The sequence below is a fragment of the Trichomycterus rosablanca genome, chromosome 16, assembly GCF_030014385.1.
Source record: "Trichomycterus rosablanca isolate fTriRos1 chromosome 16, fTriRos1.hap1, whole genome shotgun sequence".
NCBI classification, from domain to species: domain Eukaryota; kingdom Metazoa; phylum Chordata; class Actinopteri; order Siluriformes; family Trichomycteridae; genus Trichomycterus; species Trichomycterus rosablanca.
Window position 1 is genome coordinate 18,545,838 of NC_086003.1, and position 72,089 is coordinate 18,617,926.

Sequence of the window (72,089 nt, forward strand, 5' to 3'; positions counted from 1 at the left end):
ATGAAGCGCCACCAAAACTGAGAGACTTTCATTCTTCTTTTTATAATATTTTTATCATTAAGTATATATTTCTATTTCTTGAAAATGATCAAATAAACACCGAAAAGCTGCCAATTTGATCTGACCACTATAAGCCTAGTTGAATTGCTTTAGAGGAGGACCAGAAATGTTTTGGAATGACACCTACAGCAAATAGGCTTATTATTTGTAGATGTGTAACTGTATATAAACTGTATGTATAAGGATGCTTTCTGTGTTATACAAAGAATATTTTTAAATTGAATGCATTGCATTTTGTCTATAGGCAGCACGGTAGCGCTGTCGCCTCACAACAAGAAGGGCCTGGGTTTGATGCCCTGGCCGGGCGACCGGGGTCATTTCTGTATGGAGTTTGCATGTTGTCTCTGTGACTATGTAGGTTTACTTCAGGTGCTTCGTTTTCCTTCCACAAAATTGCCCCAAGTGTGTGTGTGTGTGTGAGCGACCCTGACCAGGATAAACTAGTGGTAAAACTGACATTGAATGAATGAATGAATGAATTTTGTCTATAAGGTTTCAGTAATGTTTAATAATATTATTAGGGTTTATGAAAGTGATTCCGTTCCGAGTTTGTATGCTTTTCCACATACCTTGATTACGTTTGTGGATTTCCATAGTTGATAAAACACGCTAGGTTATTGTTAAACTGATGGTCATTTCTAGCGTATGCTATTTATTTTGGACTTTTTCCCCCGTGTTTAAGAATCTTAACTTGTTTGCTAAGGAGTTATGATACCGCATTGAGCAATGTTTGTTTTTCTCAGACATTTGTATCCATAGAAACAAAGCATTTTATGGGTGGCTTGAGTAACAAAAGTATAGCTCTGTTTGATCACTAGTTTGGCAGTTCTTATCATCATATGCTGTATAAAAGAAACTATGTGCAGGATTTAAGCCAGCTAGGAACACTTTTGTTCCTACAGTGAAAATCCTTCGCAGGACGCTAGCAGATGATTTAAACAATCACCAATTAAAACTGTTAAAAACAATGTGTCCATATAAAAAGAACAACTATAAACGATTGTCTTCCCCACGGCTAAAGCTAAAACGACAGTTTATTTGACACCATAGTGCACTTCCAAAAACCGCAGCAAATTATCTGTAATTGTACTTAGAATTAGCATTAGAATTACTGAGAAATCTTGCACATGGCTTCAGTTGTGATAAATAAAGTATACTGTACTTATTGTAATAATTGATATGACAGGCCTTGTGAGTTATAAATGTTTGCTAGTCATCAAGTATAAAAACATTAGTAATTTATATTAATATTGGTGCCAAATAATTGTTGAAATGAGTATGTACAAAATAGATGTATTAAGAAATTGATAGTTTAGTAAGAACATTTCCTTCCAGTATGATTTTAATGAATTGTTTTGTAAAAACCGAATAGGACCTTTACCATTAATGAAGAACAAACCTTTTCTTTAACAAAGACAAATCTCACTTGATTTTAGTAGGTGTACCTGAGACTGTTTCTGAGCGCTACTTGCTTTTTGTCTCGACAGTTCATAAGCACTTCCTGCTCAAGTTCTCTGTGCTGATGTACATTTCCTTGACTTATTATGCCTATACAAAGGGAACTCTGATGCATCACAAGTTATTGTAAATAATGTTAAATTTAAGCTTGTAAATATTTTTTTCTTTAAATTTGATTGTTTTTAACATGAACAAAGGGGAGTTGTTTTGAAAAGTTCTGTATTGTCTGTCAGTTGGGTTAGAATCACCCAATAAGAATCATTTTTTTATTTTCATGTTTAAATACTTGAAATCTTAAGAATAAAAACACAAATCAAAATGATATGAGTGCTATTAATTATCTTTAATATAAGTTAATCCTCATGATTTTAACATTTTATAACTGAAATTGCTTCTTAGCAACTTCTTAGGCTTCCTTTAAGTAAATAGAATCGTTTCTGTGCAGGAATGTTTTAGTCAACATATAACACTATAACCTTCTAAATAATTTCAGTAAGTTAATGCATCTCTTTGTTTTTCTTTTTTTTAACAGGGGTCTGTTTTACCCTGTCATACCCATCGTAAGTTATTTAAGCTGACTTTATGGTAGATGTATTAATTTATCATTTATTTATTATAATTTGTAATAATAATATTATGATATCTAAGAGCTTTCTTCTCGCCACAATATCAATTAAAAAACAACTTGTAAACAAATGTGCAAAAATACCCCAAAAGCTCGTCTCTGTATGATCGCCACTGTCCAGATTTGTTTTCCTAGAATCTTAACTTTAACTGCTGGAGCTGTTTTTTAATTAGGTTTCTTAAGCATGTATTGTATTTCCAAAGAATTTTTGAGATCCTCACCAACATAATGAGCTTTCGATAGACTGATAGACTGTCTTTAAGGTAAAACCAGCTGAAGGTGATTATTACCTTGATTTAGATTTGATTCCAGAATATGAATGAGAAATAAAATATGATTTTATTTCATAACACTATGAATAACATTTTATAAATACTTGGTTACCTGAGTAAGACAATCCTGACCTTTTTAACCTTGTGGATATGAGAACAGTAAAGCAGTAAACCGGTTTGTGGAGAAGAAACACCTTGCTTAAATGAGAAAATAGCAGCAGTTTGAAAATAATACAGCTAGGTGGAGCTTGGCTTTAGCAGACATTGAAAATAATAATTATGTTGTCTGCCAGAATCATTTACTGATGTGATCCCCCAAACAATAAAAGGTGATTACTCAAGGGGGAGCCTCCCTTGTTGTTACAGTCATATATAATACACTGATACACTCTAATGTGTACAATAGAGAAATATGCCAAACCACTACACCCTTGTTGTTTTGCATTATTTTATAATTTTTTTCGTTCTTTCTTTTTTGACACATACCAGCCTAGGTACGTTTTTTTTTAAAGCTGGATCAAAACCCTTTGTCCTATCATCTGAAAGACAGGTCATAAGCTGTTCACTGTTCATTCCTGTTGGCTCATACCTGATTAGTGCAGCAAGAGAATCCAGTTAAAACTTGCCCACTTATTTTTTGTTATAAGCTTCAATGAACAAAAATAGCGCAATTTCAAAAGATAAAGATCATACAGGCAATTTAGAAAAGCCAGTCCATGTTTATCATTTGTTTTTGTGAGTTGCAGGGAAAATTGTTTGGTTGGAGAAATCCCACACTGTCCCTGGGAGATTAGCAAACATCCTCCACAAACAGTGGAGATGAGGATCAAACCCAGGTCTCCCAGGACCCATGTTGCTGTGTGGCACCCACTTCACCAGCTGAGCCACCATGCCCCACTGTTAAAGAACATATCTATATAAACTACATTCTGAAGACCAATGAGCTACCAGAACAAATTGAGAAAAGCGTTAAAGATATAGCAATCTATGCTGTTTTTTTAAGACTCAAACTCTGAACATTACCAGAGCACCATTAAATTCACTATCAAATAATAATGCAAAACTGTTCAGCAAAACTCAGTGATCAGTTAAGGGTGGCTTTTAAAGAATAAGCAAGTGGCCAATGCAAACTCTGAAGCAACTGGAGAGATCCACAGCACAGATAAGAGAATACGGCTATAAAACTTTAATCTGGACATTCCACAAACCTGAGCTTTCCTACAAATAGTTGAAAAGAAACTGTTGAAAACCTCATACTAATCCCAACTAAAAAGTTGTTACAGGGCGCCCAGGTGGCGCAGCAAGATATTCCGCTTGCAAACCAGCACTGATTTTCTGAACTCCTTGGTTCAAAACTTGGTGTTGCCACCGGTCGGCTGGGCGCCATCTGGCGGGCATAATTGGCAGTGCCTGCAGCAGATACTAATTGGCCACCTTATCTGCAGGGTGGGGGCCGGACTATGTGTGGGTGGGTGGGCCTTCATACGCTGTATAAAGACCCTGATTGGCGGAAGAGATGCCTGTGCAGAATGCATGGGCGAGAAGAGGAGGGCTGTGCATGTGTCGGAAGAGGCGTACAGCGACGTGCTCTCCTCGGATGCAATCTGGTATCTCTCAGCAGCGGAAGACAAAACTGAGTGCACTAAACCGGGAGGAAAATGGGGAGAAAATGCATTAAAAAAAAGTTGTTACAGAATAAGAAGTGATGACATGTTGGATGAAGCCAAATACTCTAAATAATATAATATATAATATTCTAAAGGGTCGGGGGTTAAATACCCGAAATTTACTTTTACATTTGTCACAATACAAATAAACCTTATTTGTTAAGGCCCAGTCAAAGGCCTTTACCTTCAATAGCTTGAATTTTAGACACTTTCAATGTTTGCTAAATGCCATAAATGTAACTAATGTAACTTAGATTTAGCATAAAAAACTTAAACTTAAGCCAGTAAAGCAACTTTTAAGTCACTGAAAACTTACATGGAGAAATTTCCACAGACACCGTCGTTTACTTCATAAAATAATAAACAACTTGTAATGAATAGTGAACGTTCTCTAAACCTAAATGCACCATCCCAAACTGCACACTACTGTACTACAAAATACATACTAATTAGTGTACTTCTACTTGTGTTGGTACTACACTGACTCACTACTTAGTGAGTAGAATCTGGATTGGGACGCAGCTCGAAATGTCAGTAAATCTCTAACCGCAGAATGATGTGTAACAACTGAGATAAGAGCTTTTTAATCACTCAGAAAATAGATTATATCGGTCCAAAGTAAACGCAAATGTGAAAAGAACATTGGTACATTGACGTTTCGACAAGTTTTTGGATTTAAGCTGTGTAAATATAAATAGAAACATATGGACACGACAAACTCATCGGCTCTGTCTTACCGTAACGTCATGAATATAGGAGCGTTAAGAATGGCGGAATTGGCTGCATTTCTTAGGGAACCCTTTTAAATGATCGTACTTCAATATATAGCATACTGGTTATGAGGTTTTTTTTAGAAACTCGTTCATACATTCTAATGTGTGTAAATGGGTTTAATATGCAATTATGATACATTTGAAACAAACAACTTTAACCTTCTGAAAACAGTGGCTTGAATGTCGAGCACCAGCATGGCAATAGCGCTCCCTTGTGGAGAGACGTAAATAACCGTGTGAGTGAGTTACAGGTTAGGCGCTATTTCATAAACCTTGTAAACCCTCTCAGAAAGCTCCTGATTTAGCTTGAAAACTTCTAGCTATGTGTTTTGGCTTTAAAGCGTTTTTTTTTACCAAACGTAGAGCAACTCTGAGCAAGAAAAGAAAGAGAAACACATTTACCTCAGTGAGGCGGAGGGGCTTCTTCAGGTAAAGATTGTGACTGGCTGTCAGCTTTCACCCCTCCACACACACACACACTAACGCGAACAAATGCTATTATGCTTATAAACATATATTTTATTTTATCATAATCTCTCTCACACACATACTTATTAACTTATTTGTTAATTATTGTTACCAAAGCCAGATTTTAGCATTTAAAGTGAGAACTGTCTGCACCCTGTGTGGTAAGTAACAGTGTCTAAATAGTATTATGATTTATAATTTTTATGATATTCTAAGAGAAAGAAAGAAAGAAAGAAAGAAAGAAAGAAAGAAAGAAAAAGAAAAAGAAAAAAGAAAGAAAAGATCAGAAAGTAATTAAAAGAAAATTCAAAGGAAACGCCCACAATTCTAAGAATGTTTTTTATAATTTGGTTACTAGAAGCAACTTTTTGCACTAGAAACCTTGATGCATACTTAATGAATAAAGAATCTTAGATCTGTAAAATGTTACTTAATGAAATGTCTCTTACATTAAATACTATTATTTAGAACAATAGGGAATACATCAGGTAATAACATACTACAATTTTAAAAAGAATCTACTGAATAATAAACTAATATCATATTAAAATAAAACCTCTAATTAAATACAAAAGTATCTGTTCCTAATGTTTCATTTGTTACCTATCATTAGCTAAACCAGAAGATCTTTGTTAACACCTAATATTTTTTTTGCAGTTGATTTACTGCTTCAAAAAATATACATATAATAGGAGATGGGTCTTGGCTGCAGGCAGGCCAGTCTATCACCCTCACTATCTAATTATGCAGCCTTGCTGTTATAACACAGATTGCAGATTGTTGTATGGTGTTATCATGTTAATATAAATATGGGCATGCTTGAATAAAAGGCTGCTAACAGATCAGACTGGTAGCAAGATACCTGTGATAAGCACCAAAACATCCCCATACAAGTTAGATCCTGAGTTCAAACTTTACTCTGCTCACAATCTGAATGAGAACATGACGGTTATTGTTCCATAATATTTCCATCAACAGTCTAAAAGATTGACTCGTCAAACCACAATACAGTATTCTACATTGTGCATCAGTCTATTTTAAGCTAGCTTAGACCTAATCGAACTAAAACTTAAAACTAATCGAATTTTATAATTATTTAAAACCATATAAAAATGAAATGACAAAGAGTTTGAACCAAAAACACTTTATTCTATAAAAGGTGTGGGTAATCACAACTGTACAGGGAAAACTTACTTTTAACACCATTTCTCACAGTATCAAAAAGCTTGTGTTCGCCTCACTAATCTTTACACATTTGTTCTGTACAAATACAAAAGGAAATAACATTAATTACTTTTATTATTATAATGATAACTGCATTGCACTGAGTAATATAGTACTGGCCCATAAGTTACTGCATTCAATATAAAATACCTATGAATCTGACCTTTAAAAAAAAGATTTAGATTGATGATAAGCACACTTGCATACACTCACACAAACCCAATATGTGTTTTTATATATTTTTTAAATTAGATTTTTGTTCAACTTATCAGTCAAAGTTAAAACAAGTAAACATGCTTGAAAAGATAGAACATAGATGATGACAAATTCAGTCGCGGAACATTAAACTTTAATATATAGGTAAATAGAACTTTACGGCATAAATTTAACTTATTTTAGAAAGAATTTCTAGGTTCTCAAGGGTATTTCTGTTTCACACATGGACTCAATGCACAGCATTTTATTTGTTCAAAGGTTGTCCTTTGATCTAGATGTAGGTTAATGATTTATTCTGCCTGTGCATCCAGAAAAAAATATAGACTCTATAAAGTCAGGTAGTAGCTGTGTTCGTGCAAGAACTGGCACACAAAATGCCAAGTTGTACTGTAAATGTAATGGATTATCACTGCTTACAGGCCACGTTTGTCAGAGCACCAACACACACTGACATGCTCATCAACTTCACTAAATAAAATCCGACCCTCCATGCAACACAGGAGTACAACACATCAGGAACGAAGAATAAAAAGATTTCAACACATCGTAGAACCAAAGAGAGGAAATAAAGAAGAAATATTTCACATTGTCTAGTCAGTGTTAAAAATAGAAATCCACCCGTTACGTTTATTCAGAATTTTGATTATATACAGTATGTACATTTATTTAATTATCCATATTATCTATATTCTATGAACAGTTTATAAAAAGAAAGGATCGCAATCAACTGCATATACTTTTCTAAAAAGATGTGCTTAGTAACATTTTGAGTTGAAGCAAGAGAATGATAGAAATCATTTGCACTGCTTTCCAGATGACAGATCGTGCCGTTTTTTTTTCCTTTCCTTTTTTATTTGCAAACATGCAGTCAACTCTTAAAGGCTGGATTTAAATAAGTGAATTTCTAGCTTCTGAAAACTGTAATGCACTCTTCTTAACCAAGCAGTTGAAATTCAGACCATAGCTGAGTGCTAGCGTTAGAAAATAACGTCCTCTCTGTACTGTTCGCATGGACTGTGCTCAACATTTCCAACAAACCTCCATCCAGCTGCATGGACTGAGATTGAGAAAGAAAAAGTTTTGCATAATCTAGTGAACCCAGGGCAGGAGCTAAAACTGCTCATTTAAGTTGTATAAAGGCTAAAATATGTTTTTGAGGGTGTCGCACCTTGTTAAGAGTCCCAACCCAGAACCCTGAGGAACTTCACAAAAGAGATGTGCAATTTTAAATTGCACATTTCCTTCAATTAAGGCTCCGAAGGGCTAATATGTGCCTAGAACACACTCCTAATAATACATCTCTGATTATGTACATCTTAGAAATGCACAGACATACACACGCACACACAAGATTACTGAGTTACTCATGTTCTCTCATTATCTTGTTTGGGTGAGAAAATCTATCTATCTATATTAAATAATGTTAAATAATGTCACTAAATAAAAGGGTTTAAAAAGAAAACTTTGAATACTGCAATCTTAGTAAGTTGCAATGTTATAATAGCCCAGTTATGGCTGTATCCAGAGTTGGGGACCTAAAAGTTGACTTGCTGTAAGCAGTCACAACTAGGCAGTCAATATAGATTTCGAAATGACCTTTGTGTATATATATATATATATATATATATATATATATATATATATATATATATATATATATATATATATACACACACACATATATATATATATATATATATATATATATATATATATATACACACACACATATATATATATATATATATAGCTAAAGCACATCTGCTGTATTTTACATCAGCTTATCACTATTTTAGACCTTAATTTAAACTTATTTGGATAAGCTGGAAAAGTTTGCATGTTTGCATTAATTTTATAGTCCAAGACACAAGCATAAAACGTCAAAGATTCAAGGGAGACAAAAAAAACAGAAGTACAGAGCAAGTCCTTGACTTATTTTAATTGATAAAACAATGTAAAGTGCTTTAATAAAAGTTATGTTTTAAAATAAGACCCCTTTAGATATTTAATACTTCAGATGGCATATATTGCTCTGACTTCCTTGGTGAATAAACATGGTTTTAACAAACTGTAAGACTGTAAACTCTACGTCAAGGTGGATGACTGAGATTTGAATGTGCAGGTGTCCAAACAGCCCTTAATTCCAGAGATGAATCAGCTCTATCTATCAATGTGAACAGTTTTATTTTATTCGTTTTAATTTCTGAATACGTTGAAGTAACAACTCTGAATACGGCCCCTTATTTTTTCTGGTTCACTCAATCGTTTTCATTATTTGTATAGGATTAGTTTATCTGCACCGATCTGTGTGTAAATAATAATAATGTAGTTTACCTAATGACCAAATTAGCCAATTAGAAGAAACATTATACTAGATTTTTTTTTTTTTAATTCACAGTCTTAGCTCTCTGTCTCTACTTTTTAGGCATGGTAGGTGGACAGAACAGCAAACCCCCTACACATTTGTTCATAAAATAAAAGAGAGGGCATATATTGCGCGGTCTTAAAAGAAAATCAAATAAAAATGCATTCTACTTGAACATTCAGCCACACAAACATAAAAACACCTCAACACAGAGCTAGCTCATGCAAACCAATTGTGGTACAACTAAAACGTTCAGATAAAAGGTACAAATCACAGAGAACTTGTAAATTCATCCCTGTTTCCTTAATTTGATAAAAAAAAAAAAAACACTCATGTCTGATCATGTGCCGTCTCCATCGTCTGGTCCTGCTTTGCAAGGACAGTGGACTCTCTTTTCCTCTCCGTGTCCCTTCCATGTTAATCGGTGCATTTTTGTCTTTACCTCCCTGTGGTCCAGAGAGAAGGGTGTTGAAGCAAGCACTGAAGGAGCACAACAAGGCAGGAAAGGAGGGCACGTTGGGTAAGCTGTGGCTCCAGCCATGTACTAACGGGGTAGAGCGACCCCGCAGGCATGCGGCTCCATCTTCGACAGGCGTGTTCTCATGAGGAAGGGATGGTTAGCTTCACAGTTCTCACAACCCTCTCCGGGGTGGAGTCTCCTGAGGAGTAGGTGGAAAAGAGGCAGGGCTAAATTGAGTACTAGGCACAACCATGATCACATCATGACATGGCGGCGCCGGTGAAGGGCTAGGTGGTCGGAACGGGAGAAGCTACGGTCGCAGTCAGTGCAGCGGAATGGCTTGATCCCTGTGTGCTTTCGGTAGTGACGCGTGAGCTCGTCGGAGCGGGCAAAGCGCCACGTGCAGCCCTCCCACGTACACTGGTATGGTTTCTCTCCTACATGAGACAAATGAAAACAATCAATACATCATCAATCAATTTGATATAACTACACAGACTAGTCAAATTACACCCTGGAAATAAGCCATACAAGCTCGGTGAACGACAGATCTGAATGTTGAAGCATGTAGCCCAACAAGATCATCTTCTCTCAGTTTAAATGACAAATCACAGACATCCAAACCGCCTCTGGAAGAAACATCAGCTCAAGAAATGTTTACCTGAGATGAACATAGGATGTTGCCTCTGGAAGCAACATTCGTCACCTGGGGCTTCATGAACTAGGCTTCCATGGCTGAGCAGCCAAGTACAAGTGGTATAAAGCACACCCTCTGTGAACTTGGTAGCTATGGAAACTCTGTTTCTAAGTGATAAATATGGTTGCACACCAGGCTATCTGTTACATTAATCTGGTTAATCTAAGTTTGTCAGAAACTAGGAAGTACCACCTGCCTATATGCTTGAAAGTGTGGTTTGTTTGTCTTGTTTTGCCAGTTTAGTTGCAGTGAAACAGAAACTTTTGGGCAAATGCCCTTTTCCATCATAGTGTTACAACGTCCTAATGCAGAAGTGAGATCTACATTAAAAAGGGTTGCCAGGTTGGGTGTAAAATATCTTGAGTCCTGATCTCAACTTATTTGGGATAAACTGGATTGCTGACTGGGAGTCGGGCTTTATCGCTTGACGTTTATTTGATTTTATAAAACGGATAGTTCCGGTCCTAAAATCTGATTGGCTGAGCCGCGTTCTAAGCCGTTGTAAAATCCCCGATAAACGCACACCTAGGACCATCTCACATCATTCCATATTAATACGCCACTGAATAGAAAAAGTTAATGTTATGTTCGCCCTCATGTTGCCTAGCAACACTGTTAATCGAACTACCTTGCATCGCGGAAGAATGCTTTATTGTAAGTTTATACACAATAAATACATTTATGAATTAAACATTGTTGTATTTATTGTATTTTATGTTGACCGCCGTTTTATAAAACAATAAGCCACTTGAGACTCCGCTTCGCGTCGTGCCAAAAACGTCATTCCCGTGCTAAAATCACAGTAACGCACGGCCTCTCGTGGCTTATTGCTTTAATTTATCAAAATCAAGACCATTACTGCAGCATAGAAGGACCGACTCGAGATTAATATTCATGGTTTTGATGTGGATTTGACATTTGGGCCTATTCATTGTGTGGAAACTTTCCAACCAATGGCAACATCTTTTCATATAACCAGCTACAACTCTTTTTTTTATTTGCCCTAATAATGTTTACAAATTGATACCTACATTTTTAGAATAGTGACAATTTCTGCACATGGAGAGATGTAATTAATCTCTATTTAATGGATTTCTGATTTAATGAACAAAATCTGGAAAACCGAATGTCTAGTCTAATTGTTTTTAAGTCCGTCGAGAAGCATACCAAGACCAGTGGTTCAGTAAGTGTCCACTAGTGGGCACACATCTCTCTGTTTGCATGAGTGATAGGCATTATTTGGTCGGGAGACTCACTTTGTTCTCGCTATTTTTCTGTTTTAAGTTCTAGTGCTTAGTTTTTACATTAAAATTTTTCGTTGTTCATTTTACTCTTTATCATATGTGCACGTTTAGCCCTTTTGTGGACCTTAATGCTGTGTTTTCGTATATTTTCGCACCCCCTGGGAACAATCGCATTTTACAGACCAGTGTACCCCCCTGGTTTTAAGTCTGTTAAATTGGGGTTCCTCTGTACATCCTTTTCAAACAACTCTGTGTATACATTTAAAGTAGATGCACTTGAAGTATTTAAAATAACAAAAGTGAATATACAGTCGGTATCGCTCAGGAGCCTTCAAAGAGTTTTCTTTGACAGATATTAAGCATCTAGAAGACACAAACCTGTGTGTATTCTCCGGTGTGCCTTTAGATGGGAACTCTTTGTGTACACTTTGTTGCAGCCATCGTAATCGCACATGTGCACTCGTCTTCTCTTCATGTCTGGAGAATCGGGGTCTCCTTGGATGTCCACATCTGTGTTTAAACTAAAGGGAACAGAGGAGCATTTAGTCTGGGTTTATACACCAATACAATGGCTCAGAACAAATGAAACTAAAACCTTGATACAGTATGTGTAAGTACAGGACAATGCTCTTTCTGGAACTGTGAATTCTATATGGTTTAATGACATTTTAATGACATAAATATTACTTTAAATCAAAATGTTGTACTGTTATGTCATTGCTGGGAATATTCATTCATTCATTTATTTTCTGTTTTACCACCGCTTTATCCTATTCAGGGTCCGATTCACTGGGCAAAAGGTAGGAAACAACCCAGACATGTCGCCAGTTTATAACAGAGCAAACACACACACTCACATTCACCCACACATTCTTATCTAGGGCAATTAGCTATTAGTAGCTCCAATTAACCCAACTGCATGTCTTTGGACTGTAGAAGGGAGACCCACACAGACACAGGGAGAACATGCAGACTTCACACAGAAAGGACCCGAACCGCTCGACCTGGCAATCGAACCCAGGATGTTCTAGCTGTAAGGCGACAGTGCTACTCATCGATTGATTGTGCTGCCCATTGCTGAGAAAATGACAATGCAAACTGGAAAGACTAATACTAAACCCCACGAGACAGTTTATTATCAGTTTCCATTATTTGCAGTGGAACACAAAAACATTTAGCTGTAGAAGGTCAGATTTACACAATATACAAAATTGTCACAAATTACACCATGCAGACGAATGATTTAGTCTTGTAATGGGCACTGATTGAACCAAATACATTCTGTACAGTTCTGTACAAATAATATGGGCCTGTTTTTTTTTTTTTTTTTGGGTTAGGTTGGGGGTTGGGCCTTCACTAACTACAACTGATTATGTATCCATGGATTTGACAAAATACAGCTTTGAGCTTGCAGAAACATGTCTATACCATTCAGAGCAACATTCAGCATAGGATGTTAGCTCAGACAACACAAGACTCGAGTGACATAACATGCAAAACAATAGTTGCCAGTTTATCTGATTCACCTTGTACCTATACACACTGGCCAAATAATTAGGTAAACCTGCCATATACTGTAGGTGCACATTGTGGCACATTGTAGTAGATAATAAATCATTTAAACATTTACCGTCTAGGTTGAAAAAGTATGTGAACCTCTGGAATAACACAGTCAGGTATTCGTTTATGTCGACTGATAAGAAAATCTCACCGAATCTAGTTTTTTTTAAAGATATGCTTTAAAAAACACTGTATCTTTCTACTAGTCACATGTTAAAGAGATCTGAAGTGTACTTTTTTTGACTATTTAACAGCAATGGTTTTAGAAAATTGTATTGAATGTAATTTTGTGATAGAAGCCATTCATCCACAAAATATCAGATTTAATACTCTTTTAAATGCAAAGAGTTTGTTTCAAGGCTTGGAGGAAGAAAGGTACTGTACAATACGAGACACAAATTAGACAAAACATTGTCCGAACACCAGCAAGAACCATCCATGCAATGCAGATATACAGGGGTTGGACAAAATAACTGAAACACCTGTCATTTTAGTGTGGGAGGTTTCATGGCTAAATTGGACCAGTCTGGTGGCCAATCTTCATTAATTGCACATTGCACCAGTAAGAGCAGAGTGTGAAGGTTCAATTAGCAGGGTAAGAGCACAGTTTTGCTCAAAATATTGCAATGCACACAACATTATGGGTGACATACCAGAGTTCAAAAGAGGACAAATTGTTGGTGCACGTCTTGCTGGCGCATCTGTGACCAAGACAGCAAGTCTTTGTGATGTATCAAGAGCCACGGTATCCAGGGTAATGTCAGCATACCACCAAGAAGGACAAACCACATCCAACAGGATTAACTGTGGACGCAAGAGGAAGCTGTCTGAAAGGGATGTTCGGGTGCTAACCCGGATTGTATCCAAAAAACATAAAACCACGGCTGCCCAAATCACGGCAGAATTAAATGTGCACCTCAACTCTCCTGTTTCCACCAGAACTGTCCGTCGGGAGCTCCACAGGGTCAATATACACGGCCGGGCTGCTATAGCCAAACCTTTGGTCACTCGTGCCAATGCCAAACGTCGGTTTCAATGGTGCAAGGAGCGCAAATCTTGGGCTGTGGACAATGTGAAACATGTATTGTTCTCTGATGAGTCCACCTTTACTGTTTTCCCCACATCCGGGAGAGTTACGGTGTGGAGAAGCCCCAAAGAAGCGTACCACCCAGACTGTTGCATGCCCAGAGTGAAGCATGGGGGTGGATCAGTGATGGTTTGGGCTGCCATATCATGGCATTCCCTTGGCCCAATACTTGTGCTAGATGGGCGCGTCACTGCCAAGGACTACCGAACCATTCTGGAGGACCATGTGCATCCAATGGCGGTGCCGTGTATCAGGATGACAATGCACCAATACACACAGCAAGACTGGTGAAAGATTGGTTTGATGAACATGAAAGTGAAGTTAAACATCTCCCATGGCCTGCACAGTCACCAGATCTAAATATTATTGAGCCACTTTGGGGTGTTTTGGAGAAGCGAGTCAGGAAACGTTTTCCTCCACCAGCATCACGTAGTGACCTGGCCACTATCCTGCAAGAAGAATGGCTTAAAATCCCTCTGACCACTGTGCAGGACTTGTATATGTCATTTCCAAGACGAATTGACGCTGTATTGGCCGCAAAAGGAGGCCCTACACCATACTAATAAATTATTGTGGTCTAAAACCAGGTGTTTCAGTTATTTTGTCCAACCCCTGTAACTACAGGTGACAATACAAAGATACACATCAATATACTAAAAATGGGCAGTAAGGTGGCTTGGTGGGTAGCACTGTTGCCTCACAGAAAAAGGGTCCTGGGTTTAATTCCCAGGTGGAGTGGTCCGGGTTCTTTCTGTGTGCAGTTTGCATGCTCTCCCTGTGTCCTTGTGGGTTTTCTCTGGGAGCTCCAGTTTCCTCTCACAGTCCAAAGACATGCAGTCAGGTTTAAGTTAATTGGAGCTACCAAATTGCCCTAGGTGTGTGTGTGTGTGTGTGTGTGTTTGCCCTGTGATGGACTGGCAACCTGTCTGGGCTGCTTTCTACCGTTTACTCAGTGAATTGTACCCACCACGACCCTAAATAGGAAAGCGGTGATCAAACAGACAGAATAAATGAATAAATAAATGAATAATTTTTTTTTACAGTTATTGAATTAAAAATGCATACAGTAAGTACTTATGCATAAAATAAATTATACATGGATTGATTATGAAAGGTGCTCTCACACCACAAAACTTCAACTGTAGATAATATACTATCTACAGTTGTACTGTAGGAAATACAGTACGCTACTGACCCTTGAGGAAATAACGCCAGATCACCAGCAGAGGGAGCTAAAGTGTGAGAACATTAAAATTCTATATAGCTGGAGAGTTTCCATTCTGATGCTAATCTCTCCTCTTTCTTTCCCTGTCTAACTTACCCTCCCTGTTTTTCAGTCTCTGTGTTTCTTCCTTCCCTCATTTTTTCTTCTCTCTTCCCTCCTGGCCCTGCCTGTCCTCTCCCAGCCTGCCAACTGGTTCACTCCCATATTCCTAATTCAGCCCTAAATACACACAGTTTAACTAACACTACTGATTCTTTAAGCATCAATCTTGTCTTTTTATTCTCTCTCCTTAGTCATATGTCTTCCTTTTTCTAAAGCGTTTATAAGTAGGTGTGACAACAAAGTGAGTTATGTAACCTTGTTTACACCCAGTTTGAGAAGAACCCTGCCCAGCAACACATACACACACACCCAGCTTGAAGCTCCAGAAAAGCTAATCAAGTGGTAAAGCTCCAGCATGCTGTGTACGGGGTTACGTAAGTACATTGGTACAGCAGTGATGGACACCACACACCAAATGCAACGGATCCAGAGAGATGCAACTCACCTGTTGTCCATGCTCTGTGTTCTAAAGGAGGCTGATCCCGACTCTGTACCACTCTCCACATCGCTGTCACTCTGGTACTCTATCGGTGAGGTCGAGCCTGGCTTAATTAGCACTGAAGACAGACAAAAGAGAGAGAAGAGATAAGAATTGATGCTAAGCTAGACAGCACAAAGTACTGAAGGTTGTTTGCCTCTTACCAACTCTCACATGCTTATCATATAACTATGGCCCTCCCTCCTAAATTCACAGGAAAAAGTGCTCGTGTTCAAAAATTACTGATTTCACGGATTTTTAAAGAAAAGTACCACATTTCATGGCGGTCATTATATGACACTCATAAATTGAATGACAGAATAAATGGAAGCTACAAAACACAGCACAATCAATACCCTACCTTAATAATTGAATATAAACTTAGAACATCCAGCAATGGTGTGAGGTTGTATGTTAATGAAAACACTCGTCCATTTGACACAGAATTGGTTAAGACTTTTCCAAATTTAAATACCCGAGTCGTGTTTTTAGCTGCTTTAGACTTCAACATCTTGGACATTTTGACTAAGAGATTGCTAACTGAATTGCCGTAGGATTGCTAGGACCACCTCATAGTCCAAATTATCCAGTAAACATGAGACACTTGAACGCTACTCGAATGAAAAACATTTAATTGCTAAACACAAACCTTACATTTTGAATTTCACAGCAAATTGCATATTAAAAGGGAAAAGCTCATTTCACAACCTATGATGCGATTTTCATGGCCATAAATTAGTAAATTTGGGCCTTGCATATAATTATCATTAATCTGGGAGAGTTTGGCGTGTACACGTGATTCCTCCTGGACATGTCTAGCCAGCCAGCTGTATCTTTACAAACTGCAACATATGCAATGTAACTGAACAAGTTGGCACACTTTATGGAGGGTGTGGCCTAATCTGATCTTGCATGATTAATAGATACAACAGGAATGCTCTTCCTCATGGCCAAGAAACAGGGCCAATTTGGGTACCATTTCCAGCCAAAAACGGGTACTGGTAAGGTCCAGCCTATAGGGTGAGCATTTCTTCCACTATGCCACTCTGGAGCCAAAATTGTGCTTTTTATTTTGGCCAGTACCAAAGTCCCTGGCTGTACAGCTTTAGATGATTCTTCAGGTGTTGGTAATTGAAAGTAAGTAAACAAGTCACAAACACAAAGGACGAATTTAAGGTGGTAGTTTTGATTTTCTTTAGAGTTTGTGTTATTGGTGTAGTCAAACTAACCCAACTGTAGGCAGTTGTAGCCAAGCGGTTAAGGAACTAATCAGGGTTGCTGGTTCAAGCTGCCAGGTCGCTGCTGTTGGGCCCTTGAGCAAGGCCCTTAACCCTCATACTGCTCAGACTGTATACTGTCACAGTACTGTAAGTCGCTTTGGATAAGGGTGTCTAATAAATGCAGAAAAAATGTAACCCAGTTTACACATGCACAGCAAAGACACCGGCTATTTTCAACTACTAGAATGGAATTAGGAGGCCAGGTTATAATGTTAAATACCAATAACATAACAGAATTTATCCACCATGTCCAATAATTCAATGTTAAGTCTCTACTTGACCTAATTCAGACAGACTCTCTTGAACTGTTTTTTTTAAACCTGCAAGAGACAAAGGCTCTAGTTTCTACATTTTTGGCTCTAGAAAAATTTGACTGACCCCTTTAAGAAAGTACAGAGAAGTAAAGCTACTCTTTACTTATTCAAACAGTATCAGTTCCAGAGCACAGCATGACCCCTCCCTGTCCTCCATTCAGAATTGGTGAGAATTTCTAGTTAAAGCTGGGTGTGGCTGTGGTATGCAGACTGCTCCATGGGTGCGTCCACCAGACAGAGGGAGAGCGATGGAGAGATGAAGGGCTCATAAATTAACCTCGAGCACCCCATTAAAACTAGGTGTGGCTAAGCAGGACGGAGAACAATCTGTCTTTGGCGCCAACTTTAACCCCCCGATGGGGAGAAAATAGAGAGCACTGTTTGCACCGTTTAAGGATCATCTACTCCTGAATGAAAGCGGGAAGGTCTTATTGTTTTAGCAGCAACCTCTTGTGAGCCACCCAGTCAAATGCAAAGCAACTCATCTCCTTAATGTCTCAATATTAGTGCTCACAGCAGGTGTCCACGCGACTGCGAGTCGTTTTAAATACTACATTCTTTTCAAACTCAGGCTCTTCCACTTCAGTGTTTTTCCACACAGCCTGCAAGTGAAACATCCCTCTTCAAAAAGCACTTGAAAGAGACACCGCACCCAAAAAATTAATTCAAAATGTGTGTTTTTATGTAGAGCTCTTGACATATTACTCAGCTGTAATGAGTCGTGGGCAGAAGCTGGATGGGACGAATAGAAAACAAATCTGCCCAAAAATCTCCCAAAAATCTCTCCCTGCCTTTGAGTCTAGAACAAACATGACCAGAAAAAGTTTGTGAACCTTTTGAATTGACTTAGATTCATGTGTTAATTAGAAATTAAGCACATAAAAGATTATACTTTTGTCTTCATACAACACACTAATTATTTGCTTACAATCCAAGTTGGAAAAGTATGTGAATCCTTGTGTGTAACGATTTGCTAAACATTATCGTTCTCTAAATTCTGTAGTAGCAATAATGTTTATAGTTGCTGCAGGTCATACTTTAGGAAGACTTTCAGACCTGTGTATTCCAAAATACACATTCTGTTCTTTCTACTGATTTGCTTATGTGTTTAAAATCACTGTCCTACGTCTGTAATAAACACCTTATAATGTTTCACAGTTGGGCAGTGCTGGATTACACTAGTTTCAATTAAAATGTGAACCCTAACTAAACATTTTAGTAGAACTTCTCATGCTGGACGTATGAACAGGGGACTTGTGTTTTAAAGAGGTCTGCAAATCTTTAGCTGTGACCTTTGGACTCTTGTTTGTCCCCTTCAGAGCTGCACATTCTGATCTTTGCATGATGCCAATTTCTAGGCAGAGTAGCAACTGGACAATTTTTTATTGGGACATGATCTGTATGGAAATATATTTATTGAGAGACTTACTTTTTGTGTGTATTTTATAGAGAACAAGACACATCTATACCCCATACCTACCTATATTCCATACCTATACATAATTATCCAGAAGTTCACAACTAGGGAGGATTTATTGGGTCAAATAAAAATAAAAAAACACTTGTTACTTGTTGTTGCTTTTTTATTATTTAGGGATTAAGAAGTCTGTCTTTTATTGGACTATCAGAACCAGTGGTGTAGTGTTTTCAACAGCAAAGCACTTATCAACAAATATGGTTATTCCCTCTGTGTTCAACAATTAATGTAGCAATCAAGAACAACGACCATCTACACACTGAAGAACATTAAATACAATAAACCAGACCAATATTCACTTGACATTTTGCGTAGCACAACCATGTAGCATATGTTTTTTGTCATAACCCGCCTCTGCTGTCAAATCTAACGATGTCTAAATGACAATTTTTTACTAAAGAGTCTGTAAAGCCACATTTGCTTCCAGTGTTATGAATATCCACCCTTCGTTAATACTTCTTTAACAACTGGTTGATGTAACACCATAACAGAATCACATTTAGATTAGGATGTAATAAAACCCTCCCCTTTTGGTACTTACATATCCTGTATTTAAATTAATCATTAATAAAAAATACTTCAATAATAATTTGAACTGCAGTTGTTTTACACATCCTAAAACAATGAAAAATATCATACCAGATTCATAATTTATTGGGTATAACAGCTGCCATGCTTGGACTAATGGACAAAACAACCTCGCCCTGCATTTTTTATCCTGGGTTTTCACTTTTAATTCTTTTAAATGTTCTTTTTTTTATTTTAAATGATTAGAATCTGTTTCCTGTGTAGCAGAGTGTAGTGGAAAGCTGTGAAGTCAGAAGGGCAACGAGAAGAAAAAGCCCCGAGGCGGATTCAACCATTGTAGGGTAAAAGCAGGGGCAATCGCACACATCAAGTAAAACACATCCATACATTTATCTTGTTTTAAATAATAAACTGCTGTCATTAGGCAATGAAGTACCAATGCTGTCCCTTAATGAATATACAAATATGCCCTCTATTCAACACACATTTACCACGTCCACCCCCTTCTTTCTCTGATAACATATTCAAAAATTATCTGACCTGAGACGCATCCTTACATCCAAAATCAAGATATTAATACGTCTTTTGCTGTCATATTACTCTCCACTCCTAAAACCTACAAAACCAGCTCCATAGTATGACTTCATCTCCTCCTTCTTCATCCAGATCTTCAGTTGGCACTATACTGAGAGGTTGGCATCTGCCTAACAGAATTATAAGTTCTAAAGTACATATTCCCAGTGCTCCAGAGCCCAGTGTGATGTGCTTTGCACAACTATAGCTGTTACAGCACTAAATGATCCTAAGCATGTCTGGGCTGCTCATTATGAGCAATTAATCCACATGACAATGCCTCCAAAGGAAGCCTGGAATCCTGCAGCAAATTTGGCAGCCAAAAACCACAGCCAGTTTTGGCTTGTCCAAAAGAGGGAGGCTTAAGTTGTTCAGGTCTGCTCGAGTTATAACTCGAAATCATGCCTGCCCCTTAAAGACAGCCTGATTTTATGTAACGGTGACAGAATGATGCCACCCGCAAGCCCTTAACATCTGCTGAAGCTGTTGAAGTCGTGACAGAATAAAGCTGCCCCCCACTCCCTATGTTGTGTTTGAGTTGTTGTAAGAGTGAGTAAATAACGTCACCACCACATTCAACCCCCTGAGGTCTGCTAAAATCTTAAGAATGATAAAAAGACGCCCCCCACTTACCCCCTGGATCTACTGCTGTTGATGTAACAGTGACAGACTGATGACAACCCAAGGCTCTAAGGTCTGCTTAAGTTGCTATAATGATGACAGAATTATGTCATTCAGCAAGACCATAGGATTTGCTCGAGTTAATGGAACTGTGGAACAATTATTGAATATAGGAATCACAGAACCCTTGAAGCTCATACCATTGATTTCAAGCCTTTTAATGCTTAGACGTAACCTTACACAACACTGGTTCTTTGTCATTGGAAAATAACTACTGGATTCTGATGTTGTTTCTGGGTTAGTTTTTAATTTAGTTTATAGGCAATTCCTATATGAAAACTCTAGACTTAATAAATGTATGCCAGGAGGCTTAAGGCCTGCTATAACCAGACCTGCATAGTGCTGCAAGCTACCTGACGCCAAAGTGGCACGCACCATACTAAATAAAACAACAGTAAGACGAGAGTCAAACAAAAACACGAGCATTTTTAGAGGAAGTAACATGAGTAAATTTTTCTTACCTGACCCTTCAGAACGGCCATCTGTGCCAATAAGGGGCACCGTGATGGCAGCGGCAGCAGGCACTCCATCAGCCGGCACTGCAGTGTAGACAACAGGCAATGACTGCACCATCACAGGAATGGTTTGCAATTGGCCCACCTTGCCTGCCATATTCATCGAGGGGATAGTGTGAATAACATGCAGGATCTGTTGGCCCCCGATACCCTGCGCTGATGCCAGAAAAGAGCCCGGTGTCGCCAACACGGCCGGAAGAGTGGCGCTGGTGCTGATGCTGCTCGGAGAAGGTGCAGGGTTCACCGGTGTGGCCATGGGTGCAGTGGCCACGGGAAGCGAGGGACGGGGCTTGTTGAGCGAGAGGTCCACGGGCTCGGTCTGGTCGGCATCAAGGGAACGTACGTCGATAACACGGAGGGAAGGTGGAGAGGACTTTAGCTTCAGGTCCGTCGGCTCTGGGCAGTCCTCGGGTTCCTGCTTCTGCGAAGGCCAAAGGGAAAGAAGGTCAGCGTGAGGATGTTACACATGAGAAACGGAACAGAAAGCAGAACACAACGTAAATAAAACTGAAAAAAAGACAAAAAGTAAAACAAAATAAAAAGATATATTTATTAGCCACGTCTCTACATGGGAGTCCAGTATTCCTACTATGCCCCCACAATACTCAAAAGGTGGACTGGCTGTTTTAAACTGACCCTAGTTTTGATTATTTGGTTGAATTTTACTCTGGGTTGCTCTGTAATGGACTGGTGCCCTATCCAGGGTTGTGTTTCTGCCCTGCCCCCTGTTTTTGGCTTGGCATCAGACCTAAAACGATCATGACCGGGATAAAACAGGTAGTAAAAATGCAAATGTATGTGGATTGGTTTGCTCTCAGATATGCCTTTAGAAGAAACAATGGTGTCCAGATGGGCCTCAACACAGCAACGGTGTGGATCTGAAACTGGCACGGTTCCAGGACAGCCCAGACACACACACACACACACACACACACACACACACACACACACACAGACCAAGGGTGTGTTCGAAAAGCTAGCGCGCTCTCTACATAAGCAGCATTTTACGTCATCCTGTGCGCGCTCCCGAGAAGGAGGCTGTTCGAAATCCTAGATGCCTTAATATCCTCACTACTGAGGCATCTTAATATTTCAATGTTATTTTCACTCAAGAACGAGTGAGCATCCGACGCTGCCTTAGTGATCAAGGCAATCCCAGAATTCATTGCGGGTCGGTTGCTCTTCTCTCACAGAAAAATAAACATGGCTGTCGGTGCGGACAAACGAATGGAGTTATTTTCAAACGTAAATAAAATATTACTGATTTTTAACTTGTATAAACTTGTACCGAGTGTTTTTATTTGCAAGTTCGGTCTTGTCAGGAAATGTAACCGTTATCAGTACATGAAGGGAGGCTATATTGACATGTTAGCGTGCTGTGCTACCTCAATCCATTGGTTTTAATGGCAAGATGCTAAACGCGAAACCCGATGGAATCGCTGTCTAAGTAGCGCGTTCGAATAACCTGTCTTATAAGTCATTGACTTATTAGAATCCTCTCTACTGAGGCAGCTGCCTATGTAGACAGTAAGACAGCAAGGCAGCTCCCTAGGTTTTCGAACACACCCCAAGTGTACACTCCCATTATCCACCAGTGGAGGTCTACAAGATTTTACAAAGTGGTATTTATCAAGTCCAGGTTAATTAAATTTGTAAGTACCTTTAAGGACACAAGCAAATTTTATTACGTCAACACTAACAATAAAATAACAATCCCGTAAACCAGACTAGGCGCAGCGTGTGAGCTACTCTGTGCTGTCTGTATCTTTTATAATTTAACAAAACACTATAACAGTGCAGAATTTATTTGTGTACTCGTGTGGCCACAAGACAAAACACACAGTCAAAACACAAAGCGCCCGTACAGTCTCCGCTTATGAGTCAAGCTGGCAACTGACACCCAGATAACCCGCAGCATACATGCCCATGCAACAGCTACGAGACAGAATACCAAGGAATCGGAGATGCTCGACTCCCGTATACGCAGCATGCAAAAAAAAAGGGGGACATGAGGTTTAGGCTAGGTGCCAAGAGGAAAAGACATGTAAAAAAAAAAAATACAGAAGAAGCGAGCAAGTCTGAGGGAAAAAAAAAAAAGGAGAGTGGGTGGGAAAGGTTTCCGGTTGCCATGGAAACTAGGCCGTATCAGCTGAGTCATTTTACCGCCTAGCTCCCTTGTTCCCGCCCTCTCTTTTTTTCTGTGTTTCTCCACCCTGTCACCCCACCCTTTTCCACTCCACCTTTTACATGAGGCTTGTTTTTAAACCCCTTTTTTGCCCTCTGTGCCCCAATAGTGCACTCGAGTTTGAAGAGCAAAGCACCATGCAGTGATTATTATCGGCTCGGTGGGTATGACCTAATCGAGTAAAATAGCTGTTGGGTATTGACGTGAAAATGTAAATGAGAGCGGTGTTATAAGATGCAACCATGATCGAGAATTCCACAGAGGAGAAACTGGTGTTTCATAAGGGTAGGCGTGAAGTCATGGTAAAGATTTAGGTCACTGGATCGAATTGTGTTTCAAGCTACTAAGAGACTTGCTAACCCAAGATGCATCATATGTTCATAACTTCATACGAAGGGTGTAACAATGCACTATGCTACATTATACCATTAGGCAAAAAAAACAAACCTTGAGAAACCCAGCAAACAGGTTTGAACTAAACCTGTACTGGACTGGATCCAGGAGTCCAACAGAATTTGTAACCCTTGTTGACAGGCAGCCCTAATCTACTCTTAATTGACTCTGGACTTACAGTGGGGTCAAAAAGTATTTAGTCAGCCACTGATTGTGCAGGTTCTCCTACTTAGAAAGATGAGAGAGGTCTGTAATTTTCATCACAGGTACACTTCAACTATGAGAGACAAAATGAGAAAAAAAATATCCAGGAAATCACATTGTAGGATTTTTTAAGAATTTATTTGTAAATTATGGTGGAAAATAAGTATTTGGTCAATAACAAACAAGCAAGATATCTGGCTCTCACAGACCTGTAACTTCTTCTTTAAGAAGCTCTTCTGTCCTCCACTCGTTACCTGTATTAATGGCACCTGTTTGACCTCGTTATCTGTATAAAAGACACCTGTCCACAGCCTCAAACAGTCAGACTCCAAACTCAACCATGGCCAAGACCAAAGAGCTGTCGAAGGACACCAGGAAGAAAATTGTAGACCTGCACCAGGCTGGGAAGAGTGAATCTACAATAGGCAAGCAGGTTGGTGTGAATAAATCAACTGTGGGAACAATTGTAAGAAAATGGAAGACATACAAGACCATTGATAATCTCCCTTGGGGTCCAGATCTCATCCCGTGGGGTCAAAATGATCATGAGAACGGTGAGCAAAAATCCCAGAACTACACGGAGGGACCTGATGAATGACCTGCAGAGAGCTGGGACCAAAGTAACAAAGGCTACCATCAGTAACACACTACGCCGAGAGGGACTCAAATCCTGCAGTGCCAGGCGTGTCCCCCTGCTTAAGCCAGTACATGTCCAGGCCCGTCTGAAGTTTGCCAGAGAGCATATAGATGATCCAGAAGAGGATTGGGAGAATATCATGTGGTCAGATGAAACCAAAATGGAACTTTTTGGTAAAAACTCAACTCGTCATGTTTGGAGGAAGAAGAAGAACCCAAGAACACCATACCTACTGTGAAGCATGGGGGTGGAAACATCATGCTTTGGGGCTGTTTTTCTGCAAAGGGGACAGGGCGACTGATCCATGTTAAGGGAAGAATGAACGGGGCCATGTATCGTGAGATTTTAAGCCAAAACCTCCTTCCATCAGTGAGAGCATTGAAGATGGAACGTGGCTGGGTCTTCCAGCATGACAATGATCCCAAACACACCGCTCGGGCAACGAAGGAGTGGCTCCGTAAAAAGCATTTCAAGGTCCTGGAGTGGCCTAGCCAGTCTCCAGACCTCAACCCCATAGAAAATTTGTGGAGTCTGTGTTGCCCAGCGACAGCCCCAAAACATCACTGCTCTAGAGGAGATCTGCATGGAGGAATGGGCCAAAATACCAGCTACAATGTGTGCAAACCTGGTGAAGACTTACAGGAAACGTTTGACTTCTGTCATTGCCAACAAAGGTTACGTTACAAAGTATTGAGTTGAACTTTTGTTATTGACCAAATACTTATTTTCAACCATAATTTACAAATAAATTCTTTAAAAATCCTACAATGTGATTTCCTGGATTTTTTTTCTCATTTTGTCTCTCATAGTTGAAGTGTACCTATGATGAAAATTACAGACCTCTCTCATCTTTCTAAGTAGGAGAACTTGCACAATCAGTGGCTGACTAAATACTTTTTGACCCCACTGTATCTAATGTGAGCTGCCCTTACTGGACCCATAAGCTTCACTTTACACCACAACGTTTGTGGGCAACGAGTGTAGGCTAACCTACACAGGCGTCATGGGATATTTCAAGAAACCTACAGGTCCTACAGCTGAGCGCCTCCACACCTTCATACTACCACCAGAACGTTTCATAGCTCATATGATAATGTTACAATGAAACCCTGGATTAAATTTTTACCATTTTGTTGTTCTGAAGGTTGCATTTTGTAATTAGACGAGTGAAGAACGTTTCTCCTGATTTATCAGACACTTTTATACAAACACCCAAGATTAAGGGCCTTACACAGGGGCCCAACAGGGGCAACATGGCTTTGCTGGGGCTTGAACCAGCAACCTTCTGATTACTGGTCCTGTATCTTAACGGCTTAGCTAGCTGCTAACCCAAACATTTCATGTATCTAGTTTTTATGAGTCTCTTTCCTATGTGAATGCTGAGCTCTGAGCTGAGATGATGTCGGGCCCTTGGATGTTCTTGTCATAGGTGCTTTTTTAATTTAATTTAATCCATGGCAAGGCCCTAATTACAATATATTTTGTAGTTCCCATCAATTATTAATATGGCAGGAATGTTTTGGAATGGCAGAGAACCCCCAACGGTTCAATTTAAGGCTACAGCCTTGGTCCATGATCATCCCATAGGGTGCCAATGGGGACATGTTTGCTGGGAATGTGCATTCTAGAGATATCAGTTTGATATTATGATATAAGGTTCGTTCTATTAACTCCACCATCTGAACACCAAAGGTTGCTAATTATCTTAGCAATGTGAGTATCTGGTCTTAATTGATTTTCAATTATGCCTTCTGTTTTATTGCAGCCAGTTAACTGGTGCTGTTTTATTTATTCACAGGTCTGACCATGCCATGAATGCTATGGTAACGTATGCAGTTGTGGCCTAGAGGTTAAGGTACTGAACTAGTAATCAAAAGGTTGCTGGTTCAAGCCCCAGCACTGCTAGGCTGCTACTGTTGGGCCCTTGAGCAAAGCCCTTAACCATCAATATCTCAAATGCTATGTGTGTGTCCGATTCTATCATTCAATGAATGTAGTCTACGTTATACTGTGACTGTATGGATTTAAAGTCAAAAAGTTTAAGTACACTTATGAGGGTCTTCTCTTTTCTGACTAAAGTATCAGTAGGTGTTCCATTATTCATTTATCTATTTATTTTCAATTACAAATTTAGGTTTTTCCATACCTTTAATGTGGTTTGTCTGAAGATATACTTTATGTGGACACCTGTTGGACATCCCACTGCAAAGCCATGAGCATTAATATGGACTTGCCCCACATTTCATGGATACATCAGCCTCAACCCATCTGTAAAGGCTTTTACACAAGATTTTGCTGTGTCTGCAGGAATTTGTGTCCATTCTGTGAGATCCAGATTGGGATGGTTAAGCACTGATGTTGGACTGGTTTAAAAGTGATGTCCCAATTCATTCCAAAGGTGCTCAGTAGGGTTAAGATCTGGGTTTAGGTGGCCACTGGAGTTCCTTTTTATAGACCTTGGTTTGGTCATGATCATGATGAAACAGGACCCCCACCCCAACTGTTGCCATGTATTTAAAGCATATAATGTATAAGATAAAACTGTTTTGTGCACCTGTTAGCAATGACTGTGGTTGAAACACCTAAACTTGATAATTAATAGGGGTGTCCACATACTCTTGACCATATCGTTTATGTTGTCTGGAGTAGCAAATAGACATACAGACAGACTATTTGATTGTGTTATATAATGGTATTTTACTTTGTGGCATGTATAGGACTATTCTATTTTACTTCTGTCCGTGAATAGAAATCCAAACGCCTGGGCTAAGATCTGGTTCCCGACGGGTCAGCGACTACAGAAGGGTAATTCTTTAGGACAAGCTCTTTTTAGCCAGAGAAGACGATGGAGCTGGAGACGGGAGTCGTTAAACGAGGGCTGCCAACAGAAAGAGAGCAGTGCTCCATTCCAAAACTGCTCCACTCTGAGGCAGCCAAGCTTCTACTACTGCACTGCAGAACCCATCAGTGAGTAAGAGAGAGAGAGAGTCACCCGGGTACTAAATGTACTGTCAAGTAAATGTTCTGCAATAAAAAAAAAAATACAAATAACTGATGAATGACAATTCAGCCTGACCCTTTATTAATATTTTTAATGGCCATTCAGGACATATTTAATGTCAATTGAGCCATTCTATAACATTCATTCATTCATTCAGATAACTGCCAATTAAATTCAAAAATTTATATAGACGTGATGCAGCAGAGTGGCACAGCTGGCAGAGTGATTGGCACAGAGCATTAAGGGTCCAGAAGACATGGGTTTGGTATTTATTTCCAGTCACTGTTGGTGAAAAGTTCTGCAGGTTCTCAATTCGCCCTTGTGGGTTTTTGACCTGGCTGTCCCTAAGTGTGAGAAATGTAATGAGTGAGTAATTGTGTTGAGTGTATGATGCTCAATGATGTTTTGGTACCATGTCCAGGGCAGTTGTAGCCTAGCAGGTAAGGTACAGGACTAATAATCGAAAGGTCACAGGTTCAAGACCCACCACTGCCAGGTTGCCACTGTTGGGCCATTGAGCAAGGCCCTTAAACCTCAATTGCTTAGACAATATACTGTCACAGTACTGTAAGTCGGATAAAAGCGTCTGCTAAATGCTAAAAAATGTAAATATCCAGGGTGTATTTCTGCCTTGTGCCCAGTGATAACAGATACATTAATAATCTTATCACAATGGCTGTGCTCTATAATGAAGTAATGACTATTACAATTATTCACCCAACATCTGCTTTACTTATAAAACAGCCTCCCCATCTCATTCTGAGAAGATTTTCCACTAGAGTTTTGTATTGACTTCAAGGATTCTACTTCGAGCATTATTAAGGTTAGTCATTGATGTTAGTCATTGATAAAAAGTATGGAATAGGGTTACAGTCTGAGCTTTAAGCAGACTGATCAATTTTTTCTACACCAAACTTAAATTAAACTATAATTTACATCACATTTACATTTGCAGTGTTTAGCAGATGCTTTTAATCCAAAGTGACTAACAATTATGACCGAAAACAGTTTCAGCAACTGAAAGTTAAGCCCAACAGTGGCAACTTATTGACATTTGGGCTTGAACCGGCAACCTACTGATAATTAATCCAGTACCTTATCCGCTGAGCTAACACTGCCTTAAGGCAGTTAAACTATTCGAACATAATCCAAACACCAACGTCATGCAGAAATAAGAAAGGATATTTCCCAAATTGTTGCCACAACATTGAATTCTCTAGAAGATTTCCTTTAAAAGGAACCAAGGGTTCTAGTCCAAATCATCAAAAGCAACCACAGATCATATGAACGTTTGCTTTACACTACAGCACCTGACAGAATATGATCAGGGAGAAAAAAATGGTCTACATGGAAGCCTTGGTAAACAAAGGTGGTAGTCAAAAATCCACCACTTACCCTAAGGCGCTGTTCAACCTGCCTGCCAGTCATGTTTGATGTATGAATAAATGTGTGTTGGGGTGTAGCTTTGCATGAAACACCAAAGGTTGGGGCTCAAATGGGTTGAATGTTGAGTTAATATGGTTAGCTTCGCTTGAATCCCCCTCCACCAAACTTTACAGATTTTGCTAGCTAACTGCAGTATTTCTTTCTGTGACCTACCAAACATGTTTGTGCATCAAACTAGCAGACAGTAAATACTCACTTTAGGGAATATGTTCCTACTCTTTCAGAGTCTAATGGTAGTGTGCTTTACACCATCAAGCTTTTGTTAATGGAAAATACAACTGCCAATGAACAGTTATTTTGCTGAAGTCGCTTCCAGAAGCATTGTGGAGCCTAGCTCCGTATGGCTGAGCTATTGTAGCTCCTAGACATCTCTATTTTTAATAAAGACACTATCAGCTAACTGATGCAGCCCTAACAGGGCATACATTTGGCAAACTAATATGTAGGACAGGTGGCATCTTATGATATCACCAGATTAAAGGTGACAGTTTTAATATAAGCTATTTGATTGCCAGTGTTTATCTATGGAGATTGCATGGCTGTAAACTTGATTTTTATTTGCACCTGTTTGTAAAGGGTGTGGTCAAAAGACCAGAATGGTCTGTATAGATGGCTAGATACTTTTGTACATGTAGTGTAGATTAGCTGACTTTAGTTTTGTATAGCTATTAATTAAAAGCTGTATTAGTGTGCTGGATAGAATGTTGCCAAATAATTATATTTATGTCATAACTGACTTTATTATGATAAAAGTTTTAAATTAATGATGTTTATTAAGGAAGGCATTGGTAGAAGTCCACCAACGTTCTTCCTCTTTTAGTACATTTTTAGCCATTTCAGCTTCTCACTTTGTTCTGCCGTGTAACAGAGCCACAACAAAGGATTTACTGTTCACAAGCTTAATCAAAGCAAATGCACACCATTCGCCCCTCAACCACACGCCTGCCCCCGTTTCAAAGCAATTACGCCGAAGTTTGTTTGCAGAACCGAGTCCAGCAACTGACAAAACATCGGGCAGATTAAGCTACTTTGCTGTGTGATTGCTGGAGAGTTGCAGATTGTTTGTTTGTTCGCTGTACGAGCTGCCCAGGCCACGTCTCCAGGGTGGGGTGTGAGGACTGAGATATGGATGATAAACTAAAAGAGGCCGGGATGGATGGAGGGAGAGGCTGCTGAGGGAGATTATTAATGCCAAAGAGAGGCAGAGAGAGGGAGTGGTAGTGAGCCGCACCCTTTAACAACTATCTGAACAGCCAACGCAGCAACCAACTGCAGCCCTTATATCATACTGCAGCAGCACTGGAGCCGTGCTGAGAAGTTACTCCATCCATTATTAGATCCTGATCAGTTTGAGTACGTTTTTTAACCATGCAGATGCACCTCAAATATTAATAGCATTACTAGGACGCAGATTTGAGGTTCATGCTCCACTAGAGTCTGTATGGGTTTGCTAGAGACTTTTAATTGCCCCTTAATGTGAGTGAGTGAGTGAGTGAGTGAGTGAGTGAGTGAGTGAGTGAGTGAGTGAACCAATGCCCTGCAATTGATTGGCGCCATTTCCGGAGATTTGTTTCTGGAAGTTTCTTGCACCCCAATTCTATTCTTGCTCGTTCCATTTTGATATTGTTAGGGCAGTTGTAGCCTAGTGGTTTAAGTACTGGACTAGTAATCAAAAGGTCGCTGGTTCAAGCCCCACCAATAAGCAACACCCTTAACCCTCAACCCATAATTGCTTAGACAGTATACTTTGGATAAAAAATCGCCTGCTAAATGCCAAAATGTACACACTGTGACCCTAATCAGGTTGAGTATCAGTACTCAGTAATACAACATATGGCAAAAAGATTTGTGGACGTCCAGCAGTTGGACATCCAGTTTCAAAACCATAGACATCAATATAAACTAGAACCCAAGAACTAATCTGTGGAAATTTGTGCCCATTTAATCAAAAGAGTATTTGTAAGGAACTAATGTTAAAAAGAAGGCCTGGCTTTCAATTGACATTCTAATTCATGCCAAAGGTGTTTGGTGGGTTTAAGGTCAGGGCTTTGCACAGGTCACTGGAATTGCTCTACACCAAAGTCTTTAAATCATTTTTATGGTAGACGATTATCATCAAGAAGGAACAGGAACGAGTTTTTACCAAACTGTAGCCTCAAAATTGGAAGCATATTTTTTACATTTACATTTTCAGCATTTAGCAGACGCTTTTATCCAAAGCAACTTACACAATGAGCAACTGAGGGTTAAGGGCCTTGCTCAGGGACCCAACAGTGGCAACTTGGTGGTGGCGGGGCTTGAACCGGCAACCTTCTGTTTAATAGTCCAGTACCTTAACCACTGAGCTATCACTGGCCCTCATATCATTCATCACATGCAAGCAATGGGTGTGGCTGAACTTAATAATTAGCAGGGTGTACACATATTTGGAAATGTACCTCTAATATTCTGAGGTTGTTGAATTGTTAGAATCACACAATGTACCAGGCTTTCACGAGGCGAGTTGCCATGTCGGTTTATTCAACATTTTAAAGCTGGAGTGCCTTTGCACATTACGCCATCCTGATCGATTTCAGGTTAATACCCAGGTAAACACATATGTGTAAAAAGGGCTTATGCTAAATGTGCATGTAGAGCGTGGTGGTTTGTGGGTGTGTGTGTACGTGAACGTGTACCCCTGAAGGTATGTAGTGTTTTGGTGTGCCCCTCTTGGCCAAGGGAGGGTACAAATGTGGGAGTGGGAGTGTTGTGAGGGGGTAGGGTTTTGTGTGTGTGTGTGTGTGTGTGTGTGTGTGTGTGTTTGTGTTAAATGAGGGGTGTGGGCTGGCTACATCACAGCCCTTCCAGCTCCCGCCAGAGCCCCGTTGCTATGACTACAGCAGAACGGAAGCCTCCCTCGATATATCCTATTAGGGCCTAGCCGAGACTTGGAATGGAACAGATAGAAAGGGATAGAAATGGAAAGGTATTGAGGGGGAAAGACAAAGACGACACTGAACGCTTGTACCAGACTGAGGACCAATAAGCTAGGCAGTGCTGACGAGAATTTTCTGAGAGTCTATAAATCCGAAACGGAGCTCAGATTTCTCCAAATTTCTTAGCTTTAACGCATTACAAAGATGGCGAATGGTCTTGGATTTGCAGAAGTGCTCTCACTCAGTACAAAAGTGGCTTTGTTACTTAGTCACCCTATTTTTGCAGCCTCTTGTGTAGCCCAGTGAGGCTGAAGACTAAAACTGAATCCAGACACACACTGGATTTTACTATGCAGATAGCTAACAACAGCAAATGAGTAAATATTACAGAAACAGAATTTGTTTTTTAGAAACACAGCTGGCTACATGTATTTTGGAAAGTCCAGTAAGTACAGTAAAGGACACTCCCTTGCTTTTACAGAGTGACGCACCCACTTGGATGGACCTCCACCCACTAACCCAGCATGTATGCTGTTAATTAGTTCTGGCTGACATGTATACAGTAAAACCCCTAAATTTGGACACCCCTGATTAAATGTATTATTCATTTTTAAAGTGAAACTAAGATTAGTAAATAGAATTCAGCACATTTAAGTGCACAAGTACTGTTTATGTATTTAAATTAACATATTTGAGGAAAAATACATAAAATGTGACATGCAAAATCTTAAATGTAGCAAATAAATACAAGTTGTGTGCTAGGATTTGCAGAATCATGCAGAATAATGCCAGATTTAAGTTTCGTGTAGAGGATGGGTTCACTTATTTTTTATTAGAAACCATTAGAATTTGAAATTGAATTTGATCAGGGATTTTCAAACTTTTGCACATGGCTGTATATTTGCACATAAGGATAAAAATATATGCCCCAAACCACAAACTGCTCTACTAAATCATACGTCAATACAATGTGCAGATTAATAAATAAAATTTTTTATTAATGTCATGTATCACTGTGGCATGGTTCTAGTGATTGACTATTGCCAGTTATTTCTCTATGCTCATGTAAACAGGGCTAATTTGACTGCATTCGTTAATTATCAAACAAAACAGATGCATCTCGTCAAGTTGGTTAAGACGACCCAAACTGTCACCTTAAGCTGAGAGGGGGGTAAAAAACATCTGCCGTAAATTAAAAGCTGCTGAAACATTTCCTGTCATGCAAGCGTTACGTTGCTATGCGCTTAGAGGCTGCTGTGAAGGAAAGAAACCTCTGGTTCTGATTATTATTTGACCATCTGATCAACTGAGTGACTAATTTCAGATGACCTTTAGGGGTGATGGTTTTAAAGGCGGGGCTTCTCATACCAGCCAATCTGACCACTGAAAAAATGAAGTGAAAGTAATAGCTACGACCTAAAGAGACACAACTGAAGGGAATCAGATTTAGACTGACGTTTTCTCGTTATTCGATGACTGAAATGTATGTAAACCTGATCATTAAATTATCACCAAAATATGATTTCTGCACACATATAAAGGCTTCTCGAATTTTCTTCTAACCACATTCTCTGAGAGACATCCACTTCATTCTGTATGACATCCCAACCACACCCCCATCCAATCTCCACCCATTCCTCTACTCCTCTTTACACCCAACTCCCCTACCCCCAACACACACACACACACAATAGGCCACTCACCACTGTGCACTCCACCTCCTCTGGCTCAGGCTTGATCTGTATGGATGGCATCTCCTTGGAGGGCTCTGAGGTGGGAGCGTTAGATTTTTCAGAACTCGGCTTGCACTGAAAACAAAAAGAATCAGAACAGTTAGTCACATGATAATCAGGACTAATAAGCCAAACAGGCAGCTTGAAGTAATACAAGATGACCAAAGATACCAAAATGCACACCTAGAAGGGGAAATGACATTGAGAAAAAGTTGACAAAATCAAGGTAAACAGAAAGTTTGAGGTAAATTTAAAAAGACAGAGAGGTTTGTTAGAATAAAGCAAAATGGTTAGATGAGTAAGGATGGAGAGAAATGTAAAAAATACCAGAAACAGAAATAAATTGGTAAACAGTGTTACCTTAAGAAAGCTAAAAATCGCTTAAATAAGTGTAAAAAAATCAGGACTGATGTACAGGAGGATAGACTGTGCCCTAGCCTAGGCCTTGAGATGAAAACCAACTGAAAGAAACGGAGAGAAAGAAGGAGAGCAACCAAAACAGGAGAAGGGAGGAGTAGTGAGCGATCCCGTGTAGCCTCCCTCTCTCAGCTCAGCACAGTCACACCCAGTTCTTTTCGAGAGAGCTAGTGAGACAGTGTGAGAGAGCCAGTGAAAGAGAGTGCTAATGCTTAGGCAGGGGGCGGGTGCTAAGGGCTAGGGGTCATGTGACTGCAGTAGATTCCACACAGAGGTGTGGTTCCTCAATCAGGCAGGGTGTGGCTGCACTCGGTGTGCCCCTCCCCCTGACCTGACACGCAGAAACACAAGACAAGCATAAACCAATTTTAACAATAAGCTAACAATCCTATCACAGATTCCTGCAGTTATGGGATTATTGAAGTGGACAGAACATACCCCAATACTGAAATCAGACCTTGGCTATTTTATGTTTGAGAAAAAAAAAAACAGCTGTTGGGCAGGGACTGTTCATCAGGAAGGTCACTGATTCAAGCCCTAGCACTGCTTAGTTGCCTATGTTGGCCCATAAGCAAGGCCCTTAAATTGCTAGGATTATATTCAGTCCCAGTTGTAACCTGCTTTAGATGAAAATATCTGCTAAATGCCATAAATGTACAGTAATACCTAAAATAATGACTAGTGAGTGGATTTGCTAGAAGCTTCCAACCAACAAGCAAGAATGACATAACATGATTAGTTATATAATAATACATTTGGGCGCTCAAGTGGTGTAGCAGTAAATCATGCTAGCCAACTACCGCTAGGATCCAGGGTTCAAATCCCCAGCGGTTCTATCAGCCAGTAAGGCATCTATGTACAGACATGACTGGCTATGTTGAAGGATGGATTGAGGTTCTGTCTGGGGTGTGTTACTGCATAGCACCCAGTGATTCCAAGAAACCAGTAAAACATGAAATAAAAAGATGGCATGGTGTTGATCAGTGCAGCTTGTTACCTGGTCAATAAAGTAATTAATGTCATTTGAATTCACAAATTTAAAACTAGTCATGGTGCCACCGTTATATGGAAACTATATACAGTGGTACCTTGTAACTCGGCGTCCCCTAAACTCGATGCCCTACGTCGAGAGATTTGTGTCCTTAAACTCGACACACATGTGACTGTCATTTTGTTCAGCATTCGGGTTGATCAAAGTGTGCATATGAGACAAATCTGCATTTGTGTGGAATAATTGTCAAATTCACTCTGAAAGATCCACATACGTCTGTGTTTAGCTGAATTTTCCTCCTGTTTCACTTTTAAACTTGTGTTACAGCTCGAGGTTCTGAGAAATTGTAAGAATCAGCTTTTCCGAGAGTCTAAATCACTTATTGTTAAAAAAAAAAAAAAAAAAGCTTAATGTGACTTCTCTCCACTAATTAAATTCCTTGTTTATTGTTTTAGTACAATAAGTCACGTTAAGCTTTGTGCACCGACACACTTCATAAAAAACGTCACAGCAGCGCAAAAGCGATTTTGCCGCTTATAATGTGAATACGCCCTGAACTTGCTAAGGAATACGCTATTCCAGGATCAAGCATCTCCACGATTAAGAAGCATAAGGAAACAATAAAAAAGTAAAGGTTTTTAAGTGTTTTTAATTGTATTTCAGTGTTTTTATATTATATCAGCCTAAAATATATGCAGTTCCATGAGACCATGGAATGCATTAACAGGTTTCCCATGCATCCTTACGGGAAAAAATGCCTTGAAACTCAACGTCTTTTAAACTCGACTCCAATCCCAGAACCAATTGACGTTGAGTTTCAAGGTACCACTGTAACTGGGAGCTGGCAGCTCATTGAAAGGACAGCTTTCCGATCTCACTATACAATCTCAGTGTATTAGGGGTGGACAAATCAGTAGCCTGGTGCCCGGGACTAGCAGATTTTGTGCCTGCAGCGTCTGTTTTATTGGTATTCCAATTGAATTTTGGCAAGACTATAACCCAGCATATAAAGAGGCGGTGTCTGGCATCTTTGTCTCTAAGACTCACAATGTTTTGATGAAGGACACAGTTAGAAGTGGGTTCTACATATGAGATGGGACAGAACGGGGCAGGTCGATGTTTCTGAGGAGGTTTTTTAGTTACTCCAGTTAAAAACATAGAGTTAAATTGGTTGTTGTAAATTGCTCCTAGGTGTACAAAGTACACACTAATGCAATTATCAAAAGTATGAAGAAATAAATGGTATTCTAAACCTAAATATTGTGATAAATGTCATATCTCTTAAACTTGTGTATCACCAAGCATCCTGAGCTTTCTCGATTATAATGATGACATGGGGGTGTTTCAGGGACCGATTTCTGAATTTGAAAAATTTGTATATTGTATTGAAGGTTTGAAATCAGGTGTTCGTCAGCCACACTACCTGCTGCACCACTGTGTTTCCCCCATGATTTTTAAACCACTTTTATTTATTTCATGAGGGGTTAAGACTACACTACACCCTCTGATATTTACACAAGCTATTTATTTAAATGCCAAATAAAGTAAACAACACTATGAGGTAACCTCAAAAACGTGTGTGTGTGTAAGTGTGTGTGTACTTCCCAGGAAGCTTGCACCATGGGTAGTTATGGAAATAAAGAAGGGTGGGGTGGGTGTGACGCCCCAGCAGGAAGTTACACAGTGGGGAGGGGCACGCAATACTGGGAATAGCCACGAAAGGGATTAGAGAGAGGGAAGCGAGAGCACAAGAGACTGAAAGAGTACAATCTAGGTCATGGATTCGTCGCTTCACTCTGGCGCTCCCACACCCCCATGGCCGAAGGCCCCAACCCCAGTGGAGCGTGGGTAGTGAACGACTGCCTGGGACAGCAGCGCTTAGCAAACACACCCTCTGGCCCTTTCTCATCCCTTCCCACATATACATAAACAATGTAAAATTGATGAGTGTGTTCTTACACGCTGATGTACGTATACTATATGGCTGAAAGTAAGTGTACATATGTCTAACATGTTTAGAGTTTCTGGAGTGTGTGGTTTTGTTGATCAAGTTAATTAGATTTCTTCTACTAGCCACATCGATCCAAAGGTCATGGTTAACACAGCTTGCTCAGCATTTTTGCATGTTAAAAAGAGCATGGTAGAATGATATTTGCTTGATTGTAGCATTAAGTAACCTTGTCTATAAGTAAGGCCCTCGCGTCACGGACCGTGAAATGAGCCTTTTCCCGTGTAATATGCAATTTTAAGGTTTGTGTTTAGCGATTTAACGTTTTTTATTCACGTAGCATTCAAGTGCCTCACTTTTACTAGTTAATTTGCACTATGATGCAGTCCTAGCAATCCTACGGCAATTCAATAAGCAATCGATTAGTCTAAATGTCCAAAATGTTGAAGTATAAAGCAGCTAAAAACACTACTCAGGTAACTGAGTTTGAAAAACTTCAAACTAATTCTGTGGACGCAGGGGAAGGTGTGTCAAAACACGGACGGGAATATTCGTATTTGAGACCGTCGCTGAATGTTCTAGGTTTACATTCAAGGTAGGCTGTGCTGTGTTGTGTATTGTAGCTTCCATTTATTTTATCATTCAATTCATGAGTGTTATTTAACGACTGCCGTGAAATGTGGCACTTTTCTTTAAAAATCTGTCAAATCTGTGATTTTTGAAAAACGAGGTCCAAGAAGTTAAGCACAGGGTCAGCATCAGATCTGATTTGTTTGATCAAATCCACTGTTTGTTTTAAGCCCGGGATATGTGTGAGTATTTGACCAGATGAATCTTGAATGCCTTGGTAACTATGAGATTATCAGCATCAAATGATCCATAATCCTGATGTCAGTGGCCCAGACGACATGGTTTTCTTGCTAAACCCAAAGCAAAACAAAACCAAAATGGAACACCCAGGATCCATACTTTCTGGAACACAATTTAAAAGAGAATAGACTTATGATCACCAATGATTCCATTTCTAGAATGGCATTTTGGTCAGTACCATGATAGAGCAGTTCAGGAATCAACGTGTGCTGATGTGTGTATGTGTGTGTTGTTTTTATGTGCTATGAGATGCCTGTTTGAAAGCCAGCAAGTTCAAATAGACTAAATTTGTCTGGAAAACTCTCAGTTCTTTTATTTTGAGATAAGTGTGAAAAACACACAGTAATAAAAAAGCTCAGCATTAAGATGGTTAAAAATGTCTTTGAGCTTTTTGGATATTCTGGGCACAACAGCTTAAAACTTGCCACAATCCTACTACAGTATTTATTAATAATGCCCCGACTTCAATATCATTCAGTACTTTGGGGATGAAATAGACTGTCCAGTTACAAGCAAGGCATTTTTGTCCATCATTAATGCACAGACACTCCATGGAATGTACAATAAGTTCATTGTCTGGTGTCCACATACTTTGGTCACAGTCCTGCATCCTGCTGTGATATCCTTGTTACCCAATTTGAGACTAAACCAGGCACACTGTGGTTCTTGGTGTAAAGCAAATTACATTTACAACACAACTGAAGCGATTTTTAATACTCTGGGTGAAGCCTGAGTGCCACACAAGAACTGTGGGGAGTTTCCAGTCTGGAACCTGTGACAAGCAAATCATTATCAGAGCTTGATTGCTGTACATTTACTGATAACCATGATGTAGCGTCCTTTTGTGGTCCAGGAATAAAACCAGAAGCGGCTGAATTCACAGTTTTAGGTAGAGAGATGTGGCTCTGAGGGGCACTGCATTTGTGTGTGTTCAGAGCAGCCTGTTGCACAATCAGGTAACCTGAGCTGGTGAGTGTGCTTCACCCAGACGTGGGGCCAAAGTCAACCCACCCCCTTATAACCACTCTGGGTGCAGAGTTGGGACAGAGGAGGAAAGGGCTCTACATGGACGACATTTTACGTCATCCTACACATGCTCCAGAGAAGAAGGCTGTCTGAATTCTTAGATACCTTAAAATGCTGCCTACTAAGATGCCTTGTTTGACTGACAAGGAAGCATTCGATGCTTTCCAAGCAGTGAAGGCAATCCCAGCATTCAGTGCTGCACAACTTTTTGGGGGGCAGTGGTAGCTCTGTGTTAAAGGTACTGGACCAGTAATCAGAAAGTTGCTGGTTCAAGCCCCACCACCACCAGATTGCCACTGTTGGGGTCCATGAGCACAGCCCTTAACCTTCAATTGCTCAAATTGTATTTGGTCACAGCTGTAAATAAAAAAATTACAAATATGGCAGATGAATGTGGAGCAACAAACAGAGTTTTTTTCAAATGTAAATAAAATCTCATTCATTTTTAATTTGTATAAAGGTGCACAAGTGTAATTCATTTGCACATTCGGGCTTGTCAGTGACAATTTAATCATTTTCGGTACATGGAGGGAGATATTAACTGACATGCTAGCTGGTTGTGTCGCCTCAGCCAATTGGTTTGAATGGCCTGAAGCTAACTGTGTTAGCTTAGTAAGCAAAAACTGCGGTGATGTAATCACTGTCTAAGTAGTGCGTCTAAATCTGCCTTATAAGTTCGTCTTATCAGAATCCTCTCCACTTAGGCAGCTGTCTAGGTAGGCAGTAGGCAGCAAGGCAGCTCACTAGGTTTTCAGACAGAACCTTTGTGTCTTTACCTAAGCTCTGCAGCAAATGTGCTAGCCATTATCTATTGACCACAATCCAAATGGTAGGATGGACTTTAGATAAAGATGGCAATGAGTGTGACAGAAATGGACTGTGACAGGTTTGACATGGGGGGACTGGTAAGGTACGCCAACGGTTCATCCCTTCTCCATGTCAATGCCACAAATAGGGGTTCTGAAATAAGCACAAGGGATCTCCAAAAAGTGAGGGCGGGAGGAGTAGTAATTGGTCGTGTCTGAGAGACTGAGAGAGAGCTTATAGTCCGGATTTAGTGCTATCTGATTTCCACCTTTTTGGACCGCTCAAAGAAGCTTTAAGGGGAAGAAGATTTTCATGTGATGATGATGTGAAAGCAGCAGTGCATCCGTTGCTACACGCTCAACCAAAAAAATTTTTTGCTGATGGCATTAAAAAGTTGGTATAGTGCTAGGAAAACTGCATTGGAAGGTAACTGTAGAAAAGTGATTGCAGTAAATGAGCACTGTAGGACTTGCAGAAACTCTTGACCGAAGATTGACCGACCTCCAAGATGCCACAGACTGACAAGTAAAGTAATTTTTGTCATTGTTTTTTCCAGTGCTGCTCCTCTACCACAGTACACAGTCAAATATGGTGCACAGGAACTACAAAACCCAAGGGGAAGTAGTCGTGCAATCTTTCAAAATGGGGGTTGAAGTTAACCAAACGGTGTCTCTGTTGGTGGTGCTGAGGGGCGTGGCATGTATGTGTATGCATCTGAGTATGCAATGTCCGGGCGGTGTTATTTTAATGCAGCATGCTGAGCCCTGGGGCACATTCTGTTCTTTGTATCAGCCAGTGCTGTCGCTGCGTCCCTCTGTGTAGACGGACGTGGTCGTCCAAGCGAACGGGGAAGAGAGGAACGACAGAAAGAGAAGATATAGAGGATACAGATGTAAGGTCACAGCTGTGCGGGGTGTGTGCAGAAGAGCCGGAGGAAAAGAGAGGGATAAATAGGCAGAGGGGTTAGTAACACACACACAGTGAAAAGCTCCGGCGTGACTCTCCCTCTAGAGTTCTGCATTACTTTCTTAAAGGTGCAAGCACTCTTTGGACTGATTATTTCTTTCTGGATTGCAGTTGTAGCCTAGCGGTTAAGGTACTGGACTAGTATTCAAAAGGTTGATGGTTCAAGTTCCACCACTGCCAGGTTGACACTGTTGGACCCTTGAGCGAGGCCCTTAACCCTCATTGCTTAGACAGTATACTGTCACAGTACTGGATAAAAAAAAAAGCATCTGCTAAATGCTGAAAATGTAAATGGATTATGCTTGGTCAAAAGTGATTCAGAATGCCACCTTAAACAAACCTCGATAGACCTGGGGTATTTTTGATTTCCTAAAACATTAGCGTGAGGGTGTGCAGGTATATTCCAAGTTTGAATCTAAGCTCTACTACCGATTGGCTGGGCACCTATACAGAATTGGAGGAATGTGGAGGTCAGTGCGTGACTCTCCATGCGCAAGACTGGCCCCACGTGCAAATCCACTGATGTATGGGCAAATAAGAGGGGGTCGGTGGACTGCGCACATGTTGGAGGAAGCATGTTGTTGGGGCAAATATACCCTCCTAAGATGTGAATGGGGTCCACAGCAGCAGAAGACTAATTGGCTATGCTAAATTGAGAGAAAAATGAGAGAAAATGCATGAGTAAAATCATAAAAAAAATTACAAAAAACTTTAGTATGTATTTAGCTGTCTTTCAAACAAGGAAGCAGTAAAAACTAAAAGCAGATGTTTAGCAGGCATGGCATGCTTGAAAAAACATCAAGATGTTTTCTGTGTGATGTATAATTGCAACATATCTGCACCATTGGGGAAAATGTAGCTGGGCTACTAAGTGGAGCCACAGTAAAGCATTTACTCTGAATTTCTTGAGTTTGAGCTCTGACAATGCCATAGCCACTGTGGTGCTGTTCTCTGTGGGTAAGAGCAAGGCAATTCCTGCTCTCCATTGTCAAACAAAACTACACTACCTAATATTCAGCATTATAAGTATGCCGGACATAAAGAACTCTTTGCTGCAGCTCGAAAAGATGGAATTGGTAGGCTTTATGTGTCTCAAAATATGTACATGCTAACCTTGTACCCTCAAACAGTTGATTTGAAGGCGATCTGTGGTCTGTGGTAATATGTATGCCTCTTCTCATTGTGTCATTGATGTGTCTTTAGTGGTCAATTACTGTAGATGAATAATAACTTTAGATGCTTCCATGTTAGAAAGTGATTCTTACAATCTGCCTTTCCACCAAATGTATAGAATATTCAAGTATACAGGTTTGAAACATTCCACAATAAGCAGGGTGAGTTGGTAACAGGTGAGAGTATCATGATACCCTTACCTCGCAAGGAGAGAAGGGTCATGGCTTACCACTTTTGCCAAACATCATGAGAGAATTGTCAATCCGTTCCAAAAGAACTGTCAAGATTGCAAAAAAAAAAAGGTCATTCACCATCTACCGTACATAACATTGTAAAAGGATTCAGGGAATCTGGAGAAATCTCTCAGGGCAAGAAAACTACTGTTGCAGATACGTGACCATCAAGCCCTTAGGCAGCACTGCATTACAAACCATCATGCTGTGCCATTGTGTATCACAAACCGCAGTCCGCTGCTGCATCAAAAAGTGCAACCTCAAAGTCTATAAAGCAAGAGAAAGACATATATCAATTCTATGTATAAATTTTAACCCAGCCAAGTTCTCTGAGCCAGAGCTAATTTTAAATTAATCAATAGACAGTGGAAATGTGTGATGTGGGCAAATCAGTCCATGTGAGTTTGTCTTTAAAAAATGGACCTCTAACTCTCAGTGTCAAAGACAAAAAGGGCCATCCAGGCTGTTATCAGCAAAAGGTGCAAAATCCACCATCTGTCATGGTATGGGGGTGCATCAGCGCTCACACAGAGACTCGCATATGTGTAAAGGTACCATTGACGCTGAGGCGTAAATTGGGATGTAGAGACACGTATGCGCCCATAAAGGCGACGTCTTCTCTTGGGAAGTCCATGGCTATATTAGCAAGACAATGCCAGGCCTCAATCTGCACACGCTACAACATAGTGGTTTCAGAAACACCAAAAATGGCCAACAATTCCGCATGCAAAACTGCAACAATTAGTATCCTTAGTTGCCAAATGATTGAAATCGTAAATCATAGGAATGTTGATGTAACAGTGGTAAAAATGCCTCTGTCCCAACATTTACACAATACACTACACACTATATGGACAAACGTATTGTGATACGCCTTCTGTTTGTTGAATTCATGTGTTTCAACCACAACAATTGCAAACATGTGTAATAAGCTAATTATATGAAAAGAAATTATAGTCATATGTTTGGGGAAGGCCCTTTCCTGTTCCAGGATGACTGTGCCCTTGTGCCCAAAGCAAGGTCTATAAAGACATAAAGAAAACCTTGGTTTAAAGAAACTCAAGTGGCCTGCACAGAACCTCACTGGACAGCTTTGGAATGAACTGGAACATTAATTGAGGCTTTCTTGACCAACATTAGTGCCCAGCTACAAAATGCTCATTTGACTGAATGGGCACAAATTCCCACAGTCCAGAAGATTGGCTTTTGTTAAAGCTGAAAGGATCACATAGAAGTCACATTGTTTCAATACTATTTATATCTGAAATGAAATCTCCATCAAGCTCATGGTCAGGTGTCCAAATAATATAGTGTACAGTTAAGCTGGTCAGTAAAAACACTGGAAATCTTTTCTTTGTGTAAATTAACACATTACAGATTTACAAAATGTCCCAAGTTTTCTGGAAACGAGATTTGTATACTTCTATGAAATTCTCTCCTCTCATTTGGGCTGCTGTTACTTTCTGAATTAGTTCAGAAGCTTTTTTGATCTCACTGAATGATTAATTTCCATCAGCATTATGCTCACACTTCAAGCAATAATACAAAATAAAAAAAATGCCATTTCTGTTTCTTTTGCATTTTAGTTATAGCCTAATAACTGTAATTACTGTAATTACTGTGAAACAGCTCAACCAATAAAGAAATTCAGATCTTCTCTTTGATGTTTCCACTAAAGCCACACCCTACCTTATGCTGATTTGTTGGATTTTGCCTTCCACATCTGTTTAATTCTCTTACTTACAATGCCTGGTGCAGTCACAGAGACCTTTTTTCTGAACATGATAATTCTATCTTCTTAGAATGTAGAGTGTACTACCCTACCCCCACCCGACCATGAGTTTAACAATTTGACAATTTTTACTATTGTGCCTCGTGTGGCACAGCGGTCTATTATGTATTGTTATCCCACCACCACTAAGATCATTGTTCAAATCATGGCAGATTCATCGGCAGACCAGCGATGGATTGGTGCCCTGTTTAGCGTACAGTGTTTTCCTGTGGAACCGGACCTGACACAATCCTGACCACAATAACAGCTGTTGATGATGAAATAAAAGCTATTTTAACTTGACTGTCTGGGTAATAAGACTGATGCTTTGGTCTCTGCTTAAAATGTCTTTGGTAAAATTTGCTGGTTTAGTCTTGCAGTGGTAGCTCAGCGGTTAAGATACTGGATTTGTCATTAGAAGGCCACGTTGCAACTGTTGGGTCCCTGAGCAAGGTCCTTAACCCTTGAATTGTATTCAGTGATCATTTTCAATGTTAAAAATTGTATTAAACATTCCCTTTCCACTGCACTAGACTGTACCCTACAGTTTTTATTTTCCCGTACACCTACTTTCTCTGGCTTTAAGATTCTGGCCCCCTTTAAGTTGATTGTATTTTTGCTGCATTTGAATGTCACTCAGCTCACAGATCTTGTGCTAATCCCTTTGATAGACTGTATGCTTTTTTTCACCACTGCATGAATACACCACAGAGGCCAAGCATCCTTTCTGACAGCTCCACCCTTCCTTTTTAGCAGGGTGTGAGAGAGAGCCATGACGTCTGACTGCAGAGGCTGAGTTGAACAAAAGTCAGCCAAAAAATACATTTGAAAGTTTTATAGGTGAATCACGCCTGGCTTGAAGTTCATCAAAGGTGTGCCTGAGAAAAGCGTGAAACAGACTTCTGACAGCCTAAAACATTTAGAACTGTGGGAGGTTCTTAGAGTAGTAATCAAATTCAAATGTGTATTGCACTGCTGTGTTCTAAACAAAATGCCAGCTTAGCACCATTGTTTAGAAGCAATAATGTTTCCTGTTCCTGCAAAATGATAACAAGCAGTTTTAGACCCATTATTGCAGCAACAGTCCTCTTCGAGTCATGCTACAGCATCTTAATTGGGTTGGATGCTTCCTATACTATGCTATGCTTCACAACTGAGCTTAGGTTTCTGACATTCATCAGTGCCTGATGTTGTGAAGTTTTACAATCATTTAAAAGAAAGAAGTTCCGAAACTAGCTTTCGGGATGTGATGTTTGGTAAAGAGACAAGGTAAGACAAATTATACATATAGCTGCATAGCATAACGTTTTTGTTCCTAAGAAAAGAAAGTAATAAAAAAAAAAACTATAAATATTTTCCACGCAATTTAAAATTCAAAGTCAGAACATTTTGGCTGTCGTTAGCTAAAGCATTTGGACTCATGCTGATTAATTAAAAAATTTTCATAAACAATTAAACCAGGGGGCAACATGCAACAAAATGAACAGTACACAATTACATTTAGTGAGTTGTTTGTAATAACCTACTTCTTCCAGAGAGGTGGAAAAGTCTAGATTTATGAACAAATAACCCTAGAAAGAGTACGTGGTCACTTTGGCCTAGTGAGAATTACACATGAGATCCAAGATCCACGCTACCTCTCATAATGGCAGTGGTATGTGTGTATAAATATGTATACGTATACGTAGTCTCTACAGCAAGACAGAGAGATCTTACCATAACACACCCTGCTGACGCAAGCCCTTCATCTATTTTCTACAGGCCTCCCCACCCTCAGACACTTCCATATCACACTCACACCAACCACTACTAGGCACATACACGACTTGTTTTAAAAGAATTCCTTTAAAACCCACCACATATCCTAGCCTGTTTACTTTACAAGAGCCATTAAGAGTCAGGAAAGCAGATAAACACTAGGACAGGAAGTGCGCAAGGAAAGGTAAGAAGGAGATAGAGGAAACCGGTGATGTCATCCTTCAAGCCACAAGCCTGTACGCTTTTTTGCCCATACGGCATACCTGAGAAGTCAAGCTTCCACTCCTATGGAATAACAGTAGCAATGAAGCATGTCATTCTTTGATTGCTGTAAAAAGACCTCACATCTACACAAAACGGGATTTGATTTTAGATTGCCAGCACACTTGGTCTCCAAAACTGAACTGCTTCTTGCATTTAACATCAAGGCCCCCCCCCCCCCCCCCCCCCCCACCCATTTCAAAACACACACACACACACACACACACATACACATCGACACACCCCTCTCCACCCCTGAGCACCCCACCCCCTCCCTCCACCTCCGCTCCCTTTTTCTCATCGCAGCCAGTTTGGCAGAATTGCAGGGGTTGCTATGGGGACCAGATTCTTTCCCTGGTTAATGATTGTGCCGCAGTGGTGGGGGGTCATTCTGTCACATTGCCTTGAATCTTGGGAGACATGGACAAACCAACTGACTATCTAAATACTAAAAAAACTACTTCAAGGCATATTTGTCATAGGTAGACATTGGATTGTAATATCTGCCTCTCGATTTGCATTATCATATTCTTTAAAATGTAATAATAGTAGCCAATGCATTTACAGTACATTTAGTGACTTTATATAAACCAGAACCTTAACCATTTTGGCTAGCTAACAAGATAACTAAGTGCTGATGAACCAATTTACACTGCTAGCATGTAGACATGCGTAGTATTTTAATACTGTTAATATTACAAGTAACTATCAAATAGAACAAGTTGATTCCAGACTGTTAAAAGATGTATAAATATCACAACCTGTCATATTACAAGTACTAAATACTAAAACACTACTTTAAGTTCCACTTGTTATAGGTAGACATTGGATTGTAATATCTGCCTCTCGTTTTGCATTATCATATTATTCAAAATGTAATAATAGAAACCAATGCATTTACAGTACATTTAGTGACTTAAAAAGCAGAACCTTAAAAAATTTGGCTAGCTAACAAGATAACTAAGTGCTATTAAAACCATTTACACTGCTAGCATGTAGACATGCGTAGGATTTTAATATTGTTCATATTAATATTATAAAGTGATTATTTACATTTTCAGCATTTAGCAGACGCTTTTATCCAAAGCGACTTACAATTATGACTGTACACAATTTATTTTGAGCAATTGAGGGTTAAGGGCCTTGCTCAAGGGCCCAACTGTGGCTACCTGGTAGTGGTGGGGCTCGAACCGGCAACCTTCAGATTACTAGTCCAGTACCTTAACCACTGAGCTACCACTGTCCCTTATATTATTATTTAGATTATAAGATAGAAAGACAGATAGTTCATTTCAGACTGGTTTAAAAGTTGTTTAAACTTACCTCAGCTGTTCATATTACAAGTAGCTATCAGATAGCTATGAGGCTAACTCAAAAACTAGCAATCACACTAGTAAATTCTCATAACAGGTGGATTTAAGTGAAATATTAGTATGGGACTAAAATTACTATAACCTTTTTTTGAAAACAAAATTAAATGAAAATATTAATAGTAATTACTTATTCAGCATTACATATTCCAAATAAAACAGCAAGGTATATTAGAAGGCATCATTTGTAATTTGCTAGCTGTCAAATGCTAGCACACTAGCTAAATGAGAGTACTTAAAAGTTAGCATTTTTAAATTGAACTGTTACATGAATGTAAAGTATTTTTAGCCATAAAATGGTTTAGTAATACCAAAATGCTGACAAGAAGGTGCGTAGGTTGCATCTCAAACTAAGATTTTGTGTAAGATTAAAAAGGATTAAAAATTTGTCTTCTAAGTAAATAGTACAGATGCATTGTAAACATTTAGACTATGCCAAATGGGGCGGCACGGTGGCTAAGTGGGTAGCACTGTCGCCTCACAGCAAGAAGGTCCTGGGTTCGATCCCCAGGTGGAACGGTCCGGGTCCTTTCTGTGTGGAGTTTGCATGTTCTCCCCGTGTCTGCGTGGGTTTCCTCCGGGCGCTCCGGTTTCCTCCCACAGGCCAAAGACATGCAAGTGAGGTGAATTGGAGACACTAAATTGTCCATGACCGTGTTCGATATAACCTTGTGAACTGATAAATCTTGTGTAATGAGTAACTACCGTTTCCTGTCATGAATGTAACCAAGGTGTAAAATATTACATTAAAATCGTAATAAACAAACTATGTCAAATGTGCAAGGTAAAAAGGAACATTTTAAAATTTTGTATTTATGTTAGTGTACCATTCACTTTAGCTGACTAGACAGATTAACATATTTTCCACAGAAAAACGACCATTTTTCTTGGGTTTAAGCAACGGATTTAACCTATGTATGTACTCCAGAGTGGTAGGAAATCACAACATCTCACTCCAACATGCAGGAAGGCTACAACCTCAACATCTTGCCCACAAAATACAATGCAGAGTTACTGCAGTCTGTGGTTTTGTGCACCTGTGGGGATGCCCTCAAAAAACAGTTCTCATGTAAAAGATTCTAATCATATCAAGACTGTACATATCAATCAAGCAAGCACAGTGCAGTGTGGGAACAGCTGTCACTCATCGGACCACACATTCAGCATTCAATGACAACTTGTCATTTACTGATGCCATTACAAAGACAATTCAATTTTATAATCAGCATATTACAACCTAACAACATGACAACAGCCAATTACTGTTATTATAACTATTGTAAAGCCCTGCTGTGCACAATAATGATTATTATAATCATGTATCACAATTAGTCAATTAGCCATTGCAGGATGGAAATTTTATTTTTGTATGGATGACTAAAATATTGACTTGACACCAAAGCACCAACGCCAAGGCTAAAAATGTTGACTCACTGACAGTACAGAGTTGTACTGGTATTACAATCTAATTTAACTGACAGCACGTTAAAATCTAGGGAAAGTCAGCCATTGAATTTACATTCGTAGTTTTCTTCTCCTTAAGTCTGTGTGCATGAACAAGGCACAAGTAAGAAGTCAATATTTAAAAAACTTTAGTTCAAAAAACTAATATTTCCTGAAATTAGTTTAACAATACTTCTGTTAATTATTTTAAACATACCTTTCTATAAAATACCTAAAGGCTACATGAAGGTGTTTGTTAAATTCAATAGTATCTGCAAAATTCTTTTTATAAATATGATTAATAAATGTAATTTATACATTTCTGCTTATGCAGTGGTATAAAATTGGTACTGAGAATCATCCCTGGCTGCCTTTTTGGTATCATGACACCTTTTAATTATGACACTTTATAATTGTATCATTTGAAGCAAGCAGTCCCATTGTACCATCTCAATAAGTGTTTTATTGAACTGTGCTGCTAATATAAATTGCACAGGTATTATAATAAGTATTGCAAATGCCACAGATTGTCCATCTTACAGTATAATGACCACTTTTGGTATAATAATGTGTCATGTCACGCCTACTCAGTATTAAGGGACAGTGGTAGCCTAGTGGGTAGAGCTTTGAGCTATCAACTGAAAGGCTGAGAGTTTAAATCCCAGCTCTGCCATGCAGCCACTGTTGGGCCCTTGAGCAAGGCCCCTAACCCTGTTTGCTCCAGGGGCGCCGTACAATAGCTGACCCTGCGTTCTGACCCCAGCTTCCAAAAACAAGCTGGGATATGCAAATAAAGAATTACGTTGTACTGTACACCTGTATATGTATATATGACAAATAAAGGCATTCTATTCTATGATCATGGTGTTCCTAATAAAGTGACCATTATGTGTATTTTCCCTGCAATTAGTACATCAGTATAAGTTGTTAGATATTTAGCATACGAGTCTGTCATGTTTTTGTCTGTAAGTGATAAAACCTAAAACAGAGAGGGTCTTATAAGGACAAGTCTATGACTTGTCTCTATAATGTTTAAATTTAGGTCACGAGCAAATGAAAGTTCTGTTGATAAAAATGTAATTTCTTGAAACAAACAAAGTAATCACTGGTACTTCACAAAACAATGGCCAACAAAGGTACTGCGTGGTGAATTTAGAAAGGGGAGCATGGTGAGAACACGACCACACGTTTGACATTTAAGAGAAACCACAGTGACAAGAAACAGAGAAGGGAATTGTGAGGCAGAGAGTCAAGGTGAGGGAGTAAAACATGAGATGGCAATTTATAGTTGTTCCAAAAGTTTTAAAGTTTTAAATTAAATATGTTTTCTATTTAGTTTCTAGTCATGTCAATTCTCAAAATGTTCTGTAAGTGACCTTTGATCTTGCTCTCTCACATGTGGCATTAAAGTGGTAGTTAAAGTCAGGGTGTATAGCTTTGACAGGTTTATTACAACGGCTGGCACATAGAAACCACAACTATTGCTATTTAAATAAGCGATGCTTAACGCAATAAGATATAACTATAGATTTGGGAGTGTATAAAGTGACCCGGGGGAATAATTTGTATGAAAATAATCTGTATCTTACACTCAGCTGTGTGTGAAAATCGTTTATCTTTTATGACTTGATATTAACAGGCCATAAAAGGGTTGTGTTGTACACAGGTTTGTAACGAAACCTGAAATCCAAACACCTGATGGTTTCCCAGCACCCCCAGTTATAATGTCATACATACAATCAGTGTCAGGAAAAGAAATACAATAGGACAATTTATCAAGCGTCAAACGTCTAGAGGTTTTCCAATTTGATTAATGCATGCACACCCAGTGTGTAGAGTGGCACAGCTGGTTGAGTGTGTGACGCACAGCAGCATGGGTCCTGGGAGTTTGGTATGTTTGTCCCATGTATGCTGCAGTTTACTTCAAGTATACGTGTGAGGTTGTTACTCAACACAAGATTCATCAGTTCACAAGTTTATTGTCAAACACAGTCACAGACAATTTTGTATCTCCAGTTCACCTCACTTGCATGTCTTTGGACTGTGGGAGGAAACCGGTGCTCCCGGTGGAAACCCACACTAAAACAGGGAGAACATGCACACAACACAGAAAGGACCCGGACTATTAGCAAGCTAAATCCACTCCAGCTCAGTAAAGGGCACTTTACACCACATGTGTACTGAGGCATTTGTAGTCAGGCTGGGTAAAATTAAATTAAATCTCAACCAATAGTTGGTGTATTTGCCTTAATTTAACCGCTGTGCTTCAGCCTGACACAGCAGTCAGGCTTTTGTAAATCAAACTTGAATAAATTTGAATTTTTTTTTTTTTTACACAAGCCAATATAATATTAACCCTTGGATTTTAAATACAAAAACCTGGTGTGGCCAGGCTGTAAGGCCTTATCAATGATCAGATTTAATAAAAAAAAAAAAAAACATCTTAGACCTATGCCACAATGATATCTCAAAATGTTTTTCTAAAAAAGCTAGTTTTACTTAGCCAGATATGTATACTCAGGCATGATCATTCCCATGTAATTGTAAATTAAATGTATTAAGGTAGGCCGCTCAGGTGGCGCAGCGGTAAAAACACACCCTGACACCAGACCTGGGATCTCGAATACATCGTATTGAGTCTCAGCTCTGCCTGCCGGCTGGGCTGAGCACCCACATGAACAACGATTGGCCTGTTGTTCATAAGGGGCGGGGCATTTAGCCTGATAGGGACTCTCTCATAGCTGATACAACTATGACCTCTGCTGGCTGGTTGATGGCGCCTGAACAGAGGCGGGGAAAAGAGTGCATATCAGGGTGTGTCTCTCAGTACACAGAGCTGATCCGCAGCTGATCTCGTCTAGTGTAGGTGAAAAGATGCATACGGCTGTTGCCTGGAGGGGGCATGGGTTAGCTTCGTTCTCCTCAAATCAGAGCCGGGGCCGGCATTAGTGGAGAGGAAGCATGACGCAATCTGGCAATTGGACGCACTAAAAGTCGGGAGAAAAGGGCATAAACAAAATATATTTTAAAAAATGTATTACGGTAAGCCAGGGTATTGTTGAACACAATTAAAAACAATATTTTGTATTCAATACTAGCCTGTTGACACATGGTAGATTTATCGTGGCTCATTTCTGATACATTTAAAGTAAAATGTTTACAGACATGAGTGCTCAGGTGGACCAGAAGTATAACACACTAGCAAGCACACAACCATCGTTCACATATTAGCAATTACACCAACCTGGTCGGGAGCTCTAAAAACTGGCTGTGTAAAAGGGAGAAAGGTTGGGGAATCACCTTATTGTCACCGCAATAGCAAAGTACATGTTAGGGCTCTTTGTAAGAATTTGCTGCTGGTTAGTGCAAAGAAGCAGTCAGAGGCTCAAATGTTAGCCTGCCGCTCTATTCAGCCAGCTGTCAGAGGTCACCAGAGTGCATAGAGGTAATTAGATATGTCAAAACTGAAACATTATAATAAACAGAAATAAATTAATAATTTTCAATCTCTTATAAGACAAAAGGTTTTAGGAAAGGTATTTTCCTCACCTTCCTAATTCTTTCACAAATTTACGTTATAGTCCATAGGGTTACTGTGGGGTATTTAAAAATATAACAGAATTTGTTGGATCAGTATACATACAGCAACTTGGTAAGGTGTGGATGTAGAAAGGAGGCCACGTCACAAAGTCAAATAACACTATTAATGTATATGATTGACTATAGCTGTTCACTTCTCTGTGACCATATAAATATGCCCAGTTTGACTGCACCCATGACAAAGTACATGAAACAGTGGTTTTGCCAAGGTCAGAAGAAAACCTGACACCTCATACTGAAAGGAAGTTAATCCAGATCGTCAGATATAATACAAGAGCCACAAAACAACAAGTGTATCGTAAATTAGAACCTGCTGGATGACACTGTGAAATGACACTGATCACAGTCATACAAGCTTTCCACTGCCATAGACTTACATAGAGTTACCATGCAGGAAAAAAACCCATGTTTCAAAAAAGGTTTGTTGCTGATACTTTTTGCACAGCTAGGTTAAACAAAGTTCAAGAATGAAGCTTCAGCTAAAGTAAGGGGTGTGGTAGAGAAACTAAAAAGAAGTAAACACGACAAAAGCTAGGCAGAGAGAAAACTGCAAGGTGTGGTTAATGCCTCAGTTTGTGCCTCTACCTCACTGCTAAAACATAACCTCGGTCACACCCAGATAGTGTACTGTAGCCACCCAGCTCCTAAAAATAACTGCCCAGTGTAGGGCAATGGCAGACCCTGACTGTCTCAATGCCTAAAAACAGATGCTTCCTTCATAACCAGCCCTCAGTATTCCGGGACACACTTTGACCTGTGATGCTTTACAAACATAATGTCTCCCTTACTACGCCCAGGGCTGGGACCAGTGGATGGGGCGCAGATTGTTTAACCAGTTTGGCCGTTTGACCAAAGTTTGTCCAGGGTTGTTAATGATTGCCAGTTGCTTGGCACACCCAGGCTGGAACAGTCACTGTTTCTCAATGGCAATGGCAGCATGTTGATCTGTTCACCTCCCTGACTCCACCAATCTCAGACATGAACGTACAGAACATGCTTGATTACTCTACTTCATACGTAAAACAGCAACAAACACAAATACCTGTTTGGTTGTTATGGTGCTCTGCCCTGCTCTGCACAATGTAAGGTGATTTAAGGCTTGTCGTGAGATAATAATGCAGGCACATAGGTTACAGTTGTGATTGATATTTGTTTACTTTTAAGTGGGTCAATGGCAGATAAATATTCTAAAGAGTTCAAAAATGTGTGTGTAGTTGAAGATTCTAAATGTAATTAAAAAAAACATTTTTAATAGTACACTAAGGTAATTTTTTTTCTATTTTAAACCCAATTTCAATGTATTAATATTCACTTTATTGCATTTAAACAGAATTAAGTTACTTGTTAACTGGATCATTAATAACACCCCTAGTCCGCCTAATAATGTCCACTACTAAACCCTTGCAGCTCATTCAAAATGCAGCTGCTCGCCTGGTTTTTAACCAACCTAAACACTGCCACATCACCCCACTGCTGCGTTCTCTTCACTGGCTTCCTGTAGCTGCACACATCCAGTTTAAAACACTGATGCTCGCCTACAAAGCCAAAAATGGAGCAGCCCCAAGCTACCTTCGTGGTCTAATCAAACCCTGCTCTGTACCACGCAACCTCCGAGCCACTAGTCTTGCTCGACTTGATCCTCCACCCAGGACTAAAGGAAGACAAGCATCAAGGCTCTTCTCTGTACTGGCACCCAAATGGTGGAACGAACTTCCTCTGTCTGTCCGAACATCTGAGTCTCTTGCTATATTTAAAAAACGATTAAAAACCCACCTTTTTACTAAGCCCTTAAGCTGATTTGTACTTACTTACTAACACACTTTTCCATCTGTCTACTTAAACTAGAGTAATGAAATGTTTACTATGGAAGCACTACTGTAAGTTGCTCTGGATAAGAGCGTCTGCCAAATGCCAAAAATGTAAATGTAAATGTAATAATGTCAAGTGTGATAAACACACAGTTGACAGAAACTAAGTGGACCTTTTATGCTTTGAGCTAGTATGCTTTAGATCCACGTGTTCCCTCAGAGAGAAGGGTCACTGCAAATCAATTTGAAGATATTTTGCATTGAAAAAACATAAAACCAGGCTGGTTTGTTTAAAGTCCTCCCACTTGTCACCTTACAGACATGACCCCTAAAGTCCCCCCCCCCCCCCTTCACATTCAGGCTAGGTAATACCTGAAGTTATTTCTAGATCTTGTTCTAACATTAATGATGCTCTTACATTAATTATACCAAAATGAAAACACAAACATGACAGTGTCAAATGGCATTAAAAATAACTAATTAGCCATCTCATCACGCAAAACTAATCCCAATTTAAATGAAATTTAACGCTGTCAGTAGCCCATGAGTGTGTCATAGGGAATCATTATGGGTGAATCATATCTATAGTGGGCTATTAAGCAGAGAGACAATGCACTAAAGTGTGTCTAATAAACTTTTTTGTTAAATGCTTTATCCATCCATCTATCTACATATGTTTGTATAAATAAGCTATTTATGACCCAAAGCTGATGACGTCAGGGCTAAACTCAGCATAAAGCATAAAAACAGACCAACTAGCTCATATGCTAACCCATTTTGAAGAGCCTAAAACACTTCAGTTTCTGACCCATAGCCTAACAAATTGCTACACACAGCCATTATAAAGAATTAAAGAAGAGATTAGAGAATAAAAATTTAAAGGACACCTTTAACCTGCTGTAGAGAAGTGTAGCATTGAGAAAACATGAATAAATGCAGTAAAGCAAATCAGTATGTTTGTGCTAAATAAACAGTGATAAAAGTACATCATAAATAGCTATACTGTAGCTATATAGGCTAACCATAATCTTGAGTTTGAGCTTGAGTTTTCTAACATGTTTCTGATGATTCTGTACGTAGTGTCATTGGTATCAGCTCACAGAAAAACTCACAGAATAATGTTATGGATTTGGTCCCATAATCAACTCCTGTTAAAACAGTTTGGTCTGAAGTGGTTTAAACACAAAAAGCTCCTTAGTGTAGCTGTGGTTCTTCATAGGCTCATTAGTTGATGACAGTTTCAACGTTTTTGTGGTATCTGATGCACAGTGGCATTACTTTCTCAATTTTATGTCAACTTTGAGTAAAACTAGCAATGTCTGACTAACAGTAGTTAATCTCACAGAAAATGCTGCCATCTCTGAGGTACCTCAACCTTCAGAATGGTAAAGTAGTGACTCACGTAAAAATACATTTTGGTTAAAGAAAAACAAAACTGTTGGGAAAATAAATATTTTGGTAAATAACTAAAAAAGAAAAAAGTCAGTGTGTATAATGTCTACTGGTGCCCCAATCTTGTGAAAGATAAACAATACAGTGCAAGGGAGTCATCCCCAGGTGGGGCGGTCTGGGTCCTTTCTGTGTGGAGTTTGCATGTTCTCCCCGTGACCGCGTGGGTTTCCTCCCACAGTCCAAAGACATGCAAGTGAGGTGAATTGGAGGTACAAAATTGTCTATGACTGTGTTCAATATAACCTTGTGAACTGATGAATCTTGTGTAATGAGTAACTACCGTTCCTGTCATGAATGTAACCAAAGTGTAAAACATGACGTTAAAATCCTAATAAACAAACAAACACAGAAAATGCTGCCATCTGTGTGGTACCTCAACCTTCAGAATAGTGAAGTAGTTATACATAAAAATAAATTTAGGTTAAAGAAAAAACAAAACTTTTTGGTATAACACTAAAAAAGAAAAAAGTCAGTGTGTAGTGTCCATCGGTGCCCCAATCTTGTGGAAGATAAACAATACAATGCACAGGAGTCTGAAGCCTTTTTATATTCCATTATATTGTTTATGGAATTGTTATATATTGCCTTATATTGTTTTATATTATATACATGTACAAACTGCTGTAGCTGGCATTACTAGTAAAGTTAACCTAATGTTTTGTACTGTTTGAGAGAACAAGAAGCTTCTGATACCACAACATACTGCTGTAGTTCACCTTGTAACCAGCAGAGCTCAAATAACACCACAAGCACCTTTAATGAGGCTAATTGTCATATTACAGACTATAAAATGACTCAACTTCACTTTAGAAAACAAGATAAGTTTTAATACCAGCTGTGGTTGTAAATATATCAAATAATAAAGATGGAATGATTTGTTTTAGGAGGTACAACAAAGAATGAGAGTGAATTTAACAACCCACACAGCACCCAGATGAACATTTCCGCTTCTCTACGGTTCCTGTCACTTTAAGAGCTAAGATGGTGTCTTCCTAGTCAGCTGCATTCACTGTGTTTCCTTCCTCACTGTGTTTTTAGTACTTTAAAGCCGCAGAGGATGTGGATCGGACCTGAAGGATGGATATAAATTGCTGGAAGGCTGTGTGATTTAATGAGGCTGGCTTTATCTGACTGAATACACGTGATAACAGTGTTTGAATCTGTGCATGAGGTGTTTGGCTAACAGTATAAATGTAGTAGTATTAGGTAGGTGGAGAGGCAGATCAGCTTGAGTGGTTAGACAGATCTGCTGGGGACAGGGGCAGATCAGCTGGGTAGATTACAGTATTGTTACTGTACTGTACCGAGTGGTCAGCTATAACAGTCCTAACGTGATCTACAGCAACGCAGCTTGAAATGAAAACAGGGAACACAAAGTAATAAAAGGACTTACTTTCTTTTTGCGAGTCTCCGTGTGCATGTCGGTAGCTAAGCGGGGGGTGCAGCGGTAAAAAGGGGTGGAGTGGAGCGGGGGGGGGGGGTCGCCCGGGTGGGGTGGATTTGAATAACAGTAATCTTGACCGCAAGTTTGCTCTCCACCTTTCCGATCAGTTCAGGAGGAAAACGAAGCGGTGACAGTTGAAATTTTCTCGATCATGTCCCCCGATGGGTGAAATCCGCTTTGCTGGCTGTAACCGCGCTGTTCTGTATGTGTGTGTTGTTGCCGTGTTCGGGGTTGGGCTCGATCTCTCCGTCTCCCTCCTCTGCCTGTTGTGTGTGTGTGACCCCACCCTGCGTCTCCACCCTCTGCCCGGCGCACACACATACACGCGCTTTCTGTTGCACACCCTAACAGTCTCAGTACCGGGACCCGATCCACATTCAGTACCCGGAGTGGCACTATTCAGCCCGAGAACTGGAGCACCATTCGCTGTCAGCCGAACACACCCAATCGCCTCACCTAATGATGTCATAGTATACGGGATGTTCTTTTACAGCAGAGCCACGACATTCTTAGACATGCACGAATTATCATCATTAGCACCTTTATTAAAGGATTAGGCACGATTACCTCCTTTCAGTCATTAATAACAAACTTCAATTATTCTAGAACTGCATTGTTTATTGCCAGGTCAAAACTATACATACAACAAATTGGATTATTATTGTTCCCTTTAGTGATTGATCATATCTGCTGGCCAGGGGCGGCTCGTTCCTTAGGGCGATCGGGCGACGCACCACCAAAGGGCGAAACGGAAGAGATTTTTCTATCACAGCTGTGACTGTTCTGGACAGTCTGTCTTGCCTGTGAATATCGTCCAATCAGCGTCGAGTTGTGTTCCGTACAGTACCAACCCTTTTGGGGCGACTTCAGTCTAACTGAAAATCGCCCCGGATTGCTCTCATAGACTCTCATGTTAACTGCAGGCGCTGCAATACATTCTGAATGGGTTTCGGGAGGGCTCGCACTTACGTGCTTGCGTCACACGTAACCTGGTGTAGCGATCTCGTCACCATGACTACATTACCTCAGTTCGGAGCAACTCTATCATGTAATCAGGATAAATTAGCAATTTAAGATTTAGGGCCACCCAGACCACATTTAAACATCAAGCAAGTATCTACAAAGGGGGGGGAAATCATATAAGTTACAAGTAAGTAATATAATTTTTAAATTGTGAATTGTGATTGCACTTATTGTATCTCCCCAATTATTTAATTGTACTTCTTTATTCATTGCATATCAGCCCCGATGCCCCGATCTTTATTCTGGATCTGCTGCACCTAACATAAAATGCTATCTGATGAAGACTGAATTAAATTGTTAGTGTGAAGGCTTTACTTAATTTTATGATTAATGGTAAAGCTGGTCTCTCTCCATGTTCAAAGTTATTTGTGAGGGCAAACTGACAGATGACTTAAGATGTTAATTATTTAAGCTTTAATTTACCCATTGAACGGTTCACCTTGGCCATCATCGCAACAATTGCCCCCAAATCCCCCCCCCCCCCCCCCTTTCCTGAGAGATTTGGCAGGAGCCGCCACCGCTGCTGGCTGTTCTGTCTCTATATAAACAGGGCAGGGCTGTTTTGATTCTACCCAATAAAATCTTTTACCAAGTTTTAAAAGAATGTTGCAAATAGAAAAAAGAACAGTTGCAAAAATCAGTAAAATCCCAAGACAGTCACTTACCAGTGTATGAATCAGAATCAGAATCTTTTTATTCGCCAAGTACCAGATGTAAGGAATTTCTTTTGGTGCAGGTGCCAACATACATACAAGTTAAATAATAAAAATTTACACTATATCTAAACGTATAATAAACAATAAACAATGTTGCAGCATGAACAGTACAACATCAGGCAGGTGTGCAATGAGGATGTACAATGCGGTATACTGACTAAGTAAAAAATAGAAAGGTAAATTATATATAAACATACAACAGAATAACAATATGGTAACAGTAAAAATTGTGCAATAGAGATTATTAACAAATAGGTAAGGTGCATATGTGCATTAACTGTATAAAATTACAAAATACTAAATGTACAAAATTAAGAACGGGGGAAGCTTGTGTGAAAAACAAAGTATGACGTGTGTTTGTTATTAAAATTTTGGCTGAATCTAGTCGTATCCAATTACCCGATTGCATTATGCTTCCTCTCTACTGATGCTGATCTCTACCCTGGTTGAGGAGAGCCGAGACTAACACACGCCCCCTCCAACAAGTATGTAGTAGCCTACTGCATCTTTTCACCTGCATGAGGCGAGTTCATATGCGAATCAGCTTTGTGTAGTGAGAGACACACCCTGTTCCCTCGTCTCTGTGCAGGTGGCATCAATCAGCCAGCAGAGGTCGTAATTGCATCAGTTATGAGGTCCCGTCCGGCATCTCCCTAGAACAACAGCCAATCGTTGTTCATGTAGGCGCCAAGCAGGATGGCAGAGCTGAGTTTCGAAACGACGAGTTTGTCCAACGAAATGTCCGCTCTGGTGTGCTAGCATGTTTTAACGCTGCGTCACCTGTGCCAGCATTCCAAGTTTTGCTTTCTGTGTTTTCTGGGTGGTAAATTTGGTCCTCGTGTTCTCATCTGGTGTATGTACTCAGGTCATGTACTCTCGCACCAAAAAGCGTGGGCTTAAAATTGATCAAAGGTGTGAATAAATGAGTGAGTAAGCAGTGCCCTGCCACAGATTGATAATGTTCCAGACCCACAGCGACCTTGATTTGGATATTAAAAGAATGAAAGAATGAATAATTTTGTTTTTTTTTCCATCACTTCTGCTGAAAAATGAAAAAAATTAAATCTTTAAAAATGTGTTAATTCACTTAAACCCTTACTTAACAGACAAAAGGAGAAAGAAACTGTTTTCAGTGTTTTCAATGGCAAACGGGATACTATTTGTTAAATATGAACAAATTTAGAAAACAATGCCCGCAATACACTCGAAAAAATGTTTTAATCATTTTGGAATTATGGTAACTAATTGATGCAGTTTTGCAAGTGGAATTTTGCCCATTCATGCTGTATACATGCCTTAAGCTGCTCAACAGTCTGTGGTTGCTGTTGTCTGATTCTCCTCTTCATGATGCGTCATACATTTTCAATAGGAGACTTTGCATCCAGTGCAGATTGAATCCTTCTCTTTCACACAAAAAATTATTTCAAACCTGAATGGTTTACAGTGTTGTATAAGAGCATTCTTTAGGTATACAATCAATCATGTATTGGTGGTATAGAGAGGATGAAGATCTACTTCACATCATTTCAGAATTTTCCAAAGTTCCAAAATGTTTTCTGATTTCAACTAAAATGGTTAAAAAAAATTTTTTTAACTCAATAAAAACTAAAAAAAATTAATTAATTGAATTTGTATAATTCAAAGTATTCTTTAGAAATGTCAATAACACTAACAAGTGTCAAAATGTCAGTAACAAGTAACAACTTATACATGCTGTATAAGGGCTCAAATGTTTTCCATCTAGAATCCAAAACTGTCTATTTAAAATCTAACACTGAACATACAGTAAGTCTTCTAACTTTATAATATATCGTGTTCTTATTACAAAGTGGCAACAAAACACAGGGTAAAACATTTTATTTACTTAATTTCAAGGGTGGCACGGTGGCTAAGTGGGTAGCACTGTTGCCTCACAGCAAGAAGGTCCTGGGTTCGATCCCCAGGTGGGGCAGCCTGGGTCCTTTCTGTGTGGAGTTTGCATGTTCTCCCCGTGTCTGCGTGGGTTTCCTCCAGATGCTCCGGTTTTCTCCCACAGTCCAAAGACATGCAGGTGAGGTGACTTGGAGATACTAAATTGTCCATGACTGTGTTTGATATAAACTTGTGAACTGATGAATCTTGTGTAATGAGTAACTACCGTTCCTGTCATGAATGTAACCAAAAGTGTAAAACATGACGTTATAATCCTAATAAATAAATAAACTTCATTTCAATCATTTTTGATTACTCTTTAGAACAGCCTACATTTCCCATAGTCCTTAGTGTGGCGGAGAACACTTCCGCCAAAACAAGGAAGTTGGTGTTGTGGGAATATGAAGCGGTAAGTCTGGATGGTGTAAACTGTGTTTTGTGTTTTGATACCGGGTACTTGAATTATATTTAATTTTTTATTCATTGTACTAGTGTAATGAGCAGCATATAATACGTGACTTTTGTCTTTATTCAACTCGCAAAGCTCTTTATTTAACGATAAACCAGAACAGTTAAAGATGTTATACTGTTTTAAGCAATCAGACCAAAGTGTTTTATACAGTTCACTTTTAAATCGACTGATATATGGCTTTTTAGGGGAAATGATTAATAGTTAAGTATTTCTATGTTTTAATATTTTTATTGAAATGATTCTAAGCTGTACGGATTATTCGATAACTTCGGATCGTTAAATTACGTGAACACTACAAATATATTTATGTCATATAGTTCATACACAGTGCCATTAGGTAAAGAAAATGAAGTAAAAACAAACAAATTATTAATTTATTTATTCTCTAACTTGTAGGGTATATTTTACTATATTTTCTTTTAGTTTTCATGTTCTTAATTTTTTATCTCGTTTTAATTTCATATTCTCTAAATTGTAGTGTATATTTTACTATATTTTCTTTTAGTTTTTCATGTTCTTAATTTTTTATCTCTCTTGTTTGAATTTCATGCTCTCTTAATTGTAACTAAATGTTTGCAAGAAGTCTTTCTGAGGTTCTAGATCTCAGGAATGTTTTAATGCTTTTAATTAATTTTTTTCCTTATGTAAAGCACTTTGAATTGCCAATGTGTATGAAAGGTGCTATACAAATAAACTTGCCTTGCCTTACATACGTGTGAACTGTGGTAGCTTAGTGGTTAAGGTGCTGGACTAGTGAGGTTGGTGGTTCAAGTCCCTGCCACTGTTGGACCCTTATGCAAAGCCCTTAAACCCTCAGTTGCTCTAAATACTTAACTTTAACTTAATAGAGTTTGGTGTCTGTGTACCTTTTTAGTTGAATCTTTTATCTTCATTGCTAAATTATTGGTGGATAGTTGATTTTTTTTGTTTTTCTTTTCTAATGTGTTGTGCTTGATACAATAGTGTTTCAGTATTGCCTAGCATGTTTACTGATAATAATAATAATAATACTGAGGAATATATGAATACAAAAGTCCAGTTCTTAATCATATGTGTAGCCATCAGGCCGGTCAACAGCACCTGCTGAGTTTTAGGAGCTCACATCTCATTGGTGGTGGGCTAGTGGGTAGAACCTTATCACTTATAAGGTTGAGAGTTCGAATCCCAGCTTTGCCATGCAGTCACTGTTGAGCCCTTAAACGAGGCCCTTAACCCTCTCCATGGGCGCCGTGCAATGGTTGACCCTGCGCTCTGACCCCAGCTTCCAAACAAGCAGGGATACGCAAAGAAAGAATGTTATTGTACTGTTTACCTGTGAATATGACAAATAAAGGCATTCTACTCTAGTGTATTCGACTGCTGTGCCACTTGAGTGCCATGATGATTGTGCACATAAGCATTAATCAAAATAGTTGAACAACATGAAATAGAACTTATTTACCAATAATTTAGAATGTCATGGTTGAGGAAAAAGATGATCTGTCATGAATAGATTTCAGTTAAAAATAACTATTGAATGCAAGCACTTTTCGGCAAATAATATACCATAATTTAATAATAAATTACCAGTGTAATTACAATTAAATCCAACACTGAAAATGTCTGGAAAACCAGCCCTTGATGTATCCATCTCACAAGAACTGATGGTTTTCTTCCTGTACCCAATTCCTCTCTAGAGTAACCCATCAAGTGTGTGATGATGGCCCAGTTCCTGTGGAGCAGGAGACGGAGGGTCAGAGACAGTTGCACACCCTGTTGCTTCAACAGCTTGATACTGATGTCAACATTGACCGGTAAGACCTGATTTATATTTTACTTAAATCAGGTTTTTAAAACCCACAGATTGTCAGAAGAAAAGAGGCATGCCACCTTAACAATACGAATCCTGGCTTTTTTAAGTTTAGGTGCTAATAGGTGCATGGAATCAATGATCTAAAATATTTTGGGGAAAGGTCCTTTCCACTTCCAGCATGACTCTGACCCTGTGTACAGAAATAAATTCTTTATTAGCCTCTGTGTACATAGTAAAACCATTTGTTTTAGTTCAGTTTTATTCGTTATGAGGATGCATGTAAATCCATTTTAATGACCAAAAAAGTCACACTTAAAAACATCAGATTTTGCTAGGGAACATTATTTATTATTGAAGCTGTCATGTTTAGTTTTTCAGCTATCAATGATCTCAAATTAATTTATTTTTCTGATATGTCCACACTTAGGTCTGTGTTTCTTGGTTGTAAAATCTTGCTTAAAACCACTGCTTCACTTTGGCAGCATCGTAAATCATATAGCAGAACCTATTAAAGTTACTACTGGTGATGTACTGCGTTCACAAACTATTCAGTTGACTGTGAATCGTTTAGAATGCAGGCTGCCACCACATGTGCGTACTTATGTCCAAAATAACCTGAATACTGGGTTAAAACCCAGCTAGAGTTATCATTTCTTTAAATCCAAAGAAACCTTATTCCAATGTGGTTTACATAACTACTTGCAGATATAATGCTGAAACAAATTAATTGCAGATATCCGATCATTAGTGTGCATCTAAGTGTGCATCTTAACAAGCTGTCCTTAAACACTTTTATAATGCCTCAGCCACATAGTACCATACTAAGTAGTATATCAAATAAGAATGTAACATTTTATGACATTTCAAGCTAGTGAATTCAAAGCATGCCTGAATGTAAATGTGACTCCCACACAACAACCTTCTCTTGTGCTTACAGTTGTGTTGCAAAGAAGAAATGCTTTGCCCCAGCTGCGGTTTACAAGCCATTCGGCGAGCAGGCAGCAGGAGTGCGCAGTCTGGCCCAGTTCCAGGCACTGCAGGATGGAGAGAAAGAACTCGCCAGTCTGAGAGAGCTGGGTCTCACTGAAACTGAGATCGAGCTGTGGAGAAACAGAAATCTGCCAGTCAGTGGTGGGAAGGTCAGTCAAACTTAAACACTTAAAGGGCTTTTACTCTTTAAAATGCTTGTATGGCCTGGCAATACTGTAACTGAATAAGGTCATGCCAGTAAAGCTTATTAAATTGTAGAATCTATATGTGTAAAGATCATGACTATAAACTCCTACAAAAATACCAGTGATCTTTAATCCCTTAGACTGTACTGCCTAAAAATGGCATGCTTCTATAATGGCATCTACAAATTCAACTTAAGATTGTGCTTTGCACATTGGAAGCTGTACAGTGCTAACTCATGTTGTTTTTATCTTATTAAAGTCAATTGGTGTCTGTTGGGATCTCAAGTGCTCGTGTTTATATGTCAGCTGTGCTATCGATCTGACTAGGTGTCCAACAGACACAATTGGCTGTGTCCGAGGGAGGAAGGTTGATTAAGTTCCTCAACCTCTGCTGACTTGTTGAGGCAGCTGTACTAGGGATGGGGAAATTATGGAGCACCATATACACTATATGGCTAAAAGTGTTTGCTCTTTTGACTGAATGCTGCAAAGTAGTTAGCTACAAAAATACCAGTGATCTTTAATCCTCTAGACTGTACTGCCTAAAAATGGCATGCTTCTATAATGGCATCTACAAATTCAACTTAAGATTGTGCTTTGCACATTGGAAGCTGCGCAGTGCTAACTCATGTTGGTTTTATCTTATTAAAGTCAATTGTGAACCTGAAATTGGGTGGAGGCACAAATACTTTTTCACAGCACTGTATGTCAGCAATGTCCAGAAACATTGCCAACTTCTCTGGGCACATGCGTACTTGAAATGAATATTTGATTAGTGTAAATGTTTTGTGGTTTGATTAATAGAATGTCTATGTAAATAACAGACCAAAGAACCATCCAGGTTGTCACTAGTATGAAGATAAAGTCAGGGTTTGCTATGATATGCTAGCTTGTGTAGCAGAGGTACCACTACTGTTGGCATCATTTTGGGGTCAAAGTGTAGTGATAAGCACCCTGCGATGGACTGCGGTGGGGGCAGTTACAGTTAATAAAGATAAATAAAGATAAATATGAGAAGGATCTAGGTAATTATTGCTATAAGTGTCTAGTGCCTTGTGTTTTTCAGAACCGGGGAGTGTGTGCTGCTCCAGAGGCAAGGGATAACAGACTCCAGGTAATTCGGGACAAGATGTCAGTACGAGAGGAGTTACTGTCACGACCCCAACGCTTCTCAGGTAGCCGAGCTCTCTCACGCAGAGAAATGGAGATCGAGAAGGCTCTGTTCCATGGCAGTGACCGCTCCAGCTTTCTTACCGCCCTCTACCATCAAGGTAAAAAAAAAAATCGTATATAAAAGAAAAAAACATAGTAGTGTGGAGTTTTTTTTTATTTTTTATTTAAAACTGTATTTAAAGATTCTAATGTTGAAAGTATTTATTATAAATTGGATGCATTTCCGTAACTTAGTGGTGATACAATCACTTGCATGTATGCAGAACTTTATTTTGTTTGCATATATTTTCCTACCAATAAAGAACTTCAGACATTATAATTCATTTTGATTTGATTCTCTTGAATACTCATAGGCGATTCATCTGTTCTCTTATTTGTAGAGGAAAATTCACAGAATGACCAGCAGGGGGAGACACCTGCCAACTCAATGGATTCATTATACAGAGACTTTCTCACAGACCAGCAGAGAACCACAGTAACTGACCCATGTTCATCCCACCAAGAACCTTTAAACAAAGCCGATTTGTTACCTGCTACAGAATCTCACCAGACACCCATTAACACGATCCAGTCATCAATAAACGACGTGTCCAGCTCAGTCATCAGCACACATAATCAAACCAAGGATGAGAATCAAGGAAAACACAGCTCATTATTTGTTCCAAAGAAAATTACAGTAAGCCAGACTATTGGCAGTCTGACTGTTACTTCAAGCCAGTGTCAGAAAGGTCCAGTAACAGTCAGCGGTAGCATAGAGGAGATTTCGGATGAGGAGATCCGGAACAATCGGGAGACGGAGGATGGCATCAGGAAAATTCCACGCTTTCAGAACTACCAGTTTGGAGAGCCTTCCAATGTACGTACAACATTCCAGTTTCTATATCTTTGTAAGCAATTGATCAAAATACAGTCTGCAGCAAGCTGTATGTTTCTGTTTAATTTCCTATTGACTTGACTATGCCTAAATCATTGATTATGTGACACAGCATTCTAATGCGCTAGCTTAAAGTTGGGATCTTAAGTGCTCGTGTTTATATGTCAGCTGTGCTATCGATCTGACTGGGTGTCCAACAGACACAATTGGCTGTGTCCGAGGGAGGAAGGTTGATTAAGTTCTTCAACCTCTGCTGACTTGTTGAGGCAGCTGTACTAGGGATGGGGAAATTATGGAGCACCATATACACTATATGGCTAAAAGTGTTTGCTCTTTTGACTGAATGCTGCGAAGTAGGAAGCATAGAATTCTCATTATATAAAATATTTATTAAACATGTTAGCAATTCTTGTGGCTGAAACACATTCAAACATTAGATGGGTTATCCCAAAACAACAGTGCTTGATGGTTTTGTTCTACTTTATGTTCCCTATAATCTATCAATTTAGACAATTCACACTAGTGGGTTGCTGGTTTACACCCCACCAATGCCAAGTCGCTTTGAATATAAGCCTTTGCCAGATGCTGTACATATAAATGTATGTCTCTATATTTTCTGTATAGGTGCTGTGTATAAAAAACTTAAGTCATCAGGCCTCTCTTGCCCAGCTGGTGTCCCTTTTTTCCAGATTTCAGAAGGATGAGACGAATCCAATTGTTTACCGCTTGCTTACAGGCAGATTGAAAGGCCAAGCCTTCATCACATTCTCTGGTAATAAAGGACAACAACTGCATTATTTATATGTGTGTATATGTTTGTGTATATATAAATAGAAATATATAGAGTGGGTTTTTTTCAAGCAACCCACATTTTGTCCTTGATTTTTTCTGCAGCCTCACCCCAGCGCTAGACTTTTAAATGTCATGTAATTACTATTGACTTTCAAAAAACCTTCAAATATTATTTTTATTTATTCATTTGTCATTGTTGTAATTAGATGTCTGGTATGAACTGAATATTTTACTCTTGGGTTGATAAACCAGTTCTGCACTTTTGTTTTACAGATATTGAGACCGCTCAAGCAGCACTGGACATGGTGAACGGGTACAGGCTGCTAGGCAAGCCCCTCGTCATTGAGTTTGGCCGAGAGAAAAGACAAGCAAAGAGTCAGGACTCTTCTGCAGAACACAGTACGAATTCACCCCAAAAAGCTGTGCAAAACAGCAAGGACTGAAAGAATGAAATCGTCTGTTTGTAAAATACTGTAAATAAATATTTATATAAACACTATATGTGGAAGTGTAAATCATTAATTAAATCACACTTTTATGCAGTTGTAGAGCCTTCTGTTTCAGATGTAGTTGATATTCTGTCCCCTACCAGCAGAGGTCCTTAATAGTCTGCACAACACTGGCAATTTACATTACTTTACTTTCCAGGGTGTACAAAACACAATACTGTATGTGTTTTGCATCATTTTGTGACCTCATAATTAGAAGCTTCTTTTTGTGAGGAGCTGCACTCCGATGGCTCTAATAAGCTATCCCAACACCTTTAAGACCTGGGTTCAAGTATTACCATGCCTAATGGGAATTAACATCCCTGCTGCAGTAAAAGTGACCCTTACTGTCTGGTTGAGGCACTAGTACAAGTAGTGGAGAAATACACAGAGATTAGTGTTATCTTTATGAGAATACACTGTTGGTCAGTGAAAAGATGTGATCAGTGACATCTTTGCCACCTTCCCAAATTATTTTATTATTGCATTTTAAGTGTATTACCATCAAGGTTAGATTCTCTTAGTGAGCCTCATAAAAGCAGTTTCCAGTCCCACCAACAAGATGCCACCATCTTGTTTTTCAAGCAGTATTTCAGTTGAATTAATTTCACTGATTCATGCTTGGTACTGTCAAGGTTGTTATGTAATGTTTTTGTTAGGGGCTATTTTAGTACCTCTTTAACATTAAACAAACAAAAAAAAATACAGTGCCCTGTAATTCACCCAACAAGAAGCCACATTGCTATTTACTTCAGTCAAATATATCAAAGAAAGGATTTATAATTATCAGATTTAATCGAACCTCATGGTGCTGGTAAAATAATCAAGTCAAGTGCTGTAGTTTTGAAATGCGCATGCGCATACATCTTAATCGCTGTCAGCCACTATTATAACGTTGTGCTGACCCGAATGTGAAAAAACTGCACAATAACATACTAAAAGTATTTCATTAAAAAAATTAAAAATGAGGTATTGTTCTTAATAAATTTATATTTTTTTAAATTTATTTACAGTTAATGAAATACATTTGTCACGCAAATGTGACAGATTTGTTTATATAAATAAACATAAATATAATAAACAATAAGTGAAATGCTGTACATACGGCTGTTGTCCACAAGATGGCGATATTAAGCAGCAGTGGTATCTTAGAGGCTTTACGTTTGGATCAAGAGTATTTACTGTTTATATAAATTTATTTACCAACCGATTAACAAACCTGACCTACGTTTTTAGCGTAGTTCGAATTTGCGTAGGGTGCGCAAAGTGCGTAAGGTGCGTTCATACTTTACCTACATATAATTAACATTATCATTTCCATTAAAATTGCCCCTATTTCTGTACGTGCAAAGCAAAGTATTCACAAACTTACACTCTTCTGTCAGAAATGAAAGAAGAACGAAAAAATATTCATTAGATCCAAGATAAAGTTTCATCGGGGATAGGCTACACTTCAGATCGGGCGTATTTTCGCTTTCAAGACTTATTTTTATAATGCAAAGAAGCCTTTAAGCATGTAAATGAACCATCGTCTTGACTAAGGAACCATTGTTTTTAAGACTGTGAACAAATCAGGACAGTAATCAAATACAGTAATGTAAAATGTATATGTACTTTATTTGTGTACTAAAAACTATTTGTGCAAAATAAGCAGCATGAACGATACAAACATTTACCGCTACAAGTGCAGCTAACTTAGCTTATCAATGCTGTTAACAGATGATCATTTATCCAAATAACGGTTCCTGGCATCCTTGCTGAGTTCGTCTCGGTATGGTTTCCTCTCTTTTCTCCAGCTTTCACTGATACGAAAGAGTAAAAAGTAATGCAAGTGTCTTTGCTGATACATCCACAAAGGCGCATCAGTGATATAACGGGCACTAAACACACGCGACTGACAACTAGTAATAAACTGAATCACTAAACCGACTCAGGGTTCATATATGAAAATAATAATTTGTCCTTGTTATGTATGACAGTTTTGATAATAAATGGAAATTTGACCAAATGTTTTCTGTCAGAATGTTTGTGGTGTTTCTGCACCATCATGTGGATCTTTGCTGAGGTAACTTGTCCACTTGCTATACTTCAGATGTTACCCAGTTAATGCTAGATTAAGTCTTTTGTAAAAGCTTTAGTGAGTCGATTGATCATTTATTCTTTGATGGTGTCTATATCTTTTCCTTTTGGGTGGGTGTGTTCTGGGATTTGGGTAAAAAAAATTGGTAAAGCCAATATATTTTGTATATATTTGATAACCCTCTCTTTCAGCCAATTGAATCCTATATAATTAACCTAATTATATTACTAGCTAAATATTATATTCATAAAACCAAAAATGCTAAAAAAAATTGCCATCTTTTATTACTTTCATAAATTTAGATTTGAATACATATTTGCAAACAGTAGATTCCTTAAACCCCTTTTTAAACAAGAAATTATGTTGATTGTCTTAAAGTACTTTAGATTTATATAAAAATAACACATCTCTTTTTATTGTCTTTTTTATTTTTATGTTATGCTATTGGAACAAGATTCATTAAATGATTTGTAATTCATCTGGCTTAGTTTTTTTTCTTTGATATTTTTATTTTGTTATTGTTGTTGAACATACTGGTTATTGTTGTATTAATGTTAAAGCATATTTTAGTAATATTTTCATATATATCAAGTGTACTGTTATGTTTACTGTATACTGTTTCTATAAATAATAATAATAATTAAAAAAAAACTTGTTCAGTTGCTAGCTTGGGTTTAGTTCGTAAACCTTTTCTATATAAAGAAAAGTAAATAAACATTAAACAATGTGGCTGCACCACAACAAATACCAAATACTAAAGAAAATAAATTCAACAAGTTTCCATGTGGTGTTTTAAGCACTGAGGCATATCGAGTGTTTCATGGCCAAACTGAACAGTGAAACCGTGAAGGTGAGCACAAGGAAACAGGTGGTTTTATACCAGCTGAACGTGTGTTTTTACTTTTTTACATATAAAGAACCGACTCTCCGCCATCTATCAGCTCCAGTTCAATTATGGGATAGATTATCGGACCGTAGTGTGCTGTGCGTGCATACTCAAAAAGGTCATCCGGGTACTTTTCGCTACTGTTTAATAAATACTATGTATTCAGACATACTACTACTGTTCAGTATGTAAGTATGCGATTTCGGACGCAACTATGGTCTCTACTTTCTTATGAAACGAGAGAAACGTACTGAATGTAGCGGAGAAAAAGTAAAACTAAAGTATCGATCCGCCCACCCCTAGTAATAAGGTTAGATAAGCCGTGTGAAGGTGTCAATACCTAGCCTATAGCCACCTAGTTTACAGCTGAGATACTGATTCAAACCCAAATAACTCATACACCATTACTATTATTATTATGAAAGATATACAGTAAAGACTTGTGCACTGTGTGCAGTAGATTAACTATACGAAAGACATTACAGCGGTGAGTTAATATTCAAGATCAACAACATCGGTACTTGTTAGCTGCTATGCTAATTGCAGTGATCTCTAAAAGCACTCTGTAATAATAACTCTATCACATTAATATTGTAGCTGCTCTCAGAAGGGTTGTAGAGAAACTCAGATGTTTAAAGTGGTCAGATTGCTTGTTTCTGGGTGCTTTACTTTCTCGTCACTTCTGAGGTAAATCATTACTATCACCGCGTATCACCACCAAGCGGTTAACTCACCTTGTAGTTGTGCTTGCTGGGTGAATAAATAATGTAAAATTTTTATAGTGATCGAATGTATGTGTCTTTGTTCATTTAAATTGAAAAACAGATACAAATCTGTTTACATTTATAAGCACAAAGTCAAAAGAAAAGCGCACTTATCAAAACAAAAACAAACGGAATGAGAGCCTCACTACGCATGCTCCGATTCACGAACCTGACCTACGTCATAGGGTCGTTTGTGAATTTGGGTAGGGTGCGCATAGTAAGTAAGTAAGTAAGTAAATTTTATTTATAAAGCACTCTTAAAACAACTTACGTTGACCAAAGTGCTGTACATCGAATAAGCATACATAACACAACAATATATTAAAAAAGTAAGAACCAAATAAAAATACAGTATTAAAAAAGTAAGAACCAAATAAAAATACAGAGTAAGAGACAAAATAAAACAAATACAAATAGACTAAACAATTAAAATTAACACAGCTCCTCACTGTTCAAATGCCAGCTTATAAAGGTATGTTTTTAGGAGTGATTTAAAAACAGCGGCCGAAGGTGCTTGTCGAATATTAGGAGGTAGAGTGTTCCATAGCCTCGGAGCATAAACTGCAAATGCACGATCACCTTTTAGCTTCAAACGAGCCCTAGGAACAGTCAACAAATTCTGAGTGGCTGATCTTAAAGATCGCTGTGCGGTTGCGGGAGAAAGCATACCACTGAGATAAGCCGGGGCTTGACCATTAAGCGCTTTAAAAACAAATAAAAGCACTTTAAAATGAATCCTGTG

General features: G+C 39.0%; 3 protein-coding genes across 4 annotated transcripts in view; 2 read left to right on the forward strand and 1 right to left on the reverse strand.

Moving 5' to 3' along the window:
- klf5l (Kruppel like factor 5 like) overlaps positions 1–21 on the forward strand; it is a 12,412-nt gene extending 12,391 nt beyond the window's left edge. Inside the window, exon 4 of the mRNA XM_063011764.1 lies at positions 1–21. This exon is cut by the window's left edge and continues 158 nt beyond it. Coding sequence (XP_062867834.1) covers positions 1–21 — 21 coding nt within the window.
- Positions 22–8,661: 8,640 nt separating this feature from the next.
- On the reverse strand, positions 8,662–57,513 carry klf8 (Kruppel like factor 8). 2 transcript variants are annotated; one of them, XM_063011959.1, is made up of 6 exons: positions 57,151–57,513; positions 33,834–33,938; positions 21,296–21,770; positions 15,949–16,060; positions 11,908–12,050; positions 8,662–10,025 (listed from the first exon to the last, which is right to left on the reverse strand). In XM_063011959.1, exons 1-6 carry the CDS (start codon positions 57,175–57,177, stop codon positions 9,844–9,846), a joined length of 1,044 nt encoding a protein of 347 aa, XP_062868029.1. In that variant the 5' UTR covers positions 57,178–57,513; the 3' UTR covers positions 8,662–9,843. The 2 variants fall into 2 exon arrangements, with proteins under 2 accessions (XP_062868029.1, XP_062868030.1); XM_063011960.1 differs by lacking the exon at positions 57,151–57,513 and adding an exon at positions 34,224–34,314.
- Positions 57,514–61,182: 3,669 nt separating this feature from the next.
- rbm41 (RNA binding motif protein 41) lies at positions 61,183–67,628 on the forward strand. The gene is made up of 7 exons (XM_063011958.1): positions 61,183–61,260; positions 63,000–63,116; positions 64,053–64,254; positions 65,357–65,561; positions 65,844–66,319; positions 66,962–67,109; positions 67,403–67,628. The coding sequence occupies exons 1-7, from the start codon at positions 61,253–61,255 to the stop codon at positions 67,570–67,572; spliced, it is 1,326 nt and encodes a 441-aa protein (XP_062868028.1). The 5' UTR covers positions 61,183–61,252; the 3' UTR covers positions 67,573–67,628.
- The last annotated feature ends 4,461 nt before the right edge of the window (positions 67,629–72,089 follow it).

What these genes read in the sequence shown, in the direction of transcription:
- klf8 (XM_063011959.1), bottom strand. Translation starts at nt 57,177, where the DNA reads ATGCACACGGAGACTCGCAAAAAGAAA. An exon ending in CGGAGACTCGCAAAAAGAAA is followed by an intron (nt 33,939 to 57,150) that starts GTAAGTCCTTTT and finishes TTTTGTTTTCAG; the next exon opens with TGCAAGCCGAGTTCTGAAAA. An exon ending in AGGAGGTGGAGTGCACAGTG is followed by an intron (nt 21,771 to 33,833) that starts GTGAGTGGCCTA and finishes TGGCCTTCGCAG; the next exon opens with AAGCAGGAACCCGAGGACTG.
- rbm41 (XM_063011958.1), top strand. An exon ending in TGCCAGTCAGTGGTGGGAAG is followed by an intron (nt 64,255 to 65,356) that starts GTCAGTCAAACT and finishes TGTGTTTTTCAG; the next exon opens with AACCGGGGAGTGTGTGCTGC. An exon ending in AGCCTTCATCACATTCTCTG is followed by an intron (nt 67,110 to 67,402) that starts GTAATAAAGGAC and finishes TTTGTTTTACAG; the next exon opens with ATATTGAGACCGCTCAAGCA.